The sequence below is a fragment of the Vigna unguiculata genome, chromosome 10 (assembly GCF_037176805.1).
Source record: "Vigna unguiculata cultivar grain cowpea cultivar isolate G323 ecotype 2 chromosome 10, ASM3717680v1, whole genome shotgun sequence".
Classification (NCBI taxonomy): Eukaryota; Viridiplantae; Streptophyta; class Magnoliopsida; order Fabales; family Fabaceae; genus Vigna; species Vigna unguiculata.
Window position 1 is genome coordinate 35169235 of NC_140801.1, and position 60948 is coordinate 35230182.

At 36.7% G+C, this 60948-nt stretch overlaps 5 protein-coding genes across 6 annotated transcripts; 2 read left to right on the forward strand and 3 right to left on the reverse strand.

Moving 5' to 3' along the window:
- Window positions 1–17399: 17399 nt before the first annotated feature.
- On the reverse strand, window positions 17400–19514 carry LOC114167583 (low affinity inorganic phosphate transporter 4). Its single transcript, XM_028052685.2, has one exon. It carries the CDS (start codon window positions 19150–19152, stop codon window positions 17575–17577), a length of 1578 nt encoding a protein of 525 aa, XP_027908486.2. The 5' UTR covers window positions 19153–19514; the 3' UTR covers window positions 17400–17574.
- A 7698-nt stretch (window positions 19515–27212) lies between these two features.
- LOC146882435 (uncharacterized) lies at window positions 27213–28706 on the reverse strand. Its single transcript, XM_085667405.1, has one exon. It carries the CDS (start codon window positions 28704–28706, stop codon window positions 27213–27215), a length of 1494 nt encoding a protein of 497 aa, XP_085523531.1.
- A 7303-nt stretch (window positions 28707–36009) lies between these two features.
- LOC146882436 (uncharacterized) lies at window positions 36010–37427 on the forward strand. Its single transcript, XM_085667406.1, has one exon. It carries the CDS (start codon window positions 36010–36012, stop codon window positions 37207–37209), a length of 1200 nt encoding a protein of 399 aa, XP_085523532.1. The 3' UTR covers window positions 37210–37427.
- A 10169-nt stretch (window positions 37428–47596) lies between these two features.
- On the forward strand, window positions 47597–51995 carry LOC114166544 (pyruvate decarboxylase 2-like). 2 transcript variants are annotated; one of them, XM_085667697.1, is made up of 6 exons: window positions 47597–48192; window positions 49657–49820; window positions 50150–50800; window positions 50880–51009; window positions 51217–51405; window positions 51546–51995. In XM_085667697.1, the coding sequence occupies exons 1-6, from the start codon at window positions 47671–47673 to the stop codon at window positions 51714–51716; spliced, it is 1827 nt and encodes a 608-aa protein (XP_085523823.1). In that variant the 5' UTR covers window positions 47597–47670; the 3' UTR covers window positions 51717–51995. The 2 variants fall into 2 exon arrangements, with proteins under 2 accessions (XP_085523823.1, XP_027907093.2); XM_028051292.2 differs by having other exon boundaries at window positions 47598–48192; window positions 50892–51009.
- Window positions 51996–55680: 3685 nt separating this feature from the next.
- On the reverse strand, window positions 55681–59001 carry LOC114165671 (uncharacterized). Its single transcript, XM_085667835.1, has 4 exons — window positions 57675–59001; window positions 56623–57598; window positions 56343–56534; window positions 55681–56242 (listed from the first exon to the last, which is right to left on the reverse strand). Exons 1-4 carry the CDS (start codon window positions 58997–58999, stop codon window positions 56078–56080), a joined length of 2658 nt encoding a protein of 885 aa, XP_085523961.1. The 5' UTR covers window positions 59000–59001; the 3' UTR covers window positions 55681–56077.
- Between the last annotated feature and the right edge of the window lie 1947 nt (window positions 59002–60948).

Consider the following 60948-nt stretch of genomic DNA (forward strand, 5'->3'; position numbering starts at 1 on the left):
TTTTATTTAGTGAACTTGGATATAAGAAAATTGTATGTACATTTTATCGTTGTTTTATATTCTTTGTATAGTTTATACGATGACATGAATTGATAGTCATCACATTTAATGACCTTTGAAAATATCCAAGAGTATGTCGGTTAAGTAAGAGTTAAGTCTGGTTTCAATAAGTTGAGATTAAACCAGTGTCAAAGTGTTTGTATTTGGGAAGTCACAGTTTGGTACACTGCGGGATGAAAGGCAGGGACCATGGTGGGGTCTAAGGAAGTTTTATCAAGTAGGTGAATATCTGGATAGTTCAGAATAGCGCCCTGGACTAGGATATTCATAGGCCAAACTTGGAACTATCCGATACCTGCTCGGCATCGCCAAGGTTAGGTAGTGAGTATATATCTCTTTTGTGAGCCGATGAATGGCTAATATTCTCGAGAAAGAAATAATTATGATTGCACCAATGTTTTATGAGAAATACTCAACTACCTAATCACTTCCCAAAGTAACTTTTGATGTTCAGATTGGATCATCAAAAGTGAAATATGGATCCATATGTCTGGTAAAACAAGATCAAGTTTTGTGGTTGTAGGTCCAAATCTAGGCCCCCGGTGTCTGCATTGTTTGTTGAGTTTATTAAGATTGATATTTAAGGCTTATAAAGACCTCACTCCTTTCATATTTTTCTTTCATATGTACCTGTTGCATGAGCAGAAGAGGAACCTGCTCAGTGAGAGTTGTTCGGGATATTATTGGTGGATCTTCTGAAGATTGACTCATGGATAATTTCTATTAATATCTTTAGGAGATGTTAAAAATATAGAAAATCTTCTATTTTGATGTAAGACTCTTAATATTATACAAATATATATTTTTGTAATATTTCATGAACAATTACAGAGATGTAAACCATATATATATGAATATGATATTATGTTATTATTAATGTTCTCTCAAGGATAATCTTATAAAAAAAAAAATTAATTCCATATCTTTTTATCCAATAATAATTATTTAGTATAGTAGTCGGGGCGTCACATTTAGTGGTATCAGAGCAGTTCCTTCTGTCAAGACCTTGGGTATGGTGTCTTCCATGGTTGTAGTCTCTACTAGTAAGTAGAGGTGCAAGTTGTTTGTTCTTACATTTTTCTTGTAAAAGAGAAATGCAAGATAAGTAGACTAATAAAAGTAAGTAATAACAACAATTAATACTTGTAGTAAGGATATGTTTTAACAATAGTTAAAAAAAAAAATCTAAAGAAAACTAAGGAAATTGTTCATTCTTTCAGGAAAAGATGGATAACGGACCAAACATTACCAATGAGTTGTTGGAAAGAATGACAATTGTCCTGGAAAATATGAGCCAAAAACAAAATGTTGAACCCATGGAAAATCAAGGATTAGAAACCTTTCGCAGGAATAATCCACAAAAATTTAAAGGGGGATTTAATCCTGAAGGTGCTCAGTCATGGATAGCAGAAATTGAGAAAATTTTCATCGCAATGACGTGTGCAGATGCAAATAGAGTCACATTTGCTACATTTATGCTCGTTGAAGAAGCTGAAAACTGGTGGAGATTTACAAGACAACAATTGGAGGATGAAGGGAGAGAAATTACTTGGGAAGTCTTTAAACAAAAGTTTCTTGAAAAATATTTTCCAGAGGATCTTAGAAGGAGAAAAGAAGTTGAATTCCTTAATCTTCGTCAAGGAATCATGTCTGTAGGAGAATATGCAGCAAAGTTTGACGAATTGTCCAAATTTTGTCCTTACTTTCATGATAAAGTTGATGAACGTTCCCGTTGTTCCAAGTTTGAAAGTGGACTAAGACCTGATATTAAACAAGCAGTTGGTTATTTAGAGATTTCTTCTTTTCCCACTCTTGTAAACCGTTGTAGGATTTATGAGGATGATACTAAGGCAAGACAAACTCAGTGGAGGCAAGGAGGACCTTTGAGGCACAAAAGAAATGATTTTAATAATAAGAAACCCTACCAACGTCCATCTCATGCTTCATGGAATTCTTCAGGACAAAGACATTCCTCTCCTGCCAATAATTCAGGCGCAACCCACCCTATCAAATGTTTCCACTGTGGAGGACCTCATCTGTCAAGAAACTGCGCCACAAGGACTGTAACTTGCTTCAATTGTGGGAAATTGGGTCATTTTCGTAATGAATGCAAAGAGTTAATTAAGGAGCAAGGAAGTGGGGGAAGCAGCAACAAAGGAAATAATCAACTTGGAAGACCAAAGACAACCGGAAGAGTCTTCACAATGAATGGTACTGAAGCTGTTCAATCTGAAGATCTAATCCAAGGTAAATGCATCATAAATGGTCACCTCGTTAATGTACTATATGATTCAGGTGCTACTCATTCTTTCATATCACATGAATGTGTCAAACATATAAAGTTACATGTCTCTTTATTGCCATATGATTTAACTGTGTCTACACCTACCAATGTTCCAGTCACCACTTCACTTACATGCACAAATTGTCATATTTCTATATGGAATAGAAAATTTTCTGTAAATCTTATATGTCTACCCTTGTCTCATTTGGATATTGTTCTTGGAATGGACTGGTTATCTTCCAACCATGTTCTCCGAAACTGTCACGATAAGACTTTAATTTTTGAATCACACATAGGTGAAGTTTTTGACTCAAAAGAATTAAAAGAGAGTACTACCAACCACAATGAAATCCCAAAAGGATCTCAAGTATACATGATCTTAACTTCTTTAAAAGTCAAGGAAATTCCAGACATTAATAAGTTTCCTGTTGTTTGTGAGTATCTTGATGTTTTCCCTGAGAATGTCCCTGGGTTACCTCCACAAAGAGAAATAGAATTCACTATAGACTTGGTACCAGGATCAAGACCTGTGTCTATAGCCCCTTATAGGATGTCACCTCTAGAGTTAGCAGAGTTGAAAAAACAAATAGAAGAGTTATTGGATAAACAATTCATCAGACCTAGTGTTTCTCCCTGGGGTGCACCCGTATTGTTAGTCAAGAAAAAGGATGGCACGATGAGGTTGTGTGTGGATTATCGTCAGCTTAACAAAATCACCATTAAGAACAAATACCCTCTACCAAGGATTGATGATTTGATGGATCAATTGAGAGGTGCTGTGGTATATTCCAAAATTGACTTAAAATCTGGTTATCATCAGATTCGAGTCAAGGCGGAAGATATTCAAAAGACAGCTTTTAGGACAATATACGGTCATTATGAGTACTTGGTAATGCCTTTTGGTGTGACCAATGCTCCTGCCATTTTTATGGATTATATGAATCGTATTTTTCATGAATTTTTGGATAAATTTGTGGTTGTTTTCATTGACGACATTTTAATTTATTCCAAAAATCATGAAGAACATGAGAGACATTTGAGGATTGTGTTACAAATTCTGAGAGAGAGACAATTATATGGAAAATGGTCAAAGTGTGAATTCTGGTTGAAAGAAGTTCAATTTTTGGGTCATGTGATATCACAAAATGGCATTGCAGTTGACCCCTCAAAGGTTCAAGCGGTATTGCTTTGGGAACAACCAAAGAATATCACAGAAATACGTAGTTTCTTAGGATTAGCAGGCTACTATAGAAAATTCATTGAAGGATTTTCTAAATTAGCATTGCCTTTGACTAAGTTAACACGTAAGGGACAACCTTTCGAATGGAATGAAGCATGTGAGTTTAGTTTTCAAGAATTGAAGAAAAAATTAACATCTGCACCTGTTTTAATCCTTCCTGACCCTACAAAAAATTTTGAGGTATATTGTGATGCATGTGGACAAGGATTAGGATGTGTGTTGATGCAAGAAAGAAAAGTTGCAGCTTATGCTTCACGACAACTCAAGCAACATGAGCTTAATTATCCTACACATGATTTGGAATTAGCTGCAGTGGTGTTTGCATTGAAAATATGGAGACATTATTTGTATGGAGCAAGGTTTGAAGTTTTTAGTGACCATAAAAGTTTGAAATACCTTTTTGATCAAAAAGAGCTAAACATGAGACAACGTAGATGGATGGAATTTCTTAAGGATTATGACTTTGAGCTGCAATATCACCCTGGGAAAGCAAATGTTGTTGTTGATGCTTTGAGTCGAAAGTCCATACATGCATCCATGATGATGGTGAAGGAATTGGATTTGATAGAATCGTTCAGAGACTTGAACTTAGCTGTAAAACTTAGACCCAATAGCATATGCTTAGGAATGTTAAAAATATCAAGTGAATTCTTAGAAGAAATAAAGAGAACTCAAGAAAGAGATCAATTTTTGCAAGAAAAGTTGATAGCAAAAGTTGAAGGAAAGGAATCTGAATTCCACAAGGATTCAAATGGAATCATCAAGTTTAGAGATAGAATTTGCATACCCGCAAAAGAAGAGTTGAGAAAGTTGATAATGGAGGAAGCTCATAAGAGTAGCTTAAGTATTCATCCGGGTGCTACAAAGATGTATCAAGACTTGAAGAAAATGTTTTGGTGGTCTGGGATGAAGAAAGCAGTGGTGGAGTTCGTCGCACGTTGTCTAGTGTGTCAGAAAACAAAAGTTGAACATAGAAAGCCTTATGGGGAACTACAATCTTTAGATATCCCAGAATGGAAATGGGAAAGCATATCCATGGATTTTGTGACAGGTTTACCAAAAACTGTGTCTGGTCATGATGCAATTTGGGTCATTGTAGATAGATTAACAAAATCTGCTCACTTTCTACCTATTAATATTAGATTTTCTTTAGAAAAGTTAGCTCATTTGTACATAAAAGAAATTATCAAGCTGCATGGAGTACCTTCTAGTATAATTTCTGATAGAGACCCTCGTTTCACATCTAGATTTTGGGATAGCTTACAAAAATCCTTGGGAACAAAAGTTAGGCTTAGTTCAGCCTATCACCCTCAAACTGATGGACAATCAGAAAGGACCATTCAATCTTTAGAAGACTTGTTGAGAGCCTGTGTTTTAGAACAAACTGAAAGTTGGGAGAAATTTCTACCACTTATAGAGTTCACTTATAACAACAGTTTCCACTCGAGCATAGGAATGGCCCCATATGAGGCTTTATATGGGAGAAGATGTAGAACCCCGTTGTGTTGGTATGAGAATGGAAATTCCTTAGTTTTGGGTCCAGAGGTAATTCAACAAGCAACTGAGAAGATTAAAATGATCAGGGAAAAGATGAAAACTTCTCAAGATAGGCAGAAAAGTTATTATGACAAACGAAGGAAACCCATTGAGTTTGAAGAAGGAGATCCTGTTTTCTTGAAAGTTACACCTGTAACTGGGGTTGGTAGAGCTTTCAAATCTAGAAAACTTACACCCAAATTCATAGGTCCTTATCAAATTTTTAAAAGAATTGGTTCTGTCGCATACCAAATTGCTTTACCTCCAAACCTTTCAAAACTTCACAATGTTTTTCATGTGTCTCAACTTCGTAAATATATTTATGACCCTTTTCATGTGATAGAACCTGATGTAGTACAAATACGAGAAAACCTTACTTATGATGTGCTTCCTGTAAGGATTGGAGATCGAAGGATTAAACAACTTCGGGGAAAGGACATACCTTTGGTAAAGGTATTGTGGAATCAACAAGATGAAGGTGATGCAACTTGGGAATTAGAAAGTAATATGAGAGAGATGTATCCCCATCTTTTTACAATCACGTGAATTTCGGGGACGAAATTCCTAAAAGGAGGGGAGAAATGTAACATCCCTATTTTTAATAAACTGTATTATTTATTTTAAAACACTTAGAAAAATTCTATTTTTTTTACTAATGCTTTATATTTTAGTTTAAACATTAAAAATATATTTTATCATGATGTAGTTTTTACTTATTGAAAATAACAATAAAAACAAAACAAAACAAATTATATATATATATATATATATATATATATATATATATATATTAGGAAAAATTATTGTAATTAAATAGGTGTGTGTAAAAAAAAATATATGAAGAATCTTTTAAAAGAAAAAAAAAATATAGAAAAAAAAAGAAGAAGAAGAAGAGATAAGAAGATAAGAAGAAAAGATAAGAAGAAAAGAAAAAAAAAAAGAAGAAAAAAGAAGATAAGATAAGATAAGATAAGAAGGAAAAAAAAAATCTAAAGAGATAAACATTATCTCTTAATTAATGAATGCAATGATTACTTAAAAGGATAAGCACATGGATGTTATATATATATAGAATGAAGGTTACGTGAGAAAGTGAGAAAGAAAGAAAGAAAGAAGGAAAGAAAGAAGGAAAGAAAGAAAGAAAAGGGGAGAGAGAAAGAAAGAAAGAAGAGAGAAAAAGAGAAAGAGAAATAGAAAGAAGAGAGAGAAAGTTTAAAGCAAAGATTCAAAGAGATCCTAGTCCTCTACAGATATTATTAGTGTGCTCTTCAATCAATAAGGTAAGGGGGAGTGAGGTTAAGCTCTTATATATTAATCTTGATAAGCTCATGGGTTTTATATTAATCTTTTATTTATTTTGACTCATATATTATTCTTTTTACTTTCATTTAACTTATTTTCATTTATTACCCTCTTATATTTATTTTATTTAATCTCCAATTATATACTGATCCTGTTTTTTTTATTTATTTTATTTAATCTCCAAATATGTATTGATCCTGTTTATTTATTTTATTTAATCTTTAGTTACGCACTGATCCTATTTATTTATTTTATTTTATTTATCTCCAGTTACGCACTGGTCCTATTTATTTATTTTATTTTATTTATCTCCAGTTACGCACTGGTCCTATTTATTTATTTTATTTTATTTATCTCCAGTTACGCACTGGTCCTATTTATTTATTTTATTTTATTTATCTCCAGTTACACACTGGTCCTATTTATTTATTTTATTTTATTTATCTCCAGTTATGCACTGGTCCTATTTATTTATTTTATTTTATTTATCTCCAATTACGCACTGGTCCTATTTATTTATTTTATTTTATTTATCTCTAGTTACGCACTGGTCCTATTTATTTATTTTATTTTATTTATCTCCAGTTACACACGGGTCCTATTTATTTATTTTATTTTATTTATCTCCAGTTATGCACTGGTCCTATTTATTTATTTTATTTTATTTATCTCCAGTTACGCACTGGTCCTATTTATTTATTTTATTTTATTTATCTCCAGTTACGCACTGGTCCTATTTATTTATTTTATTTTATTTATCTCCAGTTACACACTGGTCCTATTTATTTATTTTATTTTATTTATCTCCAGTTACGCAGTGGTCCTATTTATTTATTTTATTTTATTTATCTCCAGTTACGCACTTGTCCTATTTATTTATTTTATTTTATTTATCTCCAGTTGCGCACTGGTCCTGTTTATTTATTTTATTTTATTTATCTCCAGTTACGCACTGGTCCTATTTATTTATTTTATTTTATTTAATTTATCTCCAGTTATGCACTGGTTCTATTTATTTATTTTATTTAATCTCCAATTACGTACTGCTCCTGTTTAATTTATATTTTTATTTATTTATAACGTTGTTACCCTTATCTAATTATTTATTTAAAGTTCTTGCTTTGATTCTTATTTTATCATTATTTTTACAATTAAAAATAAATAAATGTGAAGTGAAAGTATATATTATTTTATTTAGTGAACTTGGATATAAGAAAATTGTATGTACATTTTATCGTTGTTTTATATTCTTTGTATAGTTTATACGATGACATGAATTGATAGTCATCACATTTAATGACCTTTGAAAATATCCAAGAGTATGTCGGTTAAGTAAGAGTTAAGTCTGGTTTCAATAAGTTGAGATTAAACCAGTGTCAAAGTGTTTGTATTTGGGAAGTCACAGTTTGGTACACTGCGGGATGAAAGGCAGGGACCATGGTGGGGTCTAAGGAAGTTTTATCAAGTAGGTGAATATCTGGATAGTTCAGAATAGCGCCCTGGACTAGGATATTCATAGGCCAAACTTGGAACTATCCGATACCTGCTCGGCATCGCCAAGGTTAGGTAGTGAGTATATATCTCTTTTGTGAGCCGATGAATGGCTAATATTCTCGAGAAAGAAATAATTATGATTGCACCAATGTTTTATGAGAAATACTCAACTACCTAATCACTTCCCAAAGTAACTTTTGATGTTCAGATTGGATCATCAAAAGTGAAATATGGATCCATATGTCTGGTAAAACAAGATCAAGTTTTGTGGTTGTAGGTCCAAATCTAGGCCCCCGGTGTCTGCATTGTTTGTTGAGTTTATTAAGATTGATATTTAAGGCTTATAAAGACCTCACTCCTTTCATATTTTTCTTTCATATGTACCTGTTGCATGAGCAGAAGAGGAACCTGCTCAGTGAGAGTTGTTCGGGATATTATTGGTGGATCTTCTGAAGATTGACTCATGGATAATTTCTATTAATATCTTTAGGAGATGTTAAAAATATAGAAAATCTTCTATTTTGATGTAAGACTCTTAATATTATACAAATATATATTTTTGTAATATTTCATGAACAATTACAGAGATGTAAACCATATATATATGAATATGATATTATGTTATTATTAATGTTCTCTCAAGGATAATCTTATATAAAAAAAATTAATTCCATATCTTTTTATCCAATAATAATTATTTAGTATAGTAGTCAGGGCGTCACATACGGGGCGAATATTTATCCAACCGGTAGGGTACGAGGGAGCTACTACCTGTACCCTACCCGCCCCGTTGACATCCCTACTTCATACAATAAATGAGTCTATCATGGAAAACAAAGCGCACACAGATTTTGGTGGATTTCATAATAAGTTTCCCCTACTGTACAACTATTAATATCTTAAAAGAATTAAAATTTATATAAGATATTATTCAAACTATTTTTAGGAGCGTTATCTAATAAAACATAATTATAGTTATAAATTCTTATAATATGAATAAGGTTAAATTATTTCAGAGATCTCTATTTTTATAGCAAAATTTCAAGTAAATTCATCCATTATTTGGCTCAATTGAGTCTTTATTTTAAAAAATTCATTGCAATTAGTTCTTTTTCGTTAGTTGTACAGTAATGGTGTTAATTATGTGTCACGTGTGGTTTTTGATTTTTTTTAAACTTTTTTTTTATTTTTAATTCTTTTTATAATTTTTAAAAAAAATTAAAATTGTTACGTGTCAATCTGACATTGTGGCACGTGGCAGAGATAGTATGATGTGGCAGTGGCAGTACCACGTGTCACTATTGGATGTAAAAAGTCTCAATGTATTCCCTGTATTTGTTATTTTGTCTTAATTTGGTCCCAATTTTTTTAAATTGAATCAATTTCATCCCTATATCAAATTTAACTTTTTTATATAAATTTTACAATGGTATTTTATTATAATTGATATTTTTAACAAAATTAAGTTTATTTAAATATATATTTTGCATTGAACTTTATTTAAATATTGTTTCAAATATTTATATATCAATAATTTATAGACAAATGTTAGAATTGTTATAATTTTTTTTTTAAATTTTATATTTGAATTTATAAAGTTTTTATTTTTAAAACAACTCTAACATTTATCTATAAATTATAGATATATAAATATTTAAAAATAATTTAAATAAATATCAATGTAAAATATACATTTAAATAAACTTAATTTTGTTAAAAATATCAACTATAATAAAAATATCATTGTAAAATTTATTTAAAAATTAAATTTGATACAAGGATGAAATTGATTCAGTTTTAAAAAATGAGGACCAAATTGAGACAAAATAACAAATACAAGGACTACATTGAGATTTTTGACATCCAATAGTGACACGTGGCACTGTCACTGCCACCTCACATTGTCTCTGCCACGTGACACAATATCAGATTGACACGTGACAATTTTATTTTATTTTTTAAAAATTTATAAAAAATTAAAAAATCAAAAAAATCAAAAAAATCAAAAAAATCAAAAAAACCACATGTTAACACATGGTACATAATTAACATGTTACTGTACAACTTATGAAAAGGAACGGATTGCAACGAATTTTTCAAAATAAAAACTCAATTGAGTCAAATAAAATGAGAAGACCTATTTTGGTAAAAAAATGTAAATAGTTTAAAATAAATAGTAACTTCGGAACTGAAAATAATATTAGGTGAGTTGAAGGTAAGTAGAATAATAATCTCTTATTTATGTGACATCTTAAAAGCTGTCACAGCTGGACTAAATTTCAACATTTTGTTATAAAATATCTTTTAGGAGTTACACAATATAAAACAATGTAAATAGTGAAAAGAGAAATGAGGAAACACTCATTATAGATCCTAAAAGAAATACCACTGTCACATTAATTTTTGAAATTAAAAAAGATATTAAAAAAGTATTTAGAGTAACAAATAAATGTTATTTAAATATAATTGCTTATTATAATTCTATTGTGTAAATAGACCTTTAACATTTATGATTGAGTAAATAAAAATCATTCCACCAAATATGAAAAAATCTTAAATAAATTTGTGGACGAACAAGTAATACTAAACAAGTAAAATTAGTAAAATGAATAATAATAGTTGAATTCTAATAATAGATTATAATTTTTGTGGATATTCAACTTAATTCAAAAGTGAAGTTTTAATATTCATAAATTCATAAATATTTTAAATTTTATTTTTGGTGTGATATTTTATATTAAAATTTATTAATAAATTATATAAAATTATAGATCATTATAAAAATAATCATTAAAATAATGCATGTGATTTTATTATATATTTAGTATACTTATTTTATTTATTCAAAATTAAAATAAATTTTAGAAAAAAAAAAATATCTACAAACCTATAGTCCAAATAATATGTCCAAATCAATCCATAGTCCAAATAACTAATATCTAACTAATCCAATTTCGTCATATTATTCAACCCAATTGTACCATGATTAGGCATACTAACATTGTTTATTTAGTTATTATTAATTTTAAATTTATTATATTTTTATTTTCAACATGAACAAAAGTGATGCAAAGATCTCAAATATGGTTATTTATACCATCAAATCTTTTGGTTCTTTGAATTTGGAATTTTCTTGAGACGAACACACTACCAAACAACACAACGCGATGCATTACATGATGCACGCTCCACTCACATTACATGCATTCTTCTCGATCTCGAACTAACGCTCTGGCTCATAAAAAACCTGCAACAACTTGTTCATTATGAAAAGCATTAATGAATCAATGGATTCAATTCCATTACCACCAACTGTGTTTCTGGTTTTCTTTCATATCTGTGGACTCCATTTAACTGGATTTTTCTTTTCCTATTTTTGTCTCTGGACAACCTAGCCAAGTAACAAAAGTTCATGTTGTTTTGTTTTTTTCGCCCCTGGGTTTGAACTCACAGACTCTGTTACTGTTACTGGCTCGCCAGTGCCGACCAGTCCGAGCCAAATGGTTCTTTGTTTGACCAATTGCGCAGCTTTCTTTTGCAGCCACAGAATGGGTCCACAAAATTTCTTCACTCAGTGGCAACCACCAACTTTTGTCTCATTTTCCCCCAATTTTTTTGTGTATCAGGTGGGCAACAACAGAACCAGAGCTAAAGCTGTCCTTACATTTATATAGGCTCATGATGACACGTTACAAAACGATATTATTTCAAATATAAATATTTATTTAGAAAAAGATACATGTTTTTCGTAAGAAACTTTTGTCTAATTATACTTAATAAATAATAAATTTTTGAGAACAAATGTATTATTTATTTGTTGATTAAATATATGTCATCTTTTATTTTTTTTCATTCAGAAAATTGTTACTTTATTTACTATCTTTCTTTGGAACAAAATATATAAATAAGTTAGAAAAAGTTTCTTCAAGCATTCCTATAAGAGGTGAAATAATCAGTGGTTAATATCCACGTTAATCCTAATTTTACTTAAGTAACTTTTTTTTTCAATATATATATATATATATATATATATATATATGTATATATATAGGTTTATACTTTATTTTTTTTAATTGTGATAATACGGAGGATTGTTGAAAAGTATCTTTTGTTGCTGATAACTTTTATTATTTATAAACTAGTCATAGACTCGTTTTTTTTTTCTTTCAATTTAGATTAAAAATATTAATATAATTATTATATTTAAATAAATTATTTATTTATATAATTATATTTAATTATTGTAATTATGTATAGTTATAAATATAATATTTAAAAATAATTGATAATATTAAAAATTTAAATAATTAATTATAATTATTTTTTGATAACAAAATAATTAAAAATAAATAATATTGTTTTTTATTTATTTTTTATGTTTAAATAATATATTATAATAAATAGAATTAAAAATATCACTGATAATAATATTAGAGTATACTAATAATAATGCTACTATTAATAATAATATTAATAAAACCAATACCATATTATAATAATAATAATAATAATAATAAAATAATACTAATATATTATTAGTTATGTACAGTAAAACAACATTGTATAATTAAAATTTATAATTAAATTTTTAAGTTATATATTATATTAAAAGGAAATGTGTATACACGAATTGTTAATAAAATAAAATGGAAGTATACTGTACATTATAGATTCCAACAAAATAAATATAAAAATAAAGTTGATTTTAAAATTTGTTAAAAGAAATATATATATATATATATATATATATATATATATATATATATATATAAATTTAAACCAATATTTAAAATGAATTAACCCTATGAAAATATGAAGTTAAACATAAATTATTCTAATAAAAAATAGGGTTAAATATGTTTTTGATCCCTCAAGTTTCAGTGAATTTTGGAATTAGTCCCTCATCAAAACTTTATACCAATTTAGTCTTTCATCTTTCAAAATGCGTGAATTTAGTCATTTTAACCAAATTTTGTTAAGTTTATCTGACGTTTCAAACACATTTTATGATAGTATTTAAGTTAACATTGAAGCAAAAATGTGTCAAACAGTGTAAATAATTTAAATATTATCATGAAATGCACTTGAAACGTTAGATAAACTTAACAAAATTTGGTTAAAAGGACTAAATTCATGCATTTTGAAAGATGAATGACTAAATTGGTCAAAAGTTTTGATGAGGGACTAATTCCAAAATTCGCTGAAACTTGAGGGACCAAAAACATATTTAACCCTAAAAAATAATATGTAATGCAAGATAGTGTGACATGTAATGCTCATGTGAACTGATATAACAAAATTCTTAATAAGATCATTCGTTGACATCCTTTGTCATCATTAGCAATACCAAGGTCCAAAACTTTGCACTAAAGTTATACGAGAATTGCCAAGAGCATGACTCGATTAGAGTCCCTAATTTATAAATTCATCATAATAACTCAATTTTATCATAAAAAATACAATCAATCACATACATGCAAAAAATCCATTTATTAAACTCACGTACACAAGTAATGACTAATTTCCCTTACCTGACAAAATTGTTCAACAAGCTTTGAGACACTCAAACACTTTTAACTCCAAAGGATGTTCTATCTATACCTAGGAACAACACAAAAATGATCAAGCTATATCGTTATGATCATTAATTAGTAGAAACTCATACTGATGATTAAAAAGACACAAGTGGACAAAGGCTCACATGCAACAGAAAAAAGAAATAGAACAAGAAAAGTCCTGAAACTCAACTAATGCGAATGGAGAAACTGACCGGTCTAAATTGAAGAGTTCGCTGAGAGGATCAATTCTACGGTTTCAGTTCTTCAATCAGACTAGGAACGAGGAAGGACTTTTAGAGAGAAGTCAAAGAACTCTAAAAAAGTGGTTTCTAGAGAGTTGTTTTCAAATATTGGAACCCGTTTATAACAAAACTATTTATACTAAAATCTTTAGTATTAAAATAATCAAGTCTCGTTATTTTTAAACCATTATCACTTCTAAAATGTTGTTTTCTAGGATTTTACAAGTTACATCAACAAAATAAAAAAAAACTCCAAATCCTATAACCCTCCAAATTCCAACCACCATCATTCTCTCTTGAAACAACTAAAGTTATAAGCCTAAACGACACAAATAAAAAAAACTTAAAACATAGAGGGGAGATGGAGTAAATAAACCTCTTCGGTATAGGCAACGATGTGAGATCCACATTGACTGCAAACCTAGGCAGGGAAACGATTGACAATGAAATGATTGACAGTGAAGTGTGGCCAACATGATAATGAACTCGGACAAAGACAGGACTGACGATGGCACAAATGACATCACTAGAGAATAGCAAAAGTGTGAACTTGTTGCAGGGAGGTGCTCATGGTGGTCGGGCAAAGGAGAAAGGACTTGAATGAAGATCACCTAACCAGATCCTCAGATGCGACGACAACGAAAGTGACAACAATGACAAAGTAAAACTCATCCCACACTTTTGTCGTTTCACTACAAGAAAAATCGATATTACCGACGACCAAAATCCGTCGGTAATGGTCAAAATCCGTCGTTAAATCAAAATTATCGACGGATTATCGACGGTCAAAAATCTGTCAGCAAAATGCTTGTCGGTAAAATTTTACCGACAGAAATCATGTTCCGTTGGTAATTACCGACGGAAAAATCCGTCGGTAATTATCGACGAAAAAATCCGTCGGTAAATCTGCCGATAATTACAGACGGAAAAATCTGTCGGTAATTAGCGACAGAAAAATCCGTCAGTAATTACCGACCAAAAAATCCGTTGGTAATTACCAAAAAATCTGTCGGTAAATTTGTTGCACTGTTCATCTTCTTCCTCCTCCCTCTTTCAATTTTTTTTTTTCGTTTTTTTTTTCTTGGTCGCCGTCGCTACCACCGTCGTCGCCGCCGCCGCCACCGTCGACGCCGCTGCCACCATCGCCGCTGCCGCCATCGTCTTCTTCTTCTTCCTCTTTCTTCTTCATATTCTTCTTCTTCTTCTTCTTCTTCTTCTCCTTCATCTTCATCTTCTCCTTCTTCCTCTTCTTCTTCTCCTTCTTCCTCTTCTTCTTCTTCTTCTCCTCTTTCAACTTATTCTTCTTCTCCTTCTCCTTCTTCTTCTCTTTCTTCTTCTTTTTCCTCTTCTTCTCTTCTTCTTTTCCTTCTTTTCTTCTTCTTCTCGTCTTCTTATAAGGAGATTTGGGCGGGAAAATTCCCGCTTCTTTTACCGACGGATAAATCCGTCGGTAAATTCGTCGATAAAAAAAATTAAATTATCGACGGATTTTACCGATGAATTTTGAGTTATATAAGTATCAACAGATTTACCGACGGACAAATCCGTCGTTAATTCAAATTTTGGGCGGGAAATTTTCCGCTTCTTTTACCGACGGATTTTTTCGTCGGTAAATCCGTCGGTAATTCAAATTTGGGTGGGAAATTTCCCGCTTCTTTTACCGACGGTAAATTTGTCAGTAAAAGAAATTTGAATTATCGACGGATTTTATCGACGGATTTTTCTGTCGGTAAATAAAATTTGTGTTATCGACGGAAAAATCCGTCGGTAATTAAAATTTAAGAATCCGTCGGTAATTCAAATTTACCGACAAAAGTATAGTCGTCGGTAAAATTTCGTCGGTAATTTTAATTTTTTTTGTAGTGTTTGCACCGAAGACCCGACCTGGAGACACCCAAATCCTCACTTCATGATAAGTGTTTGAAGGAAATTTTGAGTGGGGAACAAATGGCTAGGAAATTGGAGCATTGGGAAGGAAGAATTTGAGAATAATTTTGGACAATAGAGGATTTTGGGGAAGAGGAGAATATGGAAGAGGATTTTGGGAAACCCTAAATCCTAAACTCGCAAGGTGAGATTAGAGGGAACACCTCCTCTTAATATAAAATTTTATTTTAATTCTCTCACTCAATTATTGACGGCTTGTATCTATCGATAAACAACATCGACAAACTTATCGACGAAATTTACCGAAAGGTAATTGGTAAAAATAACCCAATTCGATGAAATTTCCATAGATGAATGAATTACCAAAATCCATCGATAACTTCTCTCAATAATTGCATATTATCAAAAGATTTGGATCCATCGATAAATTTCCTTTGGTGTATTCAACATTTATAGTAGTGTATGTTTAAGAAAACTAGCCTACACCTGAGTTGTCTAAGGTATATTACCATAAGCTAACTCCCAAGAAAGTTGAAGATGATAAGACTTGTTCTCTACTATTAAATTCATCATTTGCAACCCATTTTCATCCTTAGGAGAAAATTTTTTCCTCCAATTTACCATGACAAACCTTACTTCTGCATCACCTGTCCAAATAAGACATAAGACTTCAATTTATGACAGCATCACATAAGACTTCAACATATGACATGTTAAGCCTGGGAGGCTAGTGTACTATACATGTCCGAATACACCTCGATCATCTGAGTATAAGTACTATATCTGTCCGAGTACATCTTGACCACTTGAGATAACGTGTATTCGGTCCAAACGTATTTGGCCAAAAAGGGTCAAAGCAAGATTAATAGGTAATTAGGCCACGTGCACAAGTCTATCCAAGCAGAACCCATGGAGAGCACAATATCTGAGAAGTTACCGGCTTGTGAAAGTTTGGAGGTTGAACTACGAAAAGATAGCAACTGATTAATATCATTATAGAGTACAATATGTTGTATAAACAAGAACCATTTTATTATAATTTGTAAATTAAATTATTTTATTATTTTTCATGATTATTTTATTATATTTTTTAACAAATAAAATTAATACAAATTATAAAGCAATATTAGATTTTAAACGTAATAAAATAAAAAAATCACTATAAATAAAATTAATTTACTATATTTTTAACAAATAAAATTAATATAAATTATAATGTAATATTAAATTTGAAATGATGATATAATTATGATCATATGCTAAATATAATAAGATAGAAATCACTATGAATATATAGGTACTATTATTATGTTATTAATAAACGATTAATTCATAAACCAAATTACTTTATTAGTTTTTACAATTCTTTTATTATATTTTTTTAACAAATAAAACTAATATAAATTATAAAGCAATTATAAATTTGAAATAATAATATAATTAATCACACGTTTAGTATTTAATAACTATCACGAATATCCATTAAACAGAAAAATTAACATTATATAATTAATATCATTATTATTTACTAATTATTAATTTTACCTTCAATAAAAATACGTGATAACTATTAAAAATTATTAAATACATGTTTAATTAGTAGCTTAATTATTGTTGGAGTTCAAATAAAATTATTGTTTTTACTAAATATATATCAATTGTTTGCTTACCTAAAACAATTAACACTGAAAACTACACTTTTCTTACAATGGTGCTCCTTTTTATAGATTAATAGAAAATATATTAACAACATTCACACACGATCGAATCCTAGCTTGAGCTGTATTGATCTCACAAACACGAATCCAATCTCTTATTTGTAGAATAAACATATACCATGAGACACAAAAAAGCATAAATTTTGGTCCCATTGTTGCTATGATTATTATTAGTATGGGTTACCATTGTTATTATTATTATCGTCCTGTAATAAACCTGGGTGCAGCAACATGCAACTGAATCAGTTCCTGTTCACATGGTCTCTGTCCTTGACACCGGAGCCCTAGAATCGCGGGGCGTTGGCGTGAGTTCACTCTCTCTCCCATCCTCACCGGAAATCTCCTCCAATGATCTTCCCTTAGTCTCAGTAACCAAGAACGAGCAGAAGAACCCTACCAGGTTAGTCACCGCCAGCAAAATCATCGCCTTCTTAATCTTGTACGTGTCTCCGCCCACCGTCAAGCTCTGTATTCCGAACGTCCCGACCAGCGCCCCGGCCTTCCCCGCCGCCGCACTTAGCGCATGGCACGTGCTCCTCACCCGCGTCGGAAACAGCTCCGCGGGAAGCACGAAGGTCGTGCTGTTGGGTCCGAAGTTTGCGAAGAAAAACGTCAAGCCGTAGAGAACAGCGAAGGCGCCCTTGTTCTCGTTCTTGAGGTAATCGTACTTCACACCGATCACAAACATGAAGAACGACATCATGAAGAAGCCCACGAGTTGGATCTTGTAGCGCCCCAGCTTCTCGATGAAGAAAACAGTGAACCAGTAACCGGGGAAGGTTCCGAACAGCGCGATCACGAACATGGCACGTGACGTCTGGAACACTTCACCGATGGCGCTCATGTCATGATCTTTGTCTATGAGTCCAATGGCAGGGAAAATATCCTTCTGCGTTAGATTCTGGCTGTAAAACGCGATGTCAAGAAGAAACCATGAACTCATGGTTCCGATCAAATGACGCCCATGACGCTCAAAGAACTCGTTCGACCACAAAGGGTAGTTATTCGCTGCGTTGAAATCGGCAAGCTTATCCTGCTCTGCTTGGATTTCAATGTCCAAAACTCTCGCCATATCCGCCGCAGCTTGTTTGGCGTTACCTTCTATGATTGCAGTGTAACGCCCCGTCTCTGGCATCTTCATTCGCCAGTAGTAAGTCAACAATGCCGGAATGGCACCGATCATGAGAACCAACCGCCATAGAAGATCACTCTCCGGTCGCGTGGACGTGACGGGGTTTTGGGTATACGTCGGAGCATGGTAATAGGATTGGAAAAGCCCGGAGAGTGTCATGGAGACAAGCCCTGCGAAGATGATTCCCACGCCCTGCATGGCGAACACGGCGGCTATAAACGCCCCACGTGTCCTCTTGTTGGCGTACTCCGACATGATAGTGGCGGAGAGTGGGTAGTCGCCGCCGATACCAAAGCCGAGCCAGAAGCGGAAGAAACACAGCGTTCCCATTACGGATTTCGCGCTGGCGCCGAATGAGAGACCGGAGGCGATGGCGCAGAGAACCATGAGGATGAGAGTGATTCCGTAGACCTTTTTCCGACCGAGTTTGTCGCCGAGCCAGCCGAAGACTAGCTGGCCGCAGAGGGTTCCAACAATGGCGACACCAATGACAAAGTTGTTGACTGATGTTGGGAGCTTCCCCGGACTGGTGGAGCTAGGATCGAAGTAGTACAAGCGTCCCAGAAGTTTGGAAACCGTGGAGATGCAGAAAAGGTCGTAGGCGTCGGTGAAGAACCCCATGCCTGCGATCACTATGGCCGTAACGTGGTACCATTGGGTTCGCGCTGAATCGAGCGCTTCAAGCACTTCCAGTGCCATTCTTAACAAGCTTCCTTATTTCCTTCACAACTGTGCTTGCCCTTATTGTCTTCTCTCACCATCAACACTCTCCCCCTTATATATACACATACAAAACAAATGTTCATGGGAGCTTGAAAGTGTTTGAATGCAGCCATGGACGTTTACTACTATGCTTTGGGGATGTGAACGAGAGAAAATTGGGATTAATTGGTACTTGTTTATTTGGATATTCTCCTTGCGTTGATCATCTGAGAAGGATATGCTTAATTTGAACCAAGTTTTGTTTGGCTTTTTCTTTGTTGCTTTCTACCCATAGGGATTAATGCCATGGCGTTATTCTGTTGGGGTTTTAGCTGCTTGTGACAGCTTTCAAATGAAGTGGATGTGAGACAAACGTTGATTGGTAAAAGAAAGCTACGTACTAAGCTTGTCTACAATGTGCTCTCCGTGAAAATTTTGTAAATTAATATCATAAAAGATGATCGGATGGTTTCAACAAAGTATATATTTTAGTGGAAGATATTTAAACAAAATATCTTTTGCAACCTTCTATGTTATGGAAAATTATATTATGATTCCATTTTTTTTACTCTTATCTTTTAATTTTTAATCTTTTAATTTTTAATTTAATTTAGTGTAAAATATTAAATCTTTTAAAAAAAAATAATAGTATATTAATCGATAATCCAAATTAAATAAAAAAAGAACACGTCAAGATATTAAAAAATAAAATTAAAAGATTTAAGACATAATTTCATTGTCCTTTTATAATACGTGCATTCATTTCTATAATAAAACTATTACTTTTTATAACAATCACCTTAAACATGATACTGATAATAATTTATAATTAAAAACATTGTTAGAGGAAGGAATCTAGACTGTGGATAATTAAGGAGGGGGTGAATGGTTAAAAAGTTTACGTACGTGGTGGAGAAATTGGAGGTTTTTGGTGAATTCTCCTTGCTGGAGTGAGGTGTAGTATGTGTTTGAGATATCAAAATTATTTGAAGTGAAAATTTTCAATAAAATTACTAATTAATTTTTTTATTAACTACAACTTTTACTTTCTAATTCTTTTGAATATAGAAAAAATAATTTTAAATTATAATTGAATGGACTATACACAATTTTTAAATTTAAATTATTCTTGATATTATAATTTATAATTCTTTTACTTCACTACAATAAACATTCGCTTAAGTCCATACTCATTTTAAGTCCACATGCGGTGTATGTATATATATATATATATATATATATATATATATATATATATATATATATATATATATATATATATATATATATATATATATATATATATATATATATATATATATATATATATATATATATATTATGTATATATAACGAAAGAAAATATACGAATTGTTCTTGTATGGTCGGAACCAAGCAATCTCAAGAGCCTTCAACCTTCTTTCTCCTTGTCTCTATTACTGACTTTGATCCACCGTCAGGAGTGGGGTACCTGCAAGCACTTCGATGCTTAAGTCAAAAATGACCCAATATTCTTTATGCACTATATGAGTTCAAGATTAGATACCCCCTGTCAGTCATTGAATCATCCCTTATATTACCGGCATCACTCTTGACTTTATTACCTACTGGGCGGTTTTCTTCTTTCATTAAGCACTAAGGAATCTAATCAATGTTGTAACTACCCCAGACCTTAACGATAACATTTCCACATTCCCATTGATGTTGAGCCTTTGAGTTCTTGGACCTGTATGTTATCTTTGCCATCACTGGAAAAGATCTGCCCCTCTACGCTGCTAGTCCATTATGTACCAGGCCCCTTATGTACCAGGCCCCTTAGGCCGAGATGTACTCGGCCCTTTAGGCCTGAATGTGCCTATTGCCTTGTTGAGCCATGGAACGCACATTGCCCACAGTGGTCGAGGTGTACATGGATACTAGGCTGAGGTGTACACGGACACTGGGCCGGGGTATACGCATCCATCCACACCAAGTTGGGTCCATCCTCTTTTCTCCCTATCTTCCTTTGATGACTGTGCGTTAACTTGAACAACATCCCTCTTCCACTATGCACGTGTCCGGGTACATCCCTCCCATGCTCCCCTATTGTACTAATTAGTGGGACGTACATGGACACCCTATACACTAGTCTTCCCAGGCTCATAGTAAACAAAGTGAAACAAGAGTCTGTATGAAAAAATAAGTTAAGGACTTAAGGGTCTTACTACCACTCTCCAAAACGAGAATAGGAGTGCAAGGTCTAGAGGTAGTGTTGAAGTGGCATGAGACTCGAGATATTAACCATGATGATGACATCGGAACCCGTGCATAACCTATGCGCAAAGGAGACCCTAGGGCTCCTATAAATAGATGTAAGGGCCCATATTGAGAAGGACTTGTGTTCTGAGAAGGGAAGCCCCCCAAGCTAAGAAGTAGCATCCCTCCCAAGGTATGTCATCCCCTTTTGCTTATTGTTCTTCCAGTAGGTGTAGTGGGTCAGAGGATGAGTGGGATATACCCGATTCTTCTAATAGTCTAACATCCCCAGTCGATAGCGACTGTACTGAGGGTGTCGAAGAGTATGCAGCCTTACATTACCCGGGGTATGAATGGGTAGATCCTAGAGTAAAGCTACCCTTGTCGCCATTCACCCGGTCCGCTGAACTAGTTGCCTTACGCAAATGGGCTGACATAAGAGCGGATATCGTTGATGATCGTATTGTAAGCGTTGAACGGGTTAGGAAGGGGGATAGCGTGTGCCACAAACGTGAGGGTCATTCGCATGATTTCTTTTATATGTATGCAACCTTAGTGACCGATTTGCATGTATGCGTGTCATTTGACGACTTCACGATGGGCGTGTTAAGGGTTTTGAATGTAGCCCCTAGTCAACTACACCCCAATAGTTGGGCCGCATTACAGGCCTTCATATTGGATTGTCGTGTGCTACCTTTGAAACCCTCGCCCCAAGTCTTTTTGCAGTACTATAGTACCCGGCCAGGGGAACTGGCCAGTTGGGTGTCCCTTGTAGGTCAGAGTCACCAGTGTCTGCTAGCTTCGTATACCCAGTCGTTTAAAAGGTTTAAGACAGGGTTCTTTAAAGTCATTATTAGGTCCGCCGGGGCTAAGTACTTCTATTTTGACGACGCAACGCCCAAGTTTCCCTTTTATTGGACTAAAACCCCCCACCATATATCGCATTTGGCCGAGAGAGTCTTTAACCCCTGAAGATCGACAAACACTGTCCTACTCGAACCAATTGCCCAAGAGACTATCGTCAAAGAAAATTATTGGTGTGTTTAGATCCTCCCATCCGCGCGATGAGTTATTCGGTATGTATGCTCGATTGGCTAGGTGTCAGTGGGGTGATGTTAATGGTGGCTAATGCATTTATACTTTTATAGGTATTATGGCGGCTGGTGGTGGCTCTGGAAAGGATGTTTACTTGGAGCTAAGGCGGAAGAGGATCGAAGAAGAAAAGAAGAAGAGTGGGGGAAGTGCTGGGCGGACTGCGGCAGAAGGATTATCGCATAGGGGTGACTTGTTACCCCTTCCTATTGAGAAGAAGAGGAGCACGCGACGCGATCGACCCTCCAAACCAGGAACCCGCCGTCCTCCTTCGCCTAAAAAGACACGGAACGCTGAAGAGGGAAGCAAGGACTCCCTGTCGGCCCTCTTTGACTCCCAGCTGAAGATAAATGAAGGCATAGAGGTGTCCTTATCCTCAGAGGAGGCGGAGATAGTGTCCGCCATCCGTTCAGAAGCCGTGTTGTATGCACTGACTGAGTTTCAAGCTAGGGCTATGGTAATGAAACGGCACCTAGAGACGGTCTTTTGCAAGTTGCCAGACTCTAGCAGGTTATCTGTGGAAATAGAAACATTGCAAAGGGATTTGGCAGAAGCGAATCACATGAGGCAAGAGGTGACCCTGCAACTAAGAAATGTGAAAAATGAGAGGTCCCAACTGTTAGGGGAACGCAATACTTTGAAGACACATTGCAAAGAGCTGGAAATGAAGGATGAAGAATCGCGAGCCGCGCTGGAACAACTAGAGGAGAGGTTGTCGGCCCTCCAGGCCAAACACACCTCAGCCCTGGAGCGGATCTATGAGTTGGAAGGATACATCATGTCTTAGCATGAGGAGGGCTTTTACAAAGCCATTCGTCAAACTACCCACTTATTCAACTTTGATGTAGGGGATGATCGTATTGACATTGAAAATGATGTCTATGATGGGGTCTTGATGAGTATTGAAGACATAGCGTCTACCAAAGTTGTTACTAGCGATCCGAGGAAGGTGTCGTCGCCTCCGTCTGCCTGATGAACTTATGTGTTCTATGTATTTTGGGTTGTGATTCACTAGGATCACATTATATGTAATGTGTTAAAGGCCTTTAGAGCAAGTACTGAACCTTTAAGATTTGTAGGTCGTCTGTAATGAACTTCAGTGTGTTTTGTGTGATATTGCATGATGTTTGAATTAGCTGCCTTGTTTTTACTGCGAATTAATTCAGCATGATACGTGTCTTGTGGTTATGTTGGCAAGATGAATGGTGACGATGTTCCTTACCATGTGGGCGGGGATGTTGTCTTCCACTTTGGTAGGGATGTTCTTGGCCACAATGGACAAGCGCTGGGAGAATTTAATAGTAATTTAGATATGAGAAGATTTAGTGTCGTATGGAGCTCAGTGGCGGTGTATGGGAGGGATCATCGAGATTAATGATGTTACCTGACCCATGGTGAAGGTGTGAGGGGGGCTCGTCATGGTTGACAAGGCTTCCGGACCCATTGGTGGAGTAATAATTGCCTTGTCTTTGAGAATGTAAAAATAATGAACAAATCCAATTGTAAAACAATATAAAAGGAATGTAAACGCTTTATTGGTAATGTGGATGCCTCATTAAAACCTCCTCGACCAAAACCCTCCTTAGGGAAAAAAATCGAGGTAGGAAAGAGTACATCGTGTGAAACACAAAGTCTAACTATAATAAAATTTCAAATGCAACGAAATCCAAGTCGCTGGTATAGGATTCCCAAACAGGTACTCTAGTATGTATGCTCCCTTGCCAATGACCTCACGGATGCGAAACGAACCCTCCCAGTTAGGGGAAAATTTCCCTGCATGCTTTCAAGCATCATTAGCCATCCTCCAAACCAAATCCCCTTGATGAAACGAACGATGCTTGACTTTAGAGTTATAGTGGCGTTGAGCCCGAACCTTGAATGCTGCTTCTCGTATTCGGATATGATCCCTGAGCTCATGAAGCAAGTCTAGGCTAGTTAGCATGCTTTCCTTATTAAGGTTAACGTCAAACAACTGCTTTCTCAATGAAGTCTCGCCAATTTCAACAAAAATCATTGCGTCAACCCCGTATGTCAAGCCGTATGGCGTTTCCTGGGTCGTGGATTGGGGTGTGCAGCGATAGGCCCACAAGACTTCTAACAGCTCATCTGCCTAGTTGCCTTTTGCGTCCCCTAGTCTCTTCTTCAATTCCCTCAGTATAACTTTGTTGGTGGTCTCTGCTTGCCCATTTGTTTGCAGATGCTCCACCGAACTAGTAACATGACGAATATGAAGTCCTTTGTAGAATTCGGCAAGTCCTTTATCAATAAACTGTCGCCTATTGTTTGTTACAATGCTCTTTGGGACGCCAAATCGGCAGACTAGATTTCTTCAAACAAACTTTTGTACCTGTTGAGCCGTGATCGTAGTGAGGGGTTCTACTTCGATCCATTTGGTAAAATAATCCACTGCTACCAACAGAAATTTGACCTGCCCCTTCCCAGGACTAAAAGGTCCTAAGATGTCCATATCCCACATAGCGAAGGGCCATGGAGATATAATGGCATGAAGTTCCTCTGGCTTTGCGTGTATGATATTGCCATGATGTTCGCATAGAGTACACCACTGGACATACCTGTCGCAATCTCCCTTAAGAGTGGGCCAATAGTACCCCGCTCGTAATATGCGGGATGCCCTGGCTCGTGACCCTGAATAAAAATTGCAAATGCCCGTGTGTAACTTGTCCAATAAATACTAAGTTTGATTTTCGGCCACACATTTTAAGAGAGGGTTGGAAAAACCCCTTTTATATAACTCGCCGCCTATGAGCATGAACCGAGAAGCCTTCCTTCGGATGGCAGGATCGTCATTCCCACTGCCCTCACCATTTTGTATGAATTGAACTATAGGCGTCATCCACCCCTTTACTTTCGTTTCAGTGACCTCCGTGACATTGCTATCTACCATAGTGATCGTAGGTTGACCGAGGGTAGCATAGATTACTGTATGATGCTGGCCCTTCACTTTCATCGTAGCTAACTTGGAGAGTAGATTTGCTCTAGAGTTCTGGGCTCGGTTTATGTCTTCCAGTTTTGTTGTTTTGAATTTTCCCAACATTCCCCTCACAACATGGTAATATCATAATAGGAGGGGATCTTTCACCTGAAAACTACCATCCATATGTCCAACTAGGAGTTGTGAATCTGATTTGCACGTAAGGTTCTCGACACCAATGTTCGCTGCTAAGTGTAACCCAACAATCAACGCTTCGTACTCTGATTGATTATTGGAGGTTTTGAATCCAAATCTTAAGGATTTTTCATGGAGAAGATTATTCAGTCCTTGCAAGACTATACCAGCCCCTCCTCCTTTGGTGTTAGAGGAGCCGTCCACGAAAAGTTTCCACGTATTATCGTTCAGCTCTGATTGTCCGGTTAGTTCGTTAACAAAATCAACCAGACATTGGGCTTTCATCGCTCCCCGCGCTTCACAACGAATATGAAACTCGGACAACTCAACTGACCACCCCACCATGCGGCCTGCCAAAATCGGGTCTCCTCAGCACTTTGTGTATTGGGTAGTCGGTTCTTACTATTGTCTCATATCCCTGAAAGTACAATCGTAGTCTTCTGGTTGTGATCACTAACGCCAATGCCACCTTCTCAACTGTCTAGTAGCGTAGCTCGGCATCCTGCAAAACTCTACTGATGAAGTAAACGGGCTATTGTTGTCCGTCGTGTTCCTGGACTATAGCAGCGCTTACAACGTTATTAGAAATAGCCAAATATACTAAAAGTGGTTTACCTTTCTCGGGTTTGTGCAAGACTGGTGGTGAGGACATGTATTCTTTCAAGTTAACAAACGCTTGCTCACAAGCTTCGTCCCACGCAAACTTGAAAGCTTTTTTCATCAGTTTAAGCATGGGTTGTGTTTTCTCGGCTAGCATCGGCATGAATCTTGACAGTGCCGCTAAGCGTCCTACCAACCTCTGTGTCTCTTTGATGTTCGTTGGACTGCGCATATTCAACACGGCTTGGCACTTGTCCAAGTTGGCCTCAATACCTCGGTGTGTTAGCATGAAGCCTAGGAATTATCCTCCTGTGACCCCGAACACGCACTTTTTAGGATTTAGACACATGTCATATCGACGCACTGCTTGTAACACCTCCCTTAGATCTTTGATGTGCTGCTCAAGTGAATCAGACATCACTACCATGTCATCCACATAAATCTCCATACACCTTCCGATAAGATGATGAAAAACTCAATCCATCAGCCTCTGATACGTAGCCCCTATATTTTTTAATCTAAAGGGCATTACCTTATAGTAGAAATTGGACTCTTCCGTGATGAAAGTTGTCTTCTCCTTGTCACCTGAGTACATACGTATTTGATTGTAGCCAGAATAGGCATCCAGGAAACTAAGTACTTTATGGCCAGTTGTGCCATTGACAAGACGGTCGATGTTGGGCAAGGGGTAAGTGTCTTTGGGGCAAGCTTTATTAAGGTTCGTGTAATCCGTGCACATTCGCCACTTACCATTGGACTTTTTGACCAACACCACGTTGACTAACTAAGTGGCATATGTAGCTTCTGTAATGAAGCATGCTAATAATAATTTATGCACCTCGGCCTTGGTTGCTTCCCTCTTCTCTCCCCCCATTTTTCTTCTCTTTTGAGCGATTGGTTTCGCCTCTGTGTAAACGGACAGTCTGTGAAAAGTGACTCGAGGGTCAATTCCAAGCATGTCGGTCGCACACCAGGCAAACAAGTTGGCATGTTCGTTCAACGTCTATTTCAGCTCTGTAGCATTTGCGTATGACTTACCAACATGAGTATATTTGAGCCCCTCCCTGAAATCGTGCTTCTCTGTAATCTCAACTGGCTCAACCCGTGTGTCATCGTTGAAGCGAGTGTCTAAGTCTGCGCCCTCGATCCTTGATGTCCTCTTAATGTTGTGTACCGCGCATCTTAGGGGTGACTTGGGTCGCCCTCTCAAGCTATCCACATAACATTTACGCGCGGTGGGCTGATCCATTTGTATGGTGATGATGTCCCTGAACGCAGAAGGGAACCTCATTGCGAAGCGATACGTAGATACGACCGCACCCAACGTGTTGAGAGAGGGTCTTCCCAACAATATATTGTATGATATATGCACATCAATAATGAGGTATCGGATTTTTACTGTCCTCGTCACTTTTTCTCCTCCGAACTTAGTGAAAAGATCGATGTAGCCTCTCGTGTCCACCCGTTCTCCTGAAAAGCCTACTATGGGTTTCAAATAATGTTGAATATTTGTTTTCGAGATTCCCAACTTTTTGAAAGTTCCCCAATAGAGGATATCCACCGAGCTCCCCTGATCCACGAGGGTTTTTCTGACGGCGAAGTCCTTGATTTCCACCGATATCACCATCGGATCGTCATGTTGAGGGTCAATAGCCTGAAAATCGTCATCCCGAAAGGTGATAAGCGGCATACACCTATGCAGATATACAAAAACGGCATTCACGCTCTGAAATGCTCGTACGTATTTCTTCTTGGCAGACGTAGTTGAGCCTCCGCTAGCAAAATCCCTTACAATATAATTGATTACTCTCCGCAGTGGCTTTTCCTGTGTATCTCGTTGCTCATCCCTTTTATGATCGACCTTCCTTCGTAGGTTATCCTCGCGCCTTCCTCTGTACGTTGGCGCTTTGTACTCCTTCCTCTCATTTCCTCCTTCTCGATCCTCCTTTCGGGACGAATATCCCCCATTTTCACGTTTGACAAACCTCTTTAAGTGTTCAGATTGTATCAACTCCTCAATCTTATCCTTCAGCGTGAAGCACTTCTCTGTAGTATGGCCATAATTCTGATGGTAACGATAGTGCTTCGTGGTATCCGCATGAGGGGGAGTCGGGACCTTTCTAGGAGGGGATATAAGGTCAACATTGAGGGCTTCCTCCAGAATCTGTGCCCTGTTCGATATCAACGGGGTATACCTGTTGCACTTTGATTGTCTTTGTTCTCGGAACCTGGAGCCTGACCTGAAGGTTGCTGCCCTTTCTTTCTTAGAGTGTTTCCTGTCGTGGGTCTCCCCGTGAGTGGTGTTGCGAAATTCCTTCAACTCTTCCATTTGCATAAACTTCGTGGCTCTCGTTCGGAGCTCGTCCAAATTAGCCACGGGTTTTTTACACAAGCTGTCGACAAACGAGCTTGGTCTAAGAGCCGTAATGAGATGATGCATGGCAACCTCTGGATTCAAATTGTTGATGTTTAAAGATAGTTTCCTGAATTGCTCCATGAAATTTCGCAATGATTCTTCTTTTTCTTGACATACATTCACCAGTGCTAAAGAGGTAAGGTGGTGGGGTTTGCTAGTGGCAAACTGAATTCTAAATTGCGTCGTCAGCGTTTCAAAATAGTCGACGGAGTTGGTTGGAAGTTGGGTAAACCAACGGAGCGTCGGACCCTTTAATGATGTTAGGAAAACACGACAGAGGATATCATCTTCTGTTGACTACAATCCCACCTGAGTGGTGAAAATGTCTATATGCTCCTCCGGATCCGTGGTGTCATCATACTGATTCATGGTGAGTCCCTTCCAACGTGTGGGGAAGTCGGCTGCCATGATGCCATCCACAAAGGGGTGACGCTTGGGTGTTCCTACTCTCGTACCAATCTGGTTGGGGTTGGTTTGAGCTCTTGATTCCTCCTGGTCTGACGTCTCTTCCTGTTCCTCCTCTTCCCGTGGCACCTCTCTCCTTCTCGTCGTGCGTTTTGTCTGTCTCCTAATTCTTTGGTTCTCTGCCCTGAGGGCATTGATTTCTTCCTCGCTTTTATGCCTTATTTCTTCCAGTTGTCATTGCATCTCTACCTGCATCTCTTCCTGCATTTGTCGCCGCATCTTGGCTAGGGTTGCACCATGATCTATCGTTGTCCTTGTCGACTCCATATCCCCTGAGAATAGCCTGGCCCCACGGTGGGCACCAGAATGTTCTTGTATGGTCGGAACCAAGCGATCTCAAGAGCCTTCAACCTTCTTTCTCCTTGTCTACTCTCCCTATCATTGACTCTGATCCATCACCGGGAGTGGGGTACCTGCAAGCACTCTAATGTTTAAGTCAGAAATAACCCAATATTCTCTATACACTATATGAGTTCAAGATTAGATACCCCCTATTAGTCATTGAATCGTTACTTATATTACCTGACATCACTCTCGACTTTATTACCTACAGGGCAGTTTTCTTCTTTCATTAAGCACTAAGGAATCTAATCAATGTTGTAACTGCCCCAGACCTTAACGGTAACATTTCTACATTCCCATTGGTGTTGAGCCTTTGAGTTCTTGGACCTGTATGTTATCTTCACCATCACTGGAAAAGATCTGCCCCTTTGTGCTGCCAGTCCATTATGTACCAAGCCCCTTAGGCCGAGATGTACCAGGTCCCTTCGGCTGAGATGTACCAGGCCCTTTAGGCCGAGATGTACCCGACCCTTTAGACCTGGATGTGCTTGCTGCCTTGTTGAGCCATTGAACGCACATTGTCCCCAGTGATCGAGGTGTACATGGATACTGGGCCGAGGTGTACACGAACACTAGGCCGAGGTGTACACGGACACTAGGTCGGGGTATACACATCCATCCACACCCAGCTGGGTCCATCCTCTTTTCTCCCTATCTTCCTTTGATGACTGTGCCTTAACTTGAACAATATCCTCTTTTGCTGTGCACGTGTCCGGGTACATCCCTCCCATGCTCCCCTACTGTACTAATTAGTGGGACGTATGATAATGTTAATTTTTACCATTATCCAAGCTATATTTCATTAGCAAAATCATCTCTTCCAAAGCGTTTAACCTACTTAATCCTCAATTTTACCTTACTTTTGTAAATAAATACATTGTGGGTTACATTGATCTAAATATACCACTAATCCCCATTTTTGTGTCCTTTTTGTAGATGGGAAGCTTTTTTCCAAAAATCCAGACTAATGAGTGACCCGGAATAGCAAAGAGAGAAGAAAAATGTCAACAGGAAGCGCCTGGCGACGCGAAGCCAGCGCCAGGCGGAACAGACCGCCAGCCACGCGCCAGCCAAGCGCCAGACAGGCGCTACTGTTAGTCACTGCCTGGCGGTACTTGGTCACCGCCGGGCGGTAGCGGCAAGACTTGCCCCCTGTTTGGTGGCTTGCGCCTGGCGGTGAGACCCTTCCGCCAGGCGCCTGTTTTCGCTGATGTGTCAAGTGACCCTTTTTCTTCTGTTTTCGTGGAGGGAAACTCATCTTTGGCATTTTGGAGGCACGAAGAACACATTTTGGAGAGCTTGGAGGAGTGTTAGGGCTTGTGGGAACAGCTCCATCTTCCTCTTTGTATCTCTTTCTCTTCCATCTCTTCCATTTTTAAGCTTGAGCTCTCCATGGCAATGGAGAGCTAAACCCATTTTTGTTGGGGTTAGATGTAGCCACGAAACTCTTGTGTAAATGCAAATGTTTTGATTATATATATGACTCTTTCATTAATTGCTAGTCTTCTTATTTCTTCACTTAAAGCTTGCATTGATTTAGCCATCTCTTGCATGATTTTTGGTTCATGGGGTGTGAAAATATCTTTTGAAACCTAGATTTGGAATAAGAGAACTCAATGGAGCTTGTACCTAGGAATGGGGCTTGACCCATTGGTTGTCTTAAACCTTTGTGCATAAAGCAAATTTGCTTATTAAGAGTTCAAGGAATTGACTTTTAATAAGGAAATTTAGGCTCAATCTATTAAGGAATTAGGGTTTGAGTAATATTGTGGGTTGGCATTAGCATATTAATGAAGAGGATGTTAAATTGTAGTTACATGAGAGCATAGTTGGTGAATTCTAACCCCGGCAATATCAAGTCATATCATTTCTAATCTTTTCCACTCACTAAGTGCCTTTAACTTCCAAAGTTCAATTTTAATTATTTATGCAAAGTTTAATTTCATACATTAAAACTCAAAATATGGATTTATTCATTAGTTTAAATTAGTCACTAATTACACAATTAATTAGTATACACGAGTCTCTTGGGAAACGATATCCCGGTCTTACCGGTTACTACTTGCACGACTTGGTACACTTGCCAAAGTCATAACAAGTTTTTGGCGCCGTTGCCGGGGAACCGTGTCTAATATAGACTTTTGTGTGATTTTTGACTTATTTAGACTTAAATTCTTTTGTGCATATTTACTGTTTTTATTTACTTTTATACGCACATTAATTTTGGGCTAACTTGTAGTTCGAGCTTGCTTTTGTTGTTGCTCTATAGTTTATGCAGGGTAGGATCCGTACAAGGAGGACTGCATCTTCAGAACCACTCCTTGTTGATCCTGAGATAGAGAAAACTGCCCGCAGAAACAATAGTGCCACAAGGAGAAGACGAGCTCAAGCACAACAAGTTGCCCATCACTCTTCTGCTTCAGACACTTTTTCATCTACTTTTCAGAATCTTGATCCTTTTCCAGAAGAAGAAATGGCAGACAATCCTCATGGTGATGGTAGAGGTCGTGAAAGACGCACTTTGGAAGATTATGCAGCGTTCACAGACCATATTAACTTCAACAGTATTGCTAGGCCAGCTGTCAATGCCACCAACATGGAGATGAAGCCAGCTCTTATTCATCTGGTGTAGAGTAATCAGTTCAATGGCCTGTCTCATGAGAATCCCTACACTCATCTGGCCACATTCTTGGAGATATGCAATACTGTGAAGATCCATCAAGTTCCTGATGAAGCCATACGCCTGAGTCTCTTCCCGTTCTCACTAGCAGGACCTGCAAAAGCTTGGTTGAATTCCTTTCCTGAAAATAGCCTCACTAACTGGGATGATGTGGTTGCAAAGTTCTTGAGCAAATATTTTCCCCAGTCCAAGGTTAACAAGGGAAAGCAGGAAATCTTGGCATTTCAACAAGATATGGATGAGTCATTGGGCCAAGCATGGGATAGATTCAAGGGACTGTTGAGGAAGACTCCCATTCATGGGTTTGATCAACCTACACAGCTCACTCTTTTCTTGGTAGGACTTAAATCCCAGTCAAAGCTTATGTTGGATGCCTCTGCCGGTGGGAGTATCAAGTGGAAGACGCCAGAGGAAGCTTATGAGTTAATAGAGAATATGGCAGCTAATGATAATGAAGCCTATACTGAGAGAGCCCATTCTCAAAAGAAGGGTATTCTAGAGCTTCAATCTCAAGATGCTCTATTGGCTCAAAACAAGATTATGACTCAGCAGCTGGAGACCCTGATGAAGAAATTGTCACAACTTCCTCAAGAGCTTCAAAATGCCTCTGTAGCTCAACTCCAACAAGTGCAAAGTTGTGAGTTATGTGGAGGAAACCATACCAATGGGCAATGTGCTATGCCAAGCACATCTCAAGAGGAAGTTAGTTATATGGGCAATCAAGGCCGATCAGGGAACTATAATCAAGGATGGAAACCTCACCAAAACATGGGCCAAGCAGGACCTTCCAATAGGCCCCCACATCAACAAACTTACCAACATCCCTCTTTAACTGACAGAACCTCAAAGCTTGAGGACATGATGCAACAGTTCTTGCAAATGTTAATTCAAAATCAAAAAAACACTGATGCATCAATAAAAAACTTGGAGGTGCAAGTGGGGCAATTAGCCAAGCAATTGGCTGATCAACGAGGAAGTTCTTTTTCCGCCAACACCGAAGCCAACCCCAAAGAGCAATGTAAGGACATCTTCACTCGAAGTGGAAAGGAGGTTGGGCTAGGTTCTAAAGAAAAGGTGGAGGCTAGAGAAAAGAAAAAGAATGAAGAAGCGATTCAAGAGGAAGAAGTTGATGAAGAAATTGTAGCAGAGGAGGAAGTTAATAAAAGAGAGGAAAATGAAAAAGAGAAAAAGAAAAAAGAGAAAGTTGTTGTGAAACCCCTTCCCTATCCTCAAAATCCTTCAAGAAAAGAGAAAGAGAGACAGTTAGCTCGGTTCAAAGACATATTCAAGCAGCTTGAGATCAAAATTCCCTTTTCTGAAGCACTGCAACAAATACCCTCTTATACAAAGTTCATGAAGGAATTCCTTGGCAAAAAGAAGAAATACATAGAAGAAGAAACCATTGAAGTGCAAGGGAATTGTAGTGCCATTATTCAGAAAAATCTTCCTCCAAAATTCAAGGATCCGGGTAGCTTCACCATCCCCTGCACCATTGGAAATCAAGATATGGGGAAAGCTCTTGTTGACTTAGGGGCTAGCATTAATCTGATGCCCCTATCTATGCTTAAAAAGATTGGTGGTCTCGAAGCCAAGCCAACAAGGATGACCTTGCAGCTAGCAGACAGCTCTGTCAAATACCCCTATGGTGTGGTGGAAGATGTGGTGGTGCAAATTGATAATCTTAAATTCCCAGTTGATTTTGTGGTGATGGAGATGGAGAAAGATGAAGGGGTACCACTCATTCTTGGGAGGCCATTCATGAAGACAGCCAAGGTTGTTATCAATGTGGATGATGGAACACTAAAATTGAAAGACCAAGATGAGGAGGTGACGTTCAATGTTCTTGAAGCTGTGCAAGAACCGACTGATGAACAAACTAGTCTTAAGGGTGTCAATGAGGTCTTATCTGTGACTAGTAGACCTTGGCAAGCTTCAAAGTTGCTTGAAAACTGCTCCAATTGCTTCTCTACGAAGGTGAATGAAGAGAGGGAAGAGAAAGATGCTCTAGTTCACCACCACTCTTTGATGGGGACTAATGCGCTTAGACCCGGCCAACCAATTGTGATGAGAAAGGAAAGTTTGAAGATTTCTCCTAGAAGATTCAAGTCAAATTGGGCAAGGCTATGGGTTATTAGAGACATCAAAGTTGATGGAAGAATTGAAATTGAAGCTCCTTATTCTAGAAGGACTAAATTGGTGACTAGTGCTCAATTGAAGTTGTATAGGTGTGAGGTTGGGAAGGAGCACACCAAAAGCACCAACCAAGCTTAAGCGTCTTACCCGTCAGGCTCGTGACGTTAAACAAGCGCTTCCTGGGAGGCAACCCAGTGCTCTAAACTCATTCTAGCTTTTAATTTTCTTTTTTTAAGATAGCTTTGTGTTTTTATGCATGTGTGAAGTGTGTTAGCATAGATTGTTGTGTTTGAATTGATGTTTGAACTTTGTGCTAATTTTGTTGCATGCATTTGTGAATTTGTGGAAGTATAATTTAGAATGTTGTTAAGCATGTTTAGTTTTAGGGTGTGATAGCATGTGATTGTGTTCAACTTTTGTGCATCATAGAATGTGGTAGTTTAAAATTGGTTGTTTGTGAGAATAGTAGTAGCATAGCTTGTGTAGTGAATTTGTGTTTTAAGTTAAGTGTGCATGTGTTATGTGAATTGAATGTTTTGCTTGAGTGTGAATGCTTGGTTTGAAGTTGAAAAGACTGAAAAAGTATGTGTACAAGAGTGAAAGGTTGGTGGGAGCACAATAGAGTTGAAGCCAACCCAATAATAACCCAAAAACACAAAAAAATTCCAAGACTGCAGTAATCGCCTGGCGGTTCACTCCCTCCCGCCAGGCGCCACCTGAAAAATTGACCCCTGGAAGCACTGCAGAACCCAGCCACCTGGCGGCTCCCTAGCGCCTGCCTGGCGCCATACCAGAAAAAGAGGTCCAGAGTGATTTACTGGTATACCGCCTGGCGGTAGGTCCCGAGCCGCCAGGCGGTAGCGTTGCGCGAGGTCTGCTGGGCTTTTTAATTGTGTTCTTTTTCAGCTGGCCCAATCCCTCACCCTAACTTTCATTCACGCCTGGCGCCTCTTAAATCTCACCTCCCACATTTGCCAAACCCTAACTCTCAAATTCCCAATTTCTTTCCTAATCTTCCAATCCCGAATTCTCCTTTCTCACTCTCTAATTTCCCAATCTCTCACAAATTCAAACCCTAACCCTCACTCGCAGCTGCTCTCATCACTCCCACTCACACTCCCGCCAGGCGAAACCCTGCTCTTCGCCCTTTCCACGCACCAATCACTCTTCACTCTCATCCAACCAACACTTCTTGCAACACTCACGCTTGCATACACTCAAGTAATGCCTTCTTCTTGTGTTTTTCTAATGTTTTTAGAGTGTTGATGTTTGTTACTTAATAATCCTGTTTTGTTTCACTAGATTAGAGTTTCTTTCCTTTGAATCTCGTTATCACTGTTGTTTTGTGTTTAAAAACTCGTGTTTGTTGTGTGGGCTGCCATTGTGATGCTGTTTCTTTGCTGTTTTGTGTTGAAATTTTCAAAAATCCTGGCTGTTCTGTTTTGTGCCGCCTGGCGGTGGCCATTTTGGCCTGTTTTACCGCCAGGCGGTGGCGCCTAGCAGTGCCACTGCTGCAAGCTGGCGCCTGGCGGCAGTCTTGGAGGGGCCAGGCGGTGGCCCCTGTTTTTGCCTCTTTCTTTGATTTTCATGTGATTGTAGCTTGGGTTGTGAGGCACCAGTGCTACAATGGTTTTTGCATCTAAATGACTTGACATTTTTTTGCTCTAATTTAGTCTTTAGATGCAATTAACTCTCTTTTTGATTGAATCTCTCACTCCAATGCTAACTTTAAATTGCCTCTTTGTACCAATGTTTATTTTGTAGATGGCATCCTCCTCAAATCCCAAAAGAATGAAGACCACCGTTGGCAACCCTTCGAAAGGGCAAAAGCGAAAGGAGAGAATTTACTCTCATTACTTCCTCACAAAGGATAATGAGGACCGCTTCCAAGTGGTTATGCAACGAAAGTTGGTGGCAGAGAGGAAAGTGATTCTTAAGCCTGGGGAGGTCAACGAATTTCAGTTGGAGTTGATCAGGCGTGGCTGGGAAAGGCTGGGTAGCTATCCTAGCACTTTTAGTGTAACCTTGGTGAAGGAATTTTATGCTAATGCCAAGGTTACCACCTCAGCAACCCCCACTTTTCTCAGTTCAACCCCCACCTTTCTCAGTTATGTGCGGGGGAAAAGGGTGCCCTTTGATGCTGACACGATCAATGAGTTTTTGGGCACCCAGCTGGCTGATGATGTGGAGTGCCAGTTTTCAGTGTTGGATGATGAAGGTGTGGCGCCTGGAGAGCTGATCCAAGCACTCTGCTTGGCGGGTGAAGGATTTCACAGGGGTACGATTCAGAGAGGTTCCCTTCACCCCTTGGCCCGCTTCTGGTCAGCATTTGTGCACGCCAACATCTCCCCGTGCTCCCATGTGTCTGATCTTACGGAGGGACGCGCCACCATTTTATACACTATCCTGACAGGGCGGGTGATGGATGTAGGGCAGTTTATTGCAAATGAGATCCACCGGTGTGCCAACGCCGCTGGCAAGGCCGCTCTTGGACATCCCTCTCTCATCACCCATCTTTGCAGCCTGGCAGGGGTGGATATTTCTGTACCCCCGTTGGAGAAAGCAACGCAGGACCTGGACTTTTCATATTTTCAGAGGTTCTGCTCAGTTGCTCCTAGACCCAGGAGGCGCCATCAGCCACAGGCAGAGCCTGAGCCAGAGCCCGAGCCCGAGGCAACACCCACCATTGACATGCGGTTGCAGGCTTTGGAGGCCAAGCTCGACCACCTTCAGCTCTTGGAACCCCAGATGCAAGCCTTATACCGGATGGGGATAGCCAATGCTGACATGCTTAGGGGCATCTCCCTAACTATTCCTGAGCTGCACACCCCATCAGTTGAGGAGTTTGCTGCCACTGTTGCTTGGCCTGGGGCCCAGGCCACTACTACTAGGGGAGGTGGAGCCTCAGCTGCTGGTGATAATGACGAGGAGGAGCTAGACGAAGAGGGCGAGGATGACGCCTAAGCATTTGGAGAGAGTGATTCACATTTTGCAGGACTTGTTTTGTTGATAGTCCTGATTTATTTTATGCTTTTAGTTTTCAGTCTTAACTTTCTTTTGATAGTATTGAACTTTTTAGCATAGTGTAGAACTTTGTAACTTGGTTGTGGTGAACTAATCTTTTGCATTGAATTACTACTTTTCATGATCATCTTTTGTGCTTGTTATGAAATGATGTTGAATTGGCTTGTGAGCATGAGCTTGTGGTTGTTCTCATTTTGATATTGTGATGCTTGAGTTTAATTGTGATCAATGATTTTGGCATATGTTGACAATTGTGGAACCCAAATACCTTGTGAGAGGTTGTGCCCCAGAGTTGAATTGTGTGAATGCTATCACTGTGGACTCATAATTGACTTTGCTTGAGTTCATTTGCTATTCATTTACTTGCATGCTACAGGTGATCAAGGCCATCTTTCTTTTTCTTTACATAATTGAGCCAATCCTTTTTAAGTTGATTTCTTGTGCAAATCCTTTGAGTCTTCTTTGAGCCTTAAAGATAATATGTGCCATTCCTTGAACCTTGAGCATGGTGAAGATATTGACTACCTTACTTTGAGCTTGAGAGAGCAAATGATTGTTAGTCATGAGTATGGTTCAAGTTTGGGGGAATTATTGCTAATACAAGGGAGCATGGGAAAATTTGTAAAGTTTTTGGTTCAATTCAATTCAAAAAAAAAAAAAAAAAGAAAAGAGAAAGAAAAAGAAAATTGGTGCAAGCAAGTTGGGAATTGGTTTCATTGGTTCAATAGAGAAGGGAGAAAAATACTTTCATGATTTGATTAGTTGCTCTCTTAGCTCAAAGTACTTTTGTTATCCTGAAAAACCAAATTTCCTTCTTAGCCTAGCCACGATACAAGCCATAAAAGACCTTGTGATGATAGCATGCTTGTGAAAGTCTTAGACATTTTGAACAAAAAACAAAGTTAAATTGTGTGACATTGTGATGGTAGAGAGAATGTTGTTTATATCCATACACTAGTGGGCTTGAGTGAAACACTTGTTCTTGTGAGAAGTGGTTCCCATTGATCAAGGAAACATTTTGCCATGATTGTTGATCCCTTATAAACTCTTGCATGCACTTGTGATATTTTTGTTTTGTGAACACCATAGCTTTAGTTCGCCTTGCTAATGAAACACTTGTGCTACACAATCTTTCAAATAAGAGCAGGCACAATTGACAGATGTTTTCTTGATTTGCTAGATCATTGCAATTGTGTTGTTCATCTAGGCCAAGTTACCTTTTTGCTTGAGGACAAGCAAGGTTTTAAGTTTGGGGGAGTTGATAATGTTAATTTTTACCATTATCCAAGCTATATTTCATTAGCAAAATCATCTCTTCCAAAGCGTTTAACCTACTTAATCCTCAATTTTACCTTACTTTTGTAAATAAATACATTGTGGGTTACATTGATCTAAATATACCACTAATCCCCATTTTTGTGTCCTTTTTGTAGATGGGAAGCTTTTTTCCAAAAATCCAGACTAATGAGTGATCCGGAATAGCAAAGAGAGAAGAAAAATGTCAACAGGAAGCGCCTGGCGACGCGAAGCCAACGCCAGGCGGAATAGACCGCCAGCCACGCGCCAGCCAAGCGCCAGACAGGCGCTACTGTTAGTCACCGCCTGACGGCACTTGGTCACCGCCGGGCGGTAGCGGCAAGACTTGCCCCCTGTTTGGTGGCTTGCGCCTGGCGGTGAGACCCTTCCGCCAGGCGCCTATTTTCGCTGATGTGTCAAGTGACCCTTTTTCTTCTGTTTTCGTGGAGGGAAACTCATCTTTGGCATTTTGGAGGCACGAAGAACACATTTTGGAGAGCTTGGAGGAGTGCTAGGGCTTGTGGGAACAACTCCATCTTCCTCTTTGTATCTCTTTCTCTTCCATCTCTTCCATTTTTAAGCTTGAGCTCTCCATGGCAATGGAGAGCTAAACCCATTTTTGTTGGGGTTAGATGTAGCCACGAAACTCTTGTGTAAATGCAAATGTTTTGATTATATATATGACTCTTTCATTAATTGCTAGTCTTCTTATTTCTTCACTTAAAGCTTGCATTGATTTAGCCATCTCTTGCATGATTTTTGGTTCATGGGGTGTGAAAATATCTTTTGAAACCTAGATTTGGAATAAGAGAACTCAATGGAGCTTGTACCTAGGAATGGGGCTTGACCCATTGGTTGTCTTAAACCTTTGTGCATAAAGCAAATTTGTTTATTAAGAGTTCAAGGAATTGACTTTTAATAAGGAAATTTAGGCTCAATCTATTAAGGAATTAGGGTTTGAGTAATATTGTGGGTTGGCATTAGCATATTAATGAAGAGGATGTTAAATTGTAGTTACATGAGAGCATAGTTGGTGAATTCTAACCTCGGCAATATCAAGTCATATCATTTCTAATCTTTTCCACTCACTAAGTGCCTTTAACTTCCAAAGTTCAATTTTAATTATTTATGCAAAGTTTAATTTCATACATTAAAACTCAAAATATGGATTTATTCATTAGTTTAAATTAGTCACTAATTACGCAATTGATTAGTATACACGAGTCTCTTGGGAAACGATATCCCGGTCTTACCGGTTACTACTTGCACGACTTGGTACACTTGCCAAAGTCATAACAACGTACATGGACATCCTATACATGAATAAAATAAAATAACAAGTTTTTCTCATAACATAACTTTTATATCTATTATATATTTTATATCTCTCATATTTTTATAACCTCTACAAATTCTCAACACTCGTAATAAATCATACTATAATTATATGACACCTAATATTCTATAATGTAATATGATTCTCAAAATTTCATAAGTCCACATCCCAATTAAGTCCGTATTAAACTCTCAAGATTAAAATGCAGACTTAAACGAATGTTTATTGATGGAGGTCCAATGTGTGGTGGATGGTAGGAACTCCATAGACAACGGAAAATGGCATGGAGACAAGTGTTTAAGGCTCTTATAGCAATGGAAATTGGAGTGGTGAAAGGAGAACTAGACTAGAAATTGGACTAGTGGAAGGTGGCTAGAGGAAATGTTGTAAACCTCTAGCTTAGGTGCTCTCAAAATAATAGAAGAGTGGAGTGATCTCAACATAAACATTCTATTAGAAATTTCAAGAGTCATTACAATAGCCTAAAATTTAGGCTTTTATATGAAAGCAAGCACTCTGAGCCCTTAGATGAGAAATGCATTCAATCTTGGTTGTGGAAGATGGCTTAGAGAAGGAGCAAGGCTCATGGCCATTGGAATGTGCCTTGGAAAAGGGGGAAGCATTCATAGCCCTTGGATGCATTGGATCCATGAGGTGTAGGAAGGAATGTTGACTTCCACTTTGTCCACCTTGGACCTTTGGTAGCTCATGGCCAAATCTTCTATTGGGCTTAGTCAAGCCCAATTTTATCAATTAAACCAAACATTGTTTGACTTATTATTCTAGAAAACAAGGCCTAAACAATGGGCCAATCTTATTGATATTCTACTGCTCTTTAATACACCTCTTCAAATCTTCACATCTTCTTTGGCCCATGTGAAGAGTGTGAGAAGCCCATGTGGGTTTGGGCCATCTTAGATGAAGCCCAATTGGATCTTTTTTAGCATGCCCCTTGTTATTGGGCCTCTTGGTGGGCTTTGGGATTGAGATGCATGTGGACCATGGATTGGGCCTTGAGCATGATTTGGGCCTAGGCATTGGCCCAAGCTATAAGCCTTGTTGGGATCACATAATTTATTGTACAAGAAAATCATCACTTAGAAATCAATTTTAAAAACCAAAAATAGTAAAGAAATTTACAAAATTAAAAATTATTGGTTACTAAATAGTCACTATTATAAATAAAAAATTATAACTAGTAACTAAATTGGTTACTAATTAATTAGAGACTAATTTCGAAACTAACTCATTTTAGTAGCCAAAACTTAGGTAGATAATTTTTAGTGACCAATTCCTTAATTGGTAACCAAAACCATGGTAACTAATTTTTAATGACCAATTTTCTTTGGTAACTAAAAACATGGTAGCTAATTTTAAAGACCAATTTAGTGACCAATTATAATTTTTCATTCATAATAGTGACTATTTTAGTAACCAATAACTTTTAGTTTTGTAAATTGGTATCTAAATTAGCCACTATAGTTATTAATAATTGTTGATCACTAAAATTGGTCACTATTTAGAAGTTTTTTTATAGTGCTTGAATATGGATTAAGTTTCATTACATCACTTAGAACTATGTATAATAATATAGAATAGAAATTTTAAACAAAAATTTTGGAAGAACAACGAAATAAGATGTGTCTACCTTATATTTTTATTGTGTTGATATTGTGAAGATTTTTCAAAATAATACCTAAGATGTATTTTCTTTTTTACTCAAACATAGTTCCAAAAGTCAATTGTTGATCTATCTCTATAGTTCCTTTTGATGTTCTTATCCGATAACTTTCCTACTTGGGGTTTTCTTCCTACACCCCAAATATTTCTTCTACACCTCCAAATATTTGTGCTCTAGAAAACCCCTCGCTTGAGCGAGACCTCATCGCCTGAGCGAGACTATACCTCGCTCAAAATGAAGGCTCGTCGCTTGAGCGACAACTCGAGCAGAAAACCTGGGCGAGCCTCTGTTAGTCTCGCGCGAGACGCGCTTGCTTGGGCGAGAAAACTAGTGCTCACCATTGTTCACTCGTGCAACATCTAAACATTTGAGATCCAAACAACATTTATCAACATTCCAAACAATCACAACATCATCCAAGCATTTTAAACACGAAAACAAAGCTACAACAGGCATATATGACTTGAAAACGTGAAACCCTAACTTCCCTTACTTGAAAAAAACTATCAGAACACTTCGACACCTAAGCGAATAAGCACGACAGCCCCTAGAGCAGACTCGCGAACTGGAAAAATGGCAGAACAGATTCAAAACAGGTTACCAAGGTGAACCCTAACTAGAATCATGACAATAGAGTTAGAAACAAAGAAAGTATGGTTAGAGAATCAACTTATCTGAGAAGGAGATGGGTTTTGAGCTAGCGTGACCAAGGGGACCAAACCTTAGTACAGCTTCTGTTGAGGGAAGAGAAGAAAGTAAAGTCACTGATTTTTGCAAAGTGAGCTGAAATGAGAGGGTTATGGCTGTTTAGGGTCTAGGACACCCTATGGGCTAACTTTAGGCCCACCAGATTTTGGGGCAACCCTTTAAATATTGGGACAGAATTAAGTGGGCCTTACACAATGTTTGATTTAATTTTTTGTGGTTTTGATTATTTGCTATTCTTGACTTTTTCTTTAAGGTGTCATGAAATTTTAATCAATTTATTTTCACACTTACATGAATTTAACTTGGCGCAACCGCACTGATACATCCAAAACACATTTGTATAACTAAAAAATTGTTTTTAACGAGTTTTTAAATTATAAACTCATTAAGCTTGATTATAATAAATCCTAGTTAAAACAATCTATTAAAACAAAAAATTGATTATGAAGTCAAAATTAAAGGTTAAATAGACTTAAATGTGCACTCATCACTCTTTTTTTTTTCATTGCTAACAATACTCAATAAAATCATTTCAAAGTTATCTAAATATTTATATCGATTGTAAAACATATTACATGACGAGTTAAATATATTATGAATATTGATCAAGTTATGATAAAGAGTGATATAAATAAATGATTTCACTACAAGAATGTTCCATTTTAGCGTCCCAAAATGAGCGTCGATTGCATTACGACGCAAGGAGCGTCGGCTTAAGGGACACAAATCCGACTCAAAAAGGGAAAAAAATTATTTAAAAAAGAAAACATTATCATGGGCTTGAATAATACGATTTTATTTTGTAATTTAAATATAGCGTCGGTTTATCCGACGCATACAACAAATAAATTGATTAAAAAGATTTATTGGTACTTTCGACGGATGGCCAACGAATCGATAGGGTGCTCAAGAGGTGATTGATTTTTTCTTTTAAAAAAACAAATTCTTATGAAGTTATTAGGTCAGAAAGTTCACAGATTTCACAATTCCCTTTTTCCCTTTTGTGGGAGGTGAGTGTGAGCGAGTCCACGAAGAGAGTGTGGGAGCAACTACGTGCCTTCACGAGTATCAAGAGTGAGCGACTTCTAGATTTTCCTATGATTTCCTTCATCCTTAAGCTCTACGACGATCTTGTCTTCGACTACGAAGAAAATCCCTTTCTCTGCGAACACCTGAGAATGCTGGTGAGTAGCCTTTCTCTACGAACAGAGAAGTCGTTCCGTTCGCGTCAAAGAGGTGATCGAGAGGCACATTTGGGAGGCGATTCAGTGGCAACATCTGGACATTGCGAGGCGAAGGGGGTTTCCGTTCGCAGCTAGTGGATTTGTGAAGCGTCTAGGTAAGTGATTGAAGTCCATTTACTGCATTTTTGATTAAAAGTGATAAACCCTAATAGCTAAAAGTGATAAACCCTAATGGCTAAGTAAATTTTTTGGTACTGATTTCCCTATTAGGTCTAAGCGTTTTTGGTGAGATGAAATCATGAACTGTATATTTGAGTTTTGAGTTGTATTTTCAATTCAGTTCTCATGTTTTTTTCTTTGTAGTCACTGATGAGAAATGTGATCCCAACTCACTATCAGACCTTCACCATTACAAGGTCCATGAATAGAATGTTTTACATATTTGATTAGTTGGCTCTTAAGGGCCCTCTTGGGCAGAACTTGGTATGCTTAGAGGCTATAGTTGGCTATTTTTCATTTTTTGAATGACTGATTTTGTTCTCTGGAATGCTTCTGTGTTTTGCTTTAAGTTGTTATTTTTGCTTATGTGATCAATAGATGGATAAACATCATCCACATATTTTGTGCATTGCAACGAATTGTACTCGTGAGTTTTGCTTAAATGAATAAAATTAATGAGTGGAATATATTCATAACTGCGAGCATGATACAAATAAGTAAAGATTATTATCCCTTAAAATTAGTAAAGTAAAGTGGAAGAGAATGCACGTTTTCATCCTTCAACCTTAGAGATAAAGAGTTATCACTAAATAAAAATGTATCCTTTTAATCATAGCAGCAAAATTTAAACACTAAAATTAAAGTTTAAAAGCCAAAATTTCAATCTTTAAAAGCTAACTTTATCTATGGACTCACAGTGCAAATGTTAATTTATATTCAAATTTAGCTACTTAAATATTGGTTATATGGTGAATTTTGTTATAACTAGTTGTAGGTGTACGTGAATGAGTATAGTTAACTTACTTTACATCCACCATTTTTGTCTATGTACCTGCAAATATATGCAACCAAAAGATGCATGACATATATAACAAAAAGAGACTATTCTGTTTTAAAGGAGCAACCCTTAAAAAAAGTAGGTACCAGAGCGAGGATATATATTTTGCACACCCTTTATCTATAGAGAGAAAAAGACATAAATATCAATCTCTTTATCCTTTCTAGTTTCTACTAAGTTTTGAATGCTTTTGTTTTTTTTTTCTCATTTTATAAAAGAGCTTAACATATCATCCTTATAGTTCTTGGATTAATCTCCTTCTGCTTGAAGTTGTTATTTTTGCTTATACATTTGGTTCCTCTTAATTTCTTTTGTTTTTGATACATTCTAATCAAACCAAAGATTAATATTGATTTATAAAAACAGAGTGATTAGATCAGAAACATGGGACTCAGAGTTTAACCTATTTGTGTCTAGATTTAGTTCTTTTTCTGAATATTGAGTGGTATGCTATTGGTTGAATTTTTATCTTTGGTTCCTTCACATTGTTTCAGTCATTTGCTTTAAATATTTGTTTATTTGATTGGTTGTCCTTGCCGCATATTGTATTTATCTAAGTCGTACTTTCATGACTTTATTTGGTTGTATAGATTTTTATATGCACTGCATTTTCTGTGTTATCTGAACTGTGTAATTATTGAACTGTGTAGTTATTGAATGTTGATCCTTCTGAGAGGCCCAAAGAATGCTAGGAAGTTGTGAAGCACTGTGGTCCTGGTCCTAGTGTTCCTCACACCCACACCAAACCTTATTTTTGACCTAAGGGATGGAAGTTCTTGAGGAACAGGGGAAGGAAGGGAAGGGAAGGGATCAAAACTTAATTACGGCTCTTTTTTTTTCAATTGCATCTCCATTTGCGTCGGCTTCATCAACGCTATTTGGACGCCAACTATTTCACTTTGTGTGGGCTTAGCCGACGCACTCAAAAGTGAAATTTATTTTTATATTCAGGGGCGTCGGTTATGCCGACGAAAAAGAGCAGCAACGCATTCGTCCCTTGTTAGCCGACGCAAAATGGCGTTACTTCCAGGGCTTTGTCGTGGACCATGTTTCCGACGCTTGGACAACGCAAACTTGGTATTATCGTCGGCTTTTGCACTTTGGCGTCCGTTTTTAGCCCACGTTAAATTCCAACATTCTTGTAGTGTTTGTATTATGATGTAAATAATTCAGTTGGATTAGATATGGTACGAAGGGATGAATAAAAGATGCTATTTTAATAATCGAATTTATATGTACATAGATATTTTGAAATACTTTCTTTTGATTTAAATATTCATATATAGAATTATTTAAATATTTAAGGAATAATTATATATACTTAATAAATTAATTATATCATGTTTTTTTCTCGTAACACATTAATAAAAAAAACAACTTAAATAAAATGAAATGTACTAATTTCTGTTTCCCAATTTTTCGATTCAAATTAAACAATCGGGAATCACATTAGAGGATCCATATGAAACACGGTACCATTGTCAAAGTTAGGTTCGCCATTGAAGAAAAGCCATCGATTACTTACTCAACACAACTTTTCAAAACAAAAACAAAAATATATCAATTTTCTGATATGAAAGTAATAAAAAAGAAAGTAAAAGTAAATGAAAATGTAGTAATTGATTATATTGTGTTGATTTTTTCTGGCTTATTTATTAGAATGGGGTAATTTGATTCCAAAATTATTAAAATTGTGCAAGTTTTAAAAAAACTTGAGGTTGGTGGTGGCATGTTGGCTGAACTTCACAACGAAAAATTCTTACATTATTGTAACGATTTTGTTATAACTGAAACGAAGGTGTGCAAATTTTAGACAACTTTTTTGAAAAAGTTTAAGTGCTCCAAACATCATACGACTTCGTACATTTTATAAACATGAAATACAATAAAATTCTTAAATAATAATCAATTTTAATAATAAAATAACTTTTATTATAAATTGATTTTTAAATTGATCATTAACATTAATTAAAAAAATAGTCTTTAACTAAAAAATTAGTCTTTAAATATATTTTTATCATAAAAATTGATCATTATTTAAAAATTTTCTCATAATAACATAAATTGTTACAACATTTAATGATTTATATTTCACAAAACAAATGAAGTTATTCCAACATGTCTCAACTTTCCTTTTGGTTCATAAAAGGATAATAAATAAAGTCGTCTCAAATTACAATTAATTTAGTAACATGTCTCAAATTACAATTAATTTAGTCACATGACTTACTCGATACGAAGTTGTGGCAACATAAAATAGTTTGTCGTCAAACCTCAATTTTTTTTTTAAACTTGTATAATTTTAAAATCAAATTACCCCATTTTTTTAAACCTTTGATTGTTTAATGTTGAATAATGCAGTCCATTATTCATATTTTTTTTACAACATATGAGTGTTTATTAATTATAGTTTATTAGATATAAATAAGTTAAACAATATTACACTACAATTTATATTGATACAAATTTTTATATTAAACTGTTGATCATAATAGATATTATGACAAGTAGTTAAAGTGTAACTTCCCTTTATTAAAAACACAATCATTCAAACACTAACATTTAATTGTGATTTAATTTCAGTGAGGAGACAAATTGATTAAGCTTACAATAAAAATACTACAATAAAAAATAATAAACATGCATGTATTTCTACTTTTATAAAATTTATAAATTTATTAACTCTACTAATATTTGAACACTCAAAGCCATACCATTTTAATTAAAGAAACTTTTTTCTCAATTCATAAGTATTTTTACCAGGTTTTTCATTAATTAAACAAAAATTTCACATAAGAAAAAAGAGAAAAAGAAAAAAGAAAAGTCACCCAATGAGGAGCAAAACAGTCCTGTAATTATGTGTCGGAATTTGAATTTGGAATCACTGAGACACACATCACATGGTGCAAAGCAAAAATAGGAACGCAGTAATAGAGCCATTCCAAATGGCTCTTCCTTCCAACATGCAAAACCCGAAAACCGCCCCTTGTAATGCAACCCACCATCTTCTCTTCCTCTCACTATTACACCCCACACACACACACCCTTATAAATTCCCACAACCCTTTTCTTTCTCTCTCACATCATTACCATTACCATCAACACACACAACCTTAACCTCATCAAACTCAAACAAACCATGGACAACATCGGATCTCTCGATTCCGGTAAACCCGCCAACAACGATGTCGGCAATGTACCCAACGGCACCTCTTCATCCGTCAAGAACTCCGTTCCCGCCACTGCCCTCACCTCCAACGAGGCCACCCTCGGCCGCCACCTCGCGCGCCGCCTCGTGCAGGTTGGCGTCACAGACGTTTTCACCGTCCCCGGTGACTTTAACCTCACCCTCCTCGACCACCTCATCGCGGAGCCCAAACTCACCAACGTCGGATGTTGCAACGAACTCAATGCCGGGTACGCCGCTGATGGTTACGCACGGTGCCGCGGCGTCGGCGCGTGCGTGGTGACGTTCACTGTGGGCGGGCTGAGTGTGATCAACGCAATTGCCGGCGCGTACAGTGAGAACCTTCCGGTGATTTGCATCGTGGGTGGACCCAACACTAACGACTTCGGCACGAACAGGATCTTGCATCACACCATTGGGTTGCCGGATTTCAGCCAGGAACTCCGGTGCTTCCAAACTGTTACCTGCTGCCAGGTAAAAATCTCAGCCTCATTTTGTTTCTTTATTCTTTTAGCATGTTATTTCATTACATTAATCCATGGTTTTTAATTAAAACAAATAATAATTCTACATCTATGAACAAATACAGCCATTTCATAATTTTTTTTCTTCTAATAATATAATAATATATATTAAAATTTAAATTAAAAAATTAAATAAATATAAATAAAATATTATTTTGAATTATAATATAAGTATTTCTTTTATTTATTATATAATGTTTCACACCATCGCCCTTTTAGTGTATCACAATATATAATTTGGTATGTAGACATAATTTTGTTTGTGATTAATAATCATCATAATGTTTCATTATTTAATGTCATTAATTATTGTGAAAAAAAGAAACGTTCTTTTAATAAAATAGTTTGTTTAATTATTATGACCTTGAACTTTTGCATAAAAGTCTGAATTTTATTATACTCACACCCTCGTAATAAAGTTGGCTGCTTTTTCAAATATAGCTCGAAATTTATCAGACAATATTTTTGTTTATTCTGGTCTAGTGACTCTTGATTTAAATTACATTGTTTTTGTATATTTTTTACATAAATACGATTCATTTATTAGAAAAGCTGGGGTATTTCAATAAAATTATTTAGATCCGTGACAGATGCAATAATCATAATAGCCTCTTTAGCATTTAATTAAAGAGAACATTAATTTTCTTAATTTTCCACTAACTAATCCGACATCATCATAAATATGATTTAAAGAAATATTTTACTTATTCTTAAAAGGAAGAAACATATACTACTCCATTGTATGTTAGTGTGTGATTAGACATATTGTATTTAACTTTTAATTGGTGATTATTTATAACAGACTTCTTTCCTATTTATGTCTTTTTCTGTCACTCACGGAGGGTGCAATCTGAGAGGATAAAGTGATTTGAGTAGATCTTAATAAAGAGAGAATGCACATGAATATTTGTGAAACTAAATCACCATTGATACTTTTACCACTCATAATAAAAAGTAATTTGCAATGAATTATATTAAGTTATTTCTTATTATGAGTAATAAAAATAATTATTTTCTAAATTGAATTATTCATATATAATATTATAGTATTAAGATAACATTGTGAAGTGAATGTTTATTTCAATAAACAACGTCAAAGTATAATTTTTCAGCTACAATGACCTCAAAGTACAAGGTCAATAGTAATTAATATTGCTGTATGCAACATGACTTGCAATTATGTTCTGAAAAATTATAAACATATACCTCTTTTTATCTTGTACATTTTTCTAACATAATAAAGTATTAATATTTTAATTTTTTTATTTAATACATATCAGTTTATTTTACATTTTAAAATAAAATATTCTTTTAATATACATGAACCGAAGTAGAGAAAATGAAGTTTTCTTAACTTTCTTTATGGTTGTGAATCTGTGATTGTGCTAAATGATTTTAGTGCATGGTTTGATAGGCTGTGGTGAATAACATAGACGATGCTCATGAAATGATTGATACTGCGATCTCAACCTGTTTGAAAGAAAGCAAGCCCGTCTACATAAGCATAAGCTGTAACTTGCCTGGCATTCCTCACCCCACTTTCAGTCGTGAACCTGTTCCATTTTCTCTCTCACCCAGGTTTGATTTTGCACATTCTTTTGATTTAATACCCAAATTGGTTTGCATAAATGTGAGACACTGATTCTTTTAAAGGGAAATTTATCAGTCACGTTAGTTCAACATTTGAAATGTCATTCAGTAATGATGTTAACATACTTTTTATGAACTAAAATTACGGAAAGTTGTTAGATTTAAGGTTTTGATTGATAGCATGAGGTTGTTCTTATTCTTGAAGGACTAATGTTTGTTGAAAGTCCTTTTAGAAAGGGGAAATGGTGATAATAGATGTGTATGCATTGTTTCTTTCTCAATGGTTATCTTTATTCATGTGTGTTTTACTTTTACAGATTGAGTAACAAGCTAGGGTTGGAGGCAGCAGTGGAGGCAGCAGCAGCGTTCCTAAACAAGGCAGTGAAGCCTGTAATGGTGGGTGGTCCAAAACTGAGGGTGGCTAAGGCATGTGATGCTTTTGTTGAGCTTGCTGATGCAAGTGGGTATCCATTTGCTGTGATGCCATCAGCCAAAGGACTAGTACCTGAGTACCACCCTCACTTCCTTGGCACATTCTGGGGAGCTGTGAGCACTGCTTTCTGTGCTGAGATTGTGGAATCTGCAGATGCATACTTGTTTGCTGGCCCCATTTTCAATGACTACAGCTCCGTAGGGTACTCTCTCCTTCTCAAGAAGGAAAAGGCCATCATTGTGCAGCCTGACCGGGTTGTGATCTCAAATGGACCTGCATTTGGGTGTATCCTCATGAAGGACTTCCTCACAGAACTTGGAAAGCGTCTTCAGCATAACAACACTGCATACGAAAACTATGCCAGGATATTTGTCCCTGATGGAAAGCCTCTGAAGGCTGAACCAGGAGAGCCTTTGAGGGTTAATATTCTGTTTAAGCATGTTCAACAAATGCTGTCTGGTGATACTGCTGTGATTGCTGAGACAGGGGACTCCTGGTTTAACTGCCAAAAGCTCAAGTTGCCTAAAGGATGTGGGTGAGTAGCACGTTCGGTGTGATTGGTGTTTGCCATTTTATTTTTCATTCTAGCGTTTGTTTTCAGTTTTGAAGAGAAGGTTTGTTGACAGGTACGAGTTCCAAATGCAATATGGTTCAATCGGATGGTCTGTTGGTGCAACTCTTGGTTATGCTCAGGCTGTTCGTCCAAAGCGTGTGATTTCTTGCATTGGTGATGGAAGCTTTCAGGTTTGCCTTTCATAACTATCTAAGCATGTACTTCAATCAAAAGGAAATTGTTTCCTCTTAATCACACTCCAACAAATTTACAATTTTCACTGATCAGAAAGGATTAGTTAGTCCCTCATGGTGTGCTATGAGAAGTCTAAATTTTTTTTCCTTATACTCAACAATTCTTGAGCCGATTATAATGCAGTTTATTTAACTTGTTTGCAGGTGACAGTTCAGGATATCTCCACAATGATACGAAATGAGCAGAATCCCATCATCTTCCTGATAAACAATGGTGGATACACCATTGAAGTTGAAATTCATGATGGGCCATACAATGTGATTAAGAACTGGAACTACACTGCCTTGGTTGATGCAATCCACAATGGTGACGGGAAATGCTGGACCACTAAGGTGATTATGAATGCATTCTTATACATTCAACAACTTTGTTAACTTCATTCTTATTCTTCTTACACATTCTGATGCATTCTTCTGAGAAGTGAAAAGTTCATTGTTACAAGTGTTCTTAATTCATGAATGCCTTGTTTCAGGTCAATTGTGAGGAGGAACTTGTTGGAGCAATTCAGACAGCAACAGGAGAGAAGAAAGATTGCTTATGCTTCGTTGAGGTGATTGTTCATAAGGATGATACCAGCAAAGAATTGCTTGAGTGGGGCTCTAGGGTCTGTGCTGCAAATAGTCGTCCACCTAATCCTCAGTGAATTTCCTACCATGAGCCATTACAAAGTTGATGGAATCAATATTGGAGTTTCGCTTTATCTAAGTTGAGATTAATTCCTTCGAGATGCTTATGTACGAGAGAAATTTTCCTTTGCCTGTGCTTTTGCATTTAATGTTTAAGCGTGGTGCATTTTATGGAAATTTGTTCTTCGGGGACAAAAATTAATCTTTCACATTTTTTTTTTTTTATAAATTGATGCTTCTGTATTAGTTTGGTGTTTAAGTGCACCTTTTTATGGAGATTAATTGAGTTCGAAAAATTTATTACTTTATCTCACCTTTACAAGCTGCTGAATTGGTTATTATTCCGATACACTCTGAAAATTTTATTACTTTATATCACCTTTACACAATAAAAAATGATAGGTTGATACCTATATTTAACCACTTTTTTTACCACCTTAAAATTAACTTGTAACCCAAAATAAATTAACTTGTAATTTATGAAGGTGGTAAAAAAAATTGTCAAATGTGAGTGTCAACCTATCATTTTTCTTACACATTGCTGATAGAAAAAATAACTGGACAAATTACTTATATACGTAAATCTAGTTTTTATTAAATTTTTATCTTTTTAATTTATTTAATTTTGATATAAAATTTATTTAATTCAAACTAGATTGAAATTTAAAAATTCTATGTTTCAAATGATAAATTAACATGAAAATTGTTCATTAAAATCCTCTTTATTTATTTTATTCTAGTTATAGTGCTATATTCCTTAGAATTACAATCACATCAACCACTTTGGATAAAGAGGCATATTTTATTGCAAGATGTTGGTCAAATGGGATTTTAAAATTTGATATATGTTTGCTGAAATAAAATTGAATAGATATGAGTCAAAGGGTCAGCCTCCTTTTTGTAGACAATAACAGGTGTTTCACATCTTAGACCTACCAAAACAATAAAGGGGGCTTCTCCCTGCACCCCAAAGGATTCTTCTGTACCCCCAAAAAGCCATTTTATTTCCAACGTTACCCCTAGTTAAAAAAAAATGTTACTGTGTGTTTTGTTAATTTGACCGCATTGCACCCCCCAAATACCCCTGCACCCCTCAGACCCGTCAGACCCCTGCACCCCCAAAACCCCTCCACCCGCACCCCAATAAAAAGCAGATTCCCTCTCCCTCTCTGCATGCACGCTGCACGGGAATCTTTGACCTAGCCTCCCCCCTCAAAGCATTCTTCTTCTCCCCCACTGCACCACACTGATTCTCCTTTCTCCCTCTTCTCCCACAGACCATTCTCCCCACGCCTTCCTCTTCTCCGTTTGTCCTCCACACATAACACCGATTCTCCCTCTTCTCCCTCTTCTCCCTCTTCTCCCACAGACCATTCTCCCCACGCCTTCCTCTTCTCCTTTTGTCCTCCAGACGTCATTTTTGTCGGCAACACCTTTCATCCCCGCGGCTTCTCTTGCAGGTAAGTGAAACTGGTTTTACAGTGTATATTTTGATTTTATATGTAGGTTTTTAGGTGTAGGTTTTTGTTTAACCGTGGGTTGCTTTGAGTGGTGTGCGTTTGAGTGGTGTGTGTTTGAGTGGAAGGAGTGTGTTTTTAAATTTTTTAAGGAAACGGATCCCAAATTTTTTTTTTTTTAAAACGGATTCTGGAATCCGTGTTTTATGTTTTTACTTTTTTGGAAACGGATTGTGGAATCCGTTTCCCGTCTTATATTTTTTTTTTTTTTTTAGGAAACGGATTCTAGAATCCGTTTCTCATTTTTTTTTTTTTTTAGGAAACGGATTCTAGAATCCGTTTCTTTTTTTTTTTTTTTTTAGGAAACGGATTCTAGAATCCGTTTCTCATTTTTTTTTTTTTTAGGAAACGGATTCTAGAATCCGTTTCTCTTTTTTTTTTTTTTTTTTTTAGGAAACGGATTCTAGAATCCGTTTCTCTTTTTTTTTTTTTTTTTTTTTTAGGAAACGGATTCTAGAATCCGTTTCTCATTTTTTTTTTTTTTAAAAACTGATTTTGGAATCCGTTTCTTTTTTTCCAAAACGGAATGTGGGATCCGTTTCCGCTTTTTATTTTTTATTTTTTACAAAATCCGTTTCTGTTTGTTTGTTTTTTGGATGCCTTTTTTTATTTAAAATCGATTGATGAAATTGAACGTGCACTGCAATGCGAGTATTTATTATTTATTATTCATTAATTTGTATTTTATTTTATTATAGATATGGTTAGAACACGAGGAAATATATCTAGACGTGGTTCAGATGCACCCGAGAGTTCTAGACAGGGTGCTGCACGAAAGAGACCGACAGCATCGGCTCGTAGAAGGGGTCAGCATGAGACTAATATTGTTGAGGATGACATTGTTGAGAATGAGGTTCCTGACGTTCCTCGGGAGGAGGAGCAGGTCATTGATAATGATGGTGGAGGATTTCCTGGTGGGCCGTATGATACATCTTTATTGACGCAGTACCAGGATCATGTTGCACGCATGATATGGGATGGTCAGGTCAGTAAGAAGTTTTTATATAGGTTTAACTTTTTTGTTGTTAAGTAATTTTATTGTTGTTTGTTTCTTCTGGTAGGATCGAGCTGTGAAAGTGGTCTCCCATATTAGAAAAGTTAAGAAATTAGGACGTCCTCACCCTGCTGTTGCACCTTTTGTGTTAGCTTCGGGATTATCGCCTTTGTGCGACATATTATATGAATATATCGACCTTGGGTTAGTATTGGGTTTCGTGGAGAGATGGCATCCCGAGACTAACAGTTTTCATTTACCCATTGGAGAGATGACCATCACTTTGGATGACGTATCGTCACTTCTCCATCTTTCCATCAGTGGAAACTTTTGCTCCACTGAAAATCTGGAATATGAAGATTCTGTTCAGATTTTGACGACACTTCTCGGTGTCGATCGGGCCATGGCATGTGTGGAGCTGAATCAAAGTCGGGGTGCACAGGTCCGATTGAGCTGGTTGAGAGACTTGTATCACAGCTGTTGTGAAAACGAGCTATGGGAGTTTGCTGCACGTGCATATCTTTTGCACCTTGTAGGGTGCACCATATTTGCTAACAAAAGCGCCACGTATGTTCGTACACATTATCTGGACCTATTTAGAGATCTTTCCACATGTCGTACATATGGTTGGGGAGTTGCTGCTCTTGTCCACTTATATGAGCAGCTAGGAGATGCCAGCTTTGCAAATACAAAGCAATTAGTTGGATATATACCTCTTCTGCAGGTACCCATTTATATAACATTTTATTCTTTATTTCACTTGTTTTTAGTTTTATATGATAATGGTTAAATGAAATATTATTTGATACAGGCTTGGATATACGAGCACTTTCCTACATTGGGAAGGAAGCAAGTACGGGATACATATGTGGAGACCGAACCCCGTGCTCTACGTTATGTCACTGGACGCGCCATTTCCGCTATAGCTGATGTTAGAGTCCAGTTGGATGGCTTGACATATGATGGGATGATTTGGAACCCATATGTAGCACACAGAGCTGCACGACAACTGGTAACACATAGCATGTTTTCTGGCTTCCTGAGGGTTGGGACCGTCGTACAACGTCATTTGCCTGAGCGTGTGTTGCGACAATTTGGGTTCATCCAGCCTATTCCACGATCGCCTAGTTCGGTTCCCATGATGGACTTTGAGGCTATTGATGATCGGTGGAAAAAGCACGAGCAGTTTGTTGTACATCAAGTGGTCCAAGCACCAGCTCCCTTTTCATGTTCGGATGGATATTTGCAGTGGTTTAGGAGAGTCTCCCATCCATACATTTTACGTGGAGCTGAGGCCGACCGACCCAGCCTTGTGCTTGTGCCCCGACTTCGTCGGAATTTGCCAGATGACATAACAGTTCAGAGGACGTCACCATCATCATCTTCCAGTGGTTTATTGGTATGTCACACATTTAGTTGTTAATATTATTAGTAACTATTAATATTTGACATTAACTTGTTATTATGACAGGGTCTCGTGAAACGCATTGTAGGTGGTCTTCAGCGAATGATAGACTGCAGAGATGTTACTGAGGGCACAGTTGCCTGGGATCGCACTCATGAGTTATTGCAGATGGCTCAAGATGGACTTGAAGAGGAAGAGACTAGAGGAGGACGTAGAGTTCGAGGTCGACGACCATCTACGTCTGGATAGTCGATTTATTTGTATTTGATGTTAGAGTTGACATTTGTATTGGATTTTATGTTAAGATATTTCATCTATATATGGTATTTTATATTAAGTTATTTAATGTTAGCAATGAGGCCAAAATATATCCGTCCCTTGGCCAAAGGAGTTAGAATTTTATATATTGGTAAAATAATTACAAACTACAACAGTGAAAAACTTAAATACAATCAACAAATATCAGTCTTCCATGAGATCTACATAACTACGATCCACTATGTGTAAATCTAGGAATGCTTGCATCCTATCTCTATAAAATGATGCCCACCCTTTTGCCTTTGGGTAACAATTGCTAGATGATATGATATCCACTGTCGGTAATGGACAGCCTTCTTGTAGACGAACCTGTAAATACGCAATTAGTCAACAGAGAAATAAAGTTATTTATAAAAATAAAAAATATATATATATATATATATATATATATATATATAAACATATATACCTGAACAAAATGAGAATTGTAAACATGTCCGATACAAATTAGTCGATGTTGACTTTGCGAAGTAGGTGGGGATGTACGAAGTGGGAATATAGTCAAATTCTGAACTGATGACAAGCACACGAGAATTACATTATACCGATTAGCAATCGCATACCCCATGTCTGGTATAGTCATCCACTTGTCTCGATTAGCCTGTATATAATTAATTAGATTATAATAAAACAAAATCATAAAAAACTTGTAATACATAAATTTGAACAGTGGTGTATAGAAGTTGTACCCCTGATGGTGATTGAACTAGCAAAGACTTTCTCAGTTCTTCCAGACGATCATAGCCTCCAACTAACGTTGCATATTCATCTCGCCATTGGCTAAGTTCTTTGTATAGATCATGTCTAATTAGAGGCCACGACTCCTCACCCATACCCAACAATGCAGCAATGCATCTATATCCACAATGACCGTCCGCCACAACATCGACAACATCGAGTATATATGGATGAAAAACAGGATTGAACTGTTCTAGCATGGGTATTACTTTCTCTTCAATTACACGTTTGCTCTTCGCCTTGTTTTCTGTTTTTGCAACAAATGTGTCTTGTCTTGAGGACTCTATGAAGGCGTCCACATGCTCAAAATAGGAGGGATCACGTTTGGTTGACTTCTTTGATCTATGACTCTTAGCTGCACCTTTCGTCTTAACTTTACTCGGTGGTGGTAACATCGATGTCATGCAAGGGCTAACTATGTCAAGTAATTTATGTTTTATGGTCACTTTTCCTGCAATATCAACTTCTTTGAAAAGATTAAGCAGTAGATCAACCTCCCTCTGAATAGATAATTGCCCTTCAGATTGTGAAGACGAGACATTGGAGAAGCTCAACCTAGTCCACATGACATGAATTTCTTGGAGAGGAATACTCCCAGGATCATATCGTGCTAATTCACACGCACATGGTAGACCATAAGTTTGTCTGAGAATGCAGCCACAACGACTACTATCGAATCCAATCTTCTTTACTCTTTCCAACTCTGGAGCAAGGAGTTCTAAGGCACATCTAGAAATATTACCCACTAATCTTCTATAACTCAATGCCTTGTAAGAGTCACTGATCAGATTTATACTTCTTTCAAAAGACGCCTTAATTGCGTTGTGTTGCAAGATAATAACGTTGTGAATTCCATCCCAACACGAACAAAGGTCTCCCATACTACTTCCAAGAACTTTCTTCAGACTCCAGTGAGCAGACTCAACCCTAGTACAATTTATACAAGGAAATCATATAAACCATTAATAAAAAAACTTTAATTAATAGCAAAATAGAAACATACCTGTTTGATGTTGTATTCCCCAAATGCATAACTTTGTTCGTCCATGCCTTCACAAAGAATTTCTTATAAGGAATGATCCACGAGTCGTTAACATATTCAAAGAATACAGGCCATGGCTGGCAAACAAGCTCAAGACGATGAACACACTCGTTGAACTTTAATTCATCTTCACAGTCCATGACATTCTCCCAGGCTTGAAGTACAACATCCCATGCGTCAACAGAATTTACTAACATTTTGCACTTTGCCTGCACATTTTTTTGAATGTGGAAACGGCATAGAAGATGATAACACTGAGGGAACACCATGCCAACAGCATTCATTAGAGCAAGATCCCTATCCGTTACAATGACTTGTGGACCACCCTCGGACGTCATAAACAGACCTCTTAGCCTTTCAAGAGCCCAAATGAAATTATTTTGCTTCTCACTAGATAAAAATGCAAAAGCGGCTGAGAAAGTTAATCCTGTTGAGGTCACACCAACAATCTCAAGTAATGGCAACCGATATTTGTTGGTTTTATAGGTACTATCCATTAAGAACACAATATTGAATGAATTTAACAACTTGACAGCATCAGGATGGGTCCAGAACAAATCGCTAACCACATCTGATTCATCAACACATCTACTAAAATGGATGTAGTGATCACGTTCCAACATCAACATTAACTGTTGTAACTCAGTTCTAGAACCTCTTATTGAACGTTTGTACCTATATCTTGCATTATACACTTGCTTCATGGTTGTAACATTAAACTCATCTTTTTCTTTCAGGGTCAGAAGTATATTTGCAGGTTTGACTTGACTTTTAGTCATATCAACAAGCAATGAGTGTTCAGTAGACTTCAACCTACCAGCATAGGGGTGACCAACTAGAGTACATGACACATCGTGATTATGGTAACCACATTTTACGTTCAACACCCATCCCTCCCCTTCAGAGATGGGTCTCCCTCTCAATCTAAATGGACAATCACATTTTCTTGTCCCAGCTAGACTCGGTTCTGCATCAGACTTGTATTTTCTATATTTTCCACCTCTTTCACAACCTAATAATACATGGGTTTTTCTTCCTGGTTGTCCATTATATTTATCTGATCTTAAAATAATGACAACAAATCCAAGATTATAAGCAACCCCTCTAACCCACTTAATCAAATCTTCACGTGTTGGGAAAATATCATCGGTTGTAAAATGAGATGTATAATCTTGTTCGCAGATATCATGAACAAATTCAGAAAAGTCTGACATGAGACTACAATTTACTTGAGAATCCGCTTGAGAATCCAAAAAACTCAAATAACTAAATTCATGATCTTCCATGATGAACTACAATATTAAAAAAAAATGCAATTAAAAGAAATGCATAAAGAAGGAAAGACGAATCACATAAGAGAAAAACAGTGAATGCAACATATATCAAAATTGGAAAATGCTCATATTCATAACTGATTGCATAATTTAGGTTATAACTGATTGCATAATTTAGGTTATAACTGATTGCATAATTTAGATTACAAAATTCACCCGTCATACAGTATAAATTCACTCAGATTAAAAATTCACCAATAACACAACATACATGTATCAACATTCAATACAGTTTCCATTTCATATATTTCTCAAAAGGATTCGGAAACGGCATACACTTTCCATATCAAATCCATTTCAAAAATTTGTGAAAAAGATTCGTCTCTTAAATTAACAACTTAGACATCCCACAACGAACATGTAAAACGGATTACACAATCCGTTTCAGAGTATAATGAGACGGATTGTGTAATCCGTTTCATAAAAAAATTTGCAAATTTTTTTATGAAACGGATTACACAATCCGTTTCATTATACTCTGAAACGGATTACACAATCCGTTTCAGAGTATATGAAACGGATTCTGTATTCCGTTTCGTAATAAATTTTGCAAATTTTTTAAGAAACGGAATACAGAATCCGTTTCATACAGTTTTGAAACGGATTCCGTATTCCGTTTCCCATACATTTTGAATCCCAATGCGTTCAAACAAATTCAATTTAAAAAGCTTATGCTGGTATGAAGGCTAACCTGACTGACGGAAATATCACTTCGAAGAGCTAATACTTACTTAGAAGAACTTCCTTCAAAGAATGAACCTTCAATCACAATAATAATCAATACTGTGACAGAATAAACAAAACAGCATGAATAAAGAAATGAGGATACAAACCTCCAGGACCACCACGAGCAAATATATGAGGGACCACACTGCAGAGAATGAAGGGTTGAAGCACTACAGAGAATGAAAGGCTGAAGGATGCAGAATGAAGGGCTGAAGGACGAGAGGGACCACTGCAATGAACTGAAGAAGCAGGAATAAAGGAATGAATTGATGATGGAGAGGGAATTCACGTTTTGGGGGTGCAGCGAGCGAGGTTGACGCAGTAAATTTCATTTACTGCGTCCGTACCATTTTCACCCGTTCTCAACCATTCTCACACAACATTAAATAAGGACACAAATGTAAATTTGGGGGGTACTGAAGATTTATTGGAGGTGCAGGGAGAAGGCCCCAACAATAAAATAAAGTAAGAAACAAACGTAAGTTTGTTTGTAATAGGTCGTAGGTAAAGATAGATTTCCATAGTGAGGATCATACTATTTAGGAGTGAATTAATGAGGAATGTTCCGTAGCCACCTGACTTGATTTCGGTTGTCTGTTGGCGAAAACTGGGGAATATAAAACGTGGCTTAAGCAGTATATCAACTAATTTGTTTGCTACAATAATATTAACTTTTATTGTATAGAGTCTAATTAGTCGTTTTAGGGCAATAAATTTTAGTAAACTAAAAATAAAAAGGGTTAAATATGTTTTTAGTCCGTGAATTTTAGAATTAGTCAATCTCGAAACTTTGAACCAATTTATTCATTCATCTTTCGAAATACGTGAATTTATTCCTTTTAATCAAATTTTGTTAGATTTGTTTGATATTCCGTATGCATTTCAGGACTGTATTTAAGTTGTTTATACTGTTTGACACATTTTTGCTAATGTTAAGTCAAATAATATTATAAAACATGCTTGAAATGTCAAATAAACGTAACAAATTTGATTAAAGAACTAAATTCACATATTTTGAAAGATGAACGACTAAATTAGTCCAAAGTTTTGAAATTGACTAATTCCAAAATTTACTAAAAGTTAAAGGACAAAAACATATTTAACCCAAATAAAAAAGTTATAATATTAGTGTAAAAAAATTTAATTACGTTAATTTTGTTTGTATTCATGAATAA

What these genes read in the sequence shown, in the direction of transcription:
- LOC114167583 (XM_028052685.2), bottom strand. Translation starts at nt 19,152, where the DNA reads ATGGCACTGGAAGTGCTTGAAGCGCTCGATTCAGCGCGAACCCAATGG.
- LOC146882435 (XM_085667405.1), bottom strand. Translation starts at nt 28,706, where the DNA reads ATGGAGCAATTCAGGAAACTATCTTTAAACATCAACAATTTGAATCCA.
- LOC146882436 (XM_085667406.1), top strand. Translation starts at nt 36,010, where the DNA reads ATGGCATCCTCCTCAAATCCCAAAAGAATGAAGACCACCGTTGGCAAC.
- LOC114166544 (XM_085667697.1), top strand. Translation starts at nt 47,671, where the DNA reads ATGGACAACATCGGATCTCTCGATTCCGGTAAACCCGCCAACAACGAT. An exon ending in AAACTGTTACCTGCTGCCAG is followed by an intron (nt 48,193 to 49,656) that starts GTAAAAATCTCA and finishes ATGGTTTGATAG; the next exon opens with GCTGTGGTGAATAACATAGA. An exon ending in AAGTTGCCTAAAGGATGTGG is followed by an intron (nt 50,801 to 50,879) that starts GTGAGTAGCACG and finishes TTTGAAGAGAAG; the next exon opens with GTTTGTTGACAGGTACGAGT.
- LOC114165671 (XM_085667835.1), bottom strand. Translation starts at nt 58,999, where the DNA reads ATGGAAGATCATGAATTTAGTTATTTGAGTTTTTTGGATTCTCAAGCG. An exon ending in GGGAATACAACATCAAACAG is followed by an intron (nt 57,599 to 57,674) that starts GTATGTTTCTAT and finishes AAATTGTACTAG; the next exon opens with GGTTGAGTCTGCTCACTGGA. An exon ending in TAGTTCAATCACCATCAGGG is followed by an intron (nt 56,535 to 56,622) that starts GTACAACTTCTA and finishes AATTATATACAG; the next exon opens with GCTAATCGAGACAAGTGGAT.